The sequence below is a fragment of the Rhinopithecus roxellana genome, chromosome 12 (assembly GCF_007565055.1).
Source record: "Rhinopithecus roxellana isolate Shanxi Qingling chromosome 12, ASM756505v1, whole genome shotgun sequence".
Lineage (NCBI taxonomy): Eukaryota > Metazoa > Chordata > Mammalia > Primates > Cercopithecidae > Rhinopithecus > Rhinopithecus roxellana.
In genome coordinates, this window is record NC_044560.1 from 68,489,556 (window position 1) to 68,561,644 (window position 72,089).

The window sequence follows — 72,089 nt, forward strand, 5'->3', positions numbered from 1 at the left end:
TGTTTCCAACACACACACACAAAAAATGATAAATATTTGAGGTGATGGATATTCTAATTACCCTGATGTGATCATCGTTATGCATGTACCAGAATATCACATGAAGCTCATAAATATGTACAATTACTATTTCACAATAAAAAAGAGAGAAAAATAAATATGGTGTTACTCTGACAGTAGTATCTGTACAAACACAAGTTTGTTATGTTGGGTACATTTTTCTATCACACACTAAACAAATACATAGCAACTGATTTTTTATAGTTCTTTTTTGACCCGGTAACAGACAAGGAAACTCATTCCTTTTGAGTGACTCAAGTGAGGCTGTTTGCCTGAGTTGAATTAAATCTAGGTTTGACTCACTTAGCACAGTCTTTTCTGATTTGTGACAAGCCAGCTTCTGCTGGAATGTCTACCTGAGGTTGATGGAGGCAGTGGCCCTTGTAGCTGGACCAGCTGACCTGGAAACTATAATATGTAGACTAGTTATGGAAGGGGGTGTCTTTGAGGCCACCAGAGCAGCTTCTCACTTTCCTCTTTTAGAAGAGTATTAGAAACTCAACCAGGGGGATAGATGGAAAACAAGACAAGAATATACATTTGTCTCCAACTTTGAGGTTCCTGCGACACCAGGAAAAATTAGGAAGAGACTGTTATAAATATTCACCTTTTTTCACCAGGCCACATGTGCCCATTGCCTGAAGGGAGTTTTTTCTAACTGTTTTGGCAAAGAGGAATTCTCTCCCTTCCAAATGTATAACTGAGAGTTTCCTGAGTTTTTTAAGGTTATAATAGCACCTCCTCAAAATAAATACTCCCCCAAACAATAGAGGGAATCTAAGTCCACCAGGCTTCTTCAACATTTCAAAGGCCTTGGACAAGCTTCTGTTTAGGCATTGTGATAAGCTGTTATTTTGGTTAAAATGATAATCATTCTTTATTCATTTAGTCAACCAGTCAAAAACAATTTCCCGAGCCCAAGTTCTGTGGGATGGGAGCATACTTGGTTTTCTTGGAGCCACCAGAGCTGGAGTTCAGGGAGAAGCAGGGAGCAAGAGGAAGGGAAGGTCAGTGAGGGCAAGACTGCATAGGATGTATTTGTTAATACCCAGTCTATTCACTCCAGATAATCACAGCTTCCCAGAGCTGCCAGTGTGTAAGAGCTCCTTTCCTAATTCTATCAATGTACAATTATCCCGTAATATTCCTGAGAAAATGGAAGGAAGGTGTGGTACGCTGTCCAAGAGGACAGTGTCTGAGCACATATGATAAAGCCTCTATCTTGGGGATGTTGCCAAGAATTCAACATCATATCCTTTTGTCTGAACTCTTAAAGACAATTTTTGCTATTGTTCAGTCCTTTTTGAGGGTTTCTGATGAGTCCTGGCATCTTTTGCTTTAAGATAAGACATTCTTAATTCAATAACATCTCCTAACCTAATCTTCTTTCTCATTTTTATAAAAACTTATTACATTACTTGCCTAGTAAAACAGCATTGCCTTGTGATGGAGTGATTACATCCATGGGCTATGGGATAAGAATGCTGGGTTCAGATCCTGACTTTACCAGTTACTAGCCGTGTGATATTCGCAAGTTACTTAGATCTGTGTGCCTCAGTTCCTCCACACATAAAATGAAGGTAATATGCATACTGGCCTTACAGAGTTGCAGTGAGGGTTAAGTGAGACAATCTGTGCTCTGGTAAGAACTGAATAAATGTAAACTATTAACGTGATTCACTCTGCCTCAATAATAACCAGCAAACTACCAGATAAAGTTTTTGATATGCTTGTATGGAAAGATACTTTATTATTTCTTTACTGGACAGTATTTTTTTAGGTAAATAATTTGATTTCTAAATTTATCAAAGTCTTTAAAATCTTTTTTGGACCTCCAATCCATCTTAACTAATTTGCTGTTATTCACATTTAACTATCTTATCATCTCTTCCATTATTTATACGATTGTAATGATGATAAATTGCTTTGTAAAAATAAAAGACATTAGTATTACTGTATCTGTTCATTTTATTATGGATTTTTATTAATTTTAACATTCTGCTTTACAGAAAACATAAAGTATATGTCTATGTTTAGGAAATTCATCAAAATTAGAAAGTATAGAAAATGTGTCCCCAACATACTTAAGGTAATAAAAGCCATCTGTGACAAACCCACAGCCAACATCATACTGAACAGGGAAACGTTGAAAGCATTCCCCTTGAGAACTAGAACAAGACAAGGATGCCCACTTTCACCACTTCTATTCAACACAATACTGGAAGTCCTAGCCAGAGCAACAAGACGAGAAAAATAAAGGGCATCCAAATTGGTAAAGAGGAAGTCAAACTGTCACTGTTTGCTGATGACATGATCATATATCTAGAAAACCCTAAAGACTCATCTAAAAAGCTCCTAGAACTGGTCAATGAATTCATCAGAGTTTTGGGACACAAAATTAATGTACATAAATCAGTAGCTCTCCTATATAACAACAGTGACCAAGCTGAGAATCAAATCAAGAACTCAACCCATTTTACAATAGTGCAAAAAAATTAAAATAGTTAGGAATATACTTAACCAAGGAGGTGACAGACTTCTGCAAGGAAAACTACAAAACACTGCTGAATAAATCATACATGACACAAACAAATGGAAACACATCCCATGCTCATGGATGGGTAGAATCAACATTATGAAAATGATCATACTGCCAAACACAATCTACAAATCCAATGCAATTCCCATCAAAATACCACCATCAGTCTTCACAGAACTAGGAAAACAATCCTAAAATTCATATGGAACCCAAAAGAAGCCTGCATAGCCAAAGAAAGACTAGGCAAAAAGAAAAAACCTAGAGGCATTACATTACCTGACTTCAAACTATACTATAAGGCCATAGTTACCACCACAGCATGGTACTAGTATAAAAGCAGGCATATAGACCAATGGAACAGAGTATAGAACTTAGAAATAAACCAAAATACTTAAAGTCGACTGATCATCAACAAAGCAAACAAAAAAAGTGGGGAAAGGACACCCTATTCAACAAATGGTGCTGGCATAATTGGCAAGCCACATGTTGAAGAATGAAACTGGGTTCTCATCTTTTACCTTATACAAAAATCAATTCAAGATAGATCAAAGACTTAAATCTTTGAACCTGAAACCATAAAAATTCTAGAAGATAACTTCAGAAGAACCCTTCTAGACATTGGCTTAGGCAAAGACTTTATGACCAAAAACCCAAAAGCAAATGCAACAAATACAAAGATAAATTGTTGGGACTTAATTAAACTAAAAAGCTTCTGTGCAGCAAAGAAATAATCAGCAGAGTAAACAGACAACCCACAGAGTGGGAGAAAATCTTTGCAATCTATCCATCTGACAATGGACTAATATCCAGAATCTACAACAAACTCAAACAAATCAGCAAGAAAAAAAAACAGTCCCATCAAAACGTGGGCTAAGGAAATGAACAGACAATTCTCAAAAGAAGATATGCAAATGGCCAACAAACATATGAAAAAATGCTCAACATCACTAATGATCAGAAAAAGGCACATCAAAACTATAATGCAATACCTCCCTACTCTTGCAAGAATGGCCATAATCAAAAAATTAGAAACAAATAGATGTTGGCATGGATGTGGTGAAAAGGGAACACTTCTACACTGCCGCTGGGAATGTAAACTAGTACAACCACTATAGAAAACAGTGTGGAGATTCCTTAAAGAACTAAAAGTGGGCTGGGTGCGGTGGCTCACACTTGTAATCCCAGCACTTTGGGAGGCCAAGGTTGGCAGATCACGAGGTCGGAGTTCAAGACCAGCCTGATCAACATGGTGAAACCCTATCTCTACTAAAAAACAAACAAACAAAAAAATAACAAAAATTAGCCAGGCATGGCGGCATGCACCTGTAATCCCAGTTGCTCAGGAGGCTGAGGCAGAATAATTGCTTGAACCCTAGAGGCGGAGGTTGCAGTGAGCCGAGATCGCACCACTGCACTCCAACCTGAACAACAGAGTGAGACTCCATCTTAAAAAAAAAAAAAATAGAACTAAAAGTGGAGCTACCATTTGATCCAGCAAACCCAGCAATACCACTCCTGGGTATCTATCCAGAGGAAAAGAAGTCATTATATGAAAAAGATACTTGCACATACATGTTTATAGCAGCACAATTTGCAATTGCAAAATATGAAACTAGCCCAAATGCCCATCAATCAACCAGTGGATAAAGAAAATGTGATATATATGTATATACACACACACATACCTACGTACATACACACACACCATGGAATACTACTTAGCCATAAAAAGAAATGAAATAATGGTATTTGCAGCAGCCTGAATGGAATTGGAGACCATTATTCTAAGTGAAGTAACTCAGGAATGGTAAACCAAACATCGTATGTTCTCACTTATGAGTGGGAGCTAAGCTATGAGGATGCAAAGGCATAAGAATGACACAATGGACTTTGGAGGCTTGGGGGAAAGAGTGGGGGGTGAGGGATAAAATACTACACATTGGGTACAGTGTACACTGCTCAGGTGGTTGGGTGTGCCAAAATCTCAGAAATTATAATTAAAGAACTTATTCATGTAAACAAACCCCACCTGTTACCCAAAAACCTATTGGAAAAAAAAAAAAACCCTGCTGTCAAGGAGCCCTTAGAATATCAACAATGACAACAACAAAGACAATGTGTTCCAAGAGGAAAACGTGCAATGCCTTTTATAAAATGATCTGATTTTGACTCTTAGTCACTTTTATGATAACGTATAATTAAACAATTATGTGAATTAGTCATGTATTTCCCCACATAATGTACCTTTATACAGTCAACATCCTATAGTCAGCCAATATTGATAAGTTTTAGGAACATATATAAAGAGAAAGAGAAGAAAAGCCTCTTGAACAAGCCAACATTTGGGCCGGGAATAACTAGAGAGGAACAATGTGGTTACTCAGAGGTTTTGTTTTCCTCTTAGTTCTGTGCCTGCTGCACCAGTCAAATAGTTCCTTCATTAGGCTGAATAATAATGGTTTTGAAGATATTATCATTGTAATAGATCCTAGCGTGCCAGAAGATGAAAAAATAATTGAACAAATACAGGTAAGAACAAAATGGAATATCTTTCATTAATTTTTAGGTTTTTACTATTATTTTTAATTGACATATAATTGTACCTATTTATGGCGCACAAAGTAATATTTCCACACATGTATACAATTTGTAAAGATCAAATCAGGGTAATCAGCATATTCAGCAACTCAAACATTTATCTTTGCATTGTGTTGGGAACACTATTTCTCTTCTAGCTATTTTGAAATACGTAACAGATTATCAGTAACTTTAATTTTCCTATTGTACTACCAAATACTATAACTTATTCCTTCTATATAACTGTGCTTTTGTACACATTAACCAACTTCTCTTTATTTCCCCTCCCTCCCCTATCCTTTGCAGCCTCTGATAAGTATCATTCTACTTTCTATCTCTGGAAGATACCCTGGTTGAGTTCCTACATATGCATAAGAACATGTGGTATTTATCTCTCTGTGCCTGGCTTATTTCACTTAACATAATGTCCTCCACACTCATCCATGCTGCCACAAATGAAGCAATTTCATTTTTTTTCAGTGACTAAATAGCATTCATTTGTGTTTATATACCACACTTTATCCATTCATCTGTTGATGGACACTTGGGTTGACTTCACATCTTGGCCATCATGAATAGTGCTACAATAAACATGGAAGTGCAGACTGATGTCTTTTCCCTTGGATATATACCCACTAGTGGAATTGCTGAATCATGTGGTCACTCTATTTTTAGATTTTTGAAGAACCTCATACTGTTTTCCATAATGACTGTATTAATTTACATTTCCACCAATGGTATATGATAGGTCTCTTTCTCCACATCCTTGCCAGCACTCTTTTTTTGTCTTTTTGATAATAACCATTCCAACTGGGCTGAGATGGTGTCTCATTCTGGTTTTGATTCGCATTTCCCTGACGATTAGTAATGCTGAGCACTTTTTCATATACTTGTTGGACATTTGTTTTTCTTCTTTTGAGAAATGTCTATTCAGATCATTTGCCCATTTTAAAATATTATTATCACTTTGTCTTTGAGGTTTTTGAGTTTCTTGTGTATTCTGGATAATAATCCATTGTTGGATGAATAGTTAGCAAATATTTTTCCCAAGAATTGGGATGTCGGCCAGGCACGGTGGCTCTCACACCTGTAATCCTAACACTTTGGGAGACCGAGGCAGGCAGATTATAAGGACAGAATTTTGAGACCAGGCTGGCCAACATGGTGAAACTCCGTCTTTACTAAAAATACAAAAAATTAGCTGGGTGTGGTGGCACATGCCTGTAGTCCCAGCTACTCAGGAGGCTGAGGCAGGAGAATTGCTTGAACCTGGGAGGCAGAGGTTGCAGTGAGCTGAGATCATGCCGTTGCACTCCAGCCTGGGCAACAGAGCAAGACTCAGTCTCTGAAAAAAAAAAAAAAAAAGAATTGGGATGTCTTCTGTTTGAATTATGGAGAAGAAAACAAAGTTAATAGTTAATAATTACTATGGAAACTTCTGAGTCCTTCAGGAAGTTAAAAGCAGTGTGGTGCACTGAGGACAATACGGTAATGGGCACAGGGAGATGAGGGTTTTAGACAGGGTTCTGTACTGTCTTACAACAAGACAGAAGACAAGGCACAGGGCTCCTAATGCTGAGTTTCTTGATCTGTAAGTTAGCAGTTGGACTCATTTGTTCTTTAAAATACTCTTTATTGAATGTTTATGACATGCTGAAGAACAGTAACATTTTTTAAAAGCCTCTGGAACCATGCAGTGTATCTTCTTTTCAAAGACATAGTTCATAAGTAAATGGATCACAGGTCAGAAGGTAGTAGGTGGTTGTGGAGTAAAACAAATCAGGAAGAGGGATATGGAGTGTTAGGTGGGGCTGGGTTGGGGAAGAATGTGGGTTGCTGTTTCATGTAGGGAAGTCAGGGAAGGCCTCACTGATGATGTGTCAGCAGAGAACTAAGATGAGTGAGAGAAGAGCCCATTGAAAACTAGGTGAGGGTAGGAAGGAAATACAATAAGAATCAAAGAAGAATTCAAGAGTTTTGCTTGAACACTTGGAAGGATGAAATTGTCATCAGTTGAGAAAGGGAAGACTGCAAGTGGAGAAAATTTGGCATTTGGAAAATCAAGAGTTAGTTGGTTGGGGATTTTGGAATTTATGTTACTTCTGAAACATCCATGTAGATCTGAATTCATGATGAAGGAATGAAAATTTGGGTGTAGATAACCAGGTTTTCTACAGATGGAGAAGAGAAAGTCTCCAGGACTAAAGCAATGACACTGATTTCTGTTTCTTTCAAATATAACATTCTATGTAATACAGAGTTTGGTGGTGCAGCCATGTAAATTATATTTCCCTGTCCCTGATAGCAACATATACTAATTCCTTATATTTAATTTGTCCACTATTGTGTTCTGTTGCTCATGGTTGACTTTTGCATGTTTTAATTACCCAGCAGAAGGTGATAGGCATGACCTAAGTTTTAATCAAATGATTTTGTGGCTGCCATTTGTCACTCACTCTCTATAAACTCTGTTACATCACAGAGATATTTGCTTAGAGGTACCTTTTAAATTTCATGAGAAGATAAAAATTCATCTTACTAAAGATGTTTAAAGAGCAATTAATGCAGCTGATTCTGAATGATAGGTTTTCAGTGTCCAGAGGACAGTAAATCAGTATCAAACTTTTCTTTACTCAGAAATCACTATTTGAAAGAATTACTTGGATGGGCAAAAATTTTGTACACATGGTCCTCTATAAGTACAAGCAGAAATTCAATTGTTTACAGACATGCCCAGATTTTACAATGTTTCCTGACATTTCTCCCAGCCCTCCACAAAAATCTTCACATTTAATATCTTCAAGAAACGCTGTGAAATACTATAATCCACATTTTACAGAAGAGAAAACCAGGGGTCCGAAAAAATAAATGATTTTTCTAAGATCATGTTAAGCATCACAGTCAGAGTTAGAATCACTTCAAGCCAGGAGGCAGAAGTTGCAGTGAGCCGAGATCACGCAACTGTATTCCAGCCTGGGTGACAGAGCAAGACTCTGCCTCAAAAAAAAAAAAAGAAATGCCTTTCATCCTTATATTCCTCATGAGATAATAAGGTCTAGGGAGGGACTATTTCTTTCTTTCTTTTTTTTTTTTTTTTTTTTTGAGACAGAATCTCGCTCTGTCCCCCAGGCTGGAGTGCAGTGGTGTGATCTTGTCTCACTGCAACCTCTGCCTCCCGGGTTCATGCCATTCTCCTGCCTCAGCCTCCTGAGTAGCTGGGATTACAGGTGCCCACCACCACGCCCGGCTAATTTTTTGTATTTTTAGTAGAGACGGGGTTTCACCATGTTAGCCAGGATGGTCTTGATCTCCTGACCTCATGATCCACCCGCCACGGCCTCCCGAAGTGCTGGGATTACAGGTGTGAGCCACCGCACCCAGCCTCTTTTACTAATGTTTAAGAAAATTCAGTTTTTATCCAAAATGAGTTCGTGTACCAAATATTAATAGTTTAGCTAATCATTGTTATATTCATTCATCGTTATTTTTATTTCAATTCTTGCTTTTGAAAAACCCAAAACTTTAAAAATCCTTATGCCTTGTCTCTTTTCTTTACCTTTTGTTATGTTTTGTTTTGTTTTGCTGGATAATTTTTTAATAAAGTGAGGTTTACATCACTGATATTTAAGAATGGCTATATCCACAAAAGAAAACAAACCTTTTTGGCTAAGGGGTGAGGAAGTTAGAAAAAGCATGAGGAACAGGAAACACAAGTGGGGTGAGGTGGGGCAGGAAAGGAAGTTTGCAGGCACCCCCAGCTCACTCCCTGCGGCAGCACCTATGACCCTACAGATCAAGGGGTCATGAATGACAGGGATTCAGATTTCTTTCATTCTAGACTTCAGCCAAACCTTGACCTTTTGTTCCAGCACCAAACTAACAGAGCAGCACAGGCATTTCTAATCCAGTAGCAGTGTTATTTCCTCACCCAGGGCAGGTGTCTGGGCTGATGGGAGACCTTCAGGAACACCGCCTGTCAGAAGGCACCACGGAGGGTCTCTGAGGTCCCTGAAGACCAACTGGTGCCCGTGATCTCCAAATAGACAGATATTTGACCTTTGTCTTCAATGACATTTGCATGTAAATAGACATAAATAAAATCTCCATCATTTATGCTCAAGTCTAGGAAGGTGTGGCTCTCTCCGTAGATTTTCTAATGACAAAAAAAGTGTAGTAGCTGTGTGCGGTTCTTGATTTTCACCCGGGTCTCACGGTAGTACAGAACATAATGGAGAAGTATTGCATACACGTTTAAAGTAAAACATGATACATTCACACTGTTTACAAGTACCTTAGTGATGCTCACTGCAAAAAAAAATCTCTTATTTAAACCTGAAAAAAATGAAACACACCAACTACAATTGTTTAGGCTAAAAAAGTTCTAATGTCGCAGCAAAGAATATCTATAGAAAAAATATACTTCTAAGAAAATAGCTGAAACAATCTAAAGACATAAGGTGTGAAACGTTTAAAAATATATATCTTAAGACAAAGTATTGCTCCAAACACTTGAAACTGAATTGTAAAAAACTCACCTGTCTAAATATAAAGGAGGTTGATGCAGCTGTGGCTCGCAGTCCTCTACAGTGGGGGATACAAAGAGAGACGAGGGGCCCAGGGCTGTAAGGACGTCAGGACCAGCCCAGAGAGAAGTCTTTCAGGAGAACTGCTGTCTCTGCCTGGCCCTCCGCAGCGGAGAAAGTGAGTGGGACGGGCCTGGGGTTGCAGACCCCGCTGGTTATGATCTGTTCTGGAATTTCTCAGAATCAGCAGACAAGGCATCAAGGCTGGGCCGCTGGCTGCAGGCACACCCTCTGCAGTAGCCACTGCTCACGTGTCCACGCGTCAGACACAGCTGCCAGCGCTTAGGGCTCCGGCTCAGGTCTCCATCAGGATCTCCACCACGTGGTCCAGCTCGCCCAGATCGGACTTGCAGCTGGAGCTGGGGCCCGGGGTGGCCGGAGCCAAGCCCTCGAGCCCTTCACAGGGGCCCGGCCCGGCGCCCCCCATCATGCCTGTCAGTACTGTGTCCAAGTCGTAGTAGGGGCTGTCCACGCCTGAAAACAGCTCTTCCATGCAGCCGGGGTTTTTAGTCTCCAGCGTTTCAAATACCTGATCCGAGTGATTTGTGAAAGCTTCCTCTATTTTCTTGAGGGCCATCCATCGCCCAGACGCTCCTCTACGGGGGCCTCAGCATCTGTGCTGCAGTGACTGGGCAAAGGTCAGAAACTGGGCCCTGTGCGTGGCCGTCTCCCAAGCTAGAGGCAGGACGTGCCCCCTCCTGCTCCCACGCCGCGCGGCACAGGATCTCCATGAAGACCAAGCGGTCGAGCGGCGCCCGCCCTGTAGCCTGGGGTGCCACTGAGCGCCAGAAAATACTGAGGTATTTTCCTTCAATATCTACTTTATTGTGGTGTTGAATTATATTGAAAACATTTTCTCCATCTCCTGAGATAATCATGTAGTTTTTGTCTTTAGTCCTGTTTATGTGATGAATCACATTTATTGATTTGTGTATGTTGAACCAATCTTGCGTCCTGGGGATGATGCTTACTTGATCACAGTGGATTTGCTTTTTGATGTGCTGCTGGATTTGGTTTGCCAGTATTTTGTTGAGAATTTTTGCATCAATGTTCATAAAAGATATTTGCATGGAATTTTTTGTTGTTGTTGGGTTTCTGTCAGGTTTTCATATCAGGATGATGCTGGCCTCATAGAATGAGTTGGAGAAGACCCCTTCTCCTCAAATTTTTAGAATAGTTTCAGTAGGAATGGTACCAGCAATTCTTTGTACATCTGGTAGAATTTGGTTGTGAATCCATAAGACCCTGGGCTTTGTTTGTTTGTTGTTTGTAGGCTGTTTATTACTAATTCAATTTAGGAACTTGTTATTGGTCTGTTCAGGAAATCAATTTCTTTCTGGTTCAGTCTTGGGAGATGTATGTGTCCAGTAATTTATCCATCTCTTCTAGGTTTTATAGTTTGTGTGCATAGAGATGTTCATAGTAGTTTCTGATGGTTATTTTTATTTCTGAGGGGTTAGCATTAACATTCCCTTCTTTATTTCCAATTCTGTTTATTTGGACCTTCTCTCTTTTCTTATTTATTAGTCTAGCTGGTAGCTGGTAGCATATATCATTTATAATTTTTTTCAAAAAATTAGATCCTGGATCTGTTGATCTTTTGAATGGTTTTTTGTGTCTCAGTTTCCTTCAGTTCAGCTCTAATTTTAATTATTTCTTTTCTTCTGCTAGCTTTGGGGTTGATTTGTTCTTACTCCTCTAATTCCTTCAGTTGTGATGTTAGGTTGTTAATTTCAGATCTTTCTAACTTTTTGATATGGGTATTTAATGCTATAAATTTCCCTCTTAAAACTGCCTTAGCTGTGTCCCAGGGATTCTGGTATGTTGTATGTTTGTTCTCATTAGTTCTGAAGAACATCTTGATTTCTGCTTTAATTTTATTATTTACCAAAAAAAAAAAAAAAAAGTCATTCAGGAGCATGTTGTTTAATTTCCATGTAATTGCATGGTTTTTAGTGATGTTCTTACTCTTGAATTCTATTTTTATTGTGCTGTGGTTTGTGAATGTGTTTAGTATGATTTCGGTTCTTTTGCATTTGCTGAGGATTGTTTTATGTCCAATTATGTGGTTGAGTTTAGAGTATGTGCCATGTGGTGATGAGAAGAATGTGTATTCTGTTGTTATGGGGTGGAGAGTTCTGTATAGGTCTATTGGATCCATTTGATCCAATGTTGAGTTCAGGTCCTGAATATCTTTGTTAATTTTCTGCCTCAATGAAGTTTCCCACTATTATTGAGTGGGAGTCTATGTCTCTTTGCAGGTCTCTAAGAACTTGCTTTATGAATTTGGGTGCTCCTGTGTTGGGCATACATATATATGTAGAATAGTTAGATCTTCTTGTTAAAATGAACCCATTACCATTATGTAATGCCCTTCTTTGTCTTTTTTTATCTTTGTTGGTTTGAAATCTGTTTTGTCTGAAATTAGGATTACAACCCCTGCTTTTTTCTGTTTTGCATTTGGTTGGTAGGTTTTCTCCATTTTTTTATTTTGAGCCTATGGGTGTCATTACGCCTTTATGAGATGATTCTCTTGAAGATAACATACCATGGGGTCTTGCTTTTTTATTCAGCTTGCCACTCTGTGCCTTTTAAGTGGGGCATTTAGCCCATTTACATTGAAAGTTAATATTGATATGTGTGGATTTGATTTTGTCATTGTTTTGTTGGCTAGTTATTATGTTGACTTGTTTGAGTGACACTGGTCTGTGTGTCTGGCTTTATAGTGACACTGGTCTGTGTGTCTAAGTCTGTTTTTGTGTTAGCTGGTAACAGTCTTTCCTTTCTATATTTAGTGCTTCTTTCAAGATCTCTTGTAAGGCAGGTCTGGTGGTAATGAATTCCTTTGACATTTGCTTATCTGAAAAGGAACTTAATTCTCCTTCACTTAGGAAATTTAGTTTGACTGGATATGAAATTCTTGGTTGAAGATTATTTCCTCAAGGATCTAGAACTAGATGTACCATATGACCCAGCCATCCCACTACTGGGTATATACCCAAAGGATTATAAATTATTCTACTACAAAGACACATGCACACGTATGTTTATTGCAGCACTATTCACAATAGCAAAGACTTGGAATCAACCCAAATGTCCATCTGTGACAGACTGGATTAAGAAAATGTGGCACATATACACCATGGAATACTATGCAGCCATAAAAAAGGATGAGTTTGCATCCTTTGTAGGGACATGGATGCAGCTGGAAACCATCATTCTTAGCAAACTATCACAAGAAGAGAAAACCAAACACCGCATGTTCTCACTCATAGGTGGGAACTGAACAATGAGATCACTTGGACTCGGGAAGGGGAACATCACACACCGGGGCCTATCATGGGGAGGGGGGAGGGGGGAGGGATTGCATTGGGGAGTTATACATGATATAAATGATGAATTGATGGGTGCTGACGAGTTGATGGGTGCAGCACACCAACATGGCACAAATACACATATGTAACAAACCTGCACGTTATGCACATGTACCCTAGAACTTAAAGTATAATAAAAAATAAAAAATAAAAAATAAATTAAAAAAAAAAGAATGCTGAATAAATGCCCCAGTATTAGTCCATTCTTATGCTGCTAATAAAGACATGCCTGAGACTGGTAATTTATAAAGGAAAAGATTTAATTAACAGTTCACCATGGCGGGGAGGCCTCAGGAAACTTACAATCATGGTAGAAGAGGAAGCAAACATGTCCTTCTTCACATGGCAGCAGGAAGGAGAAGTATAAGAGCTGAGGGAAGGGGGAAGCCCCTTATGAAACCATCAGATCGCATGAGAACTTACATCACAAGAACAGGAAGGGGAAAACCACCCCACGATTCAATTGTCTCCATCTGGTCCCTTCCACAACACGTGGGGATTATGGGAACTACAATTCAAGATGAGATTTGGATGAGGACACAGCAAAACCATATGAGCTCCCAATCTCTTCTGGCTTGTAGGGTTTCAGCTGAGAGGTCCACTGTTAGCCTGATGGAGTTCCCTTTGTAGGTGATCTGCCCTTTCCTCTCTAGCTGCCTTTAACACTCTTTTTTTCATTTCAACCTTGGAAAATCTGATGATTGTGTCTTGGGGATGATCTTCTTGTGTAAAGTCTTTCAGGAGTTCTCTGTATTTTCTGAATTTGACTGTTGGCCTCCTAGCAAGGTTGGGGAAGTTTTCATAGATGATATGCTGAAATATGTTTTCCAAGTAGTTTGCTTTCTCCTGGGAGGGACTATTTTTCTTATTTGTCTTTGTATGTGAGTTCATAGTTCTGAATATAAGATGATATTATTTTCAGATTGGTGGTAGAGCAACAGTTCTGTAATCAAAGTTTTTCCTCTACTATGGGTTTTTTTTTTTTTTTTATCACCCACACAGGCTCCAAACCCAGCTGCTTCTCCTAAGGTTGGGATGGGAAACCTCTTCAATGACCCATTTCTATAGAGTATCCTCCTCAGTTTGCATCAACCAAGGCTGTTTTCTACTAAGATTTCTTATAAATAGTAATGATATCAAACAGTTTTAAGATTTCCTATTTGTAGAGTTCCATTTCTATGCCAACCATACTGATAGATAGTAATAGTCCATTGAAGGATGAGGAAACTGAGATTTGGAGTATTGCATACATCAACCAAGATCTGTCACCTAGAAGATACTAACATTAGTATTGGAATCACATAAATGACTCCAAAATCCATGTACATATTCATATTAATCAATTTCTCTTAATGCCAAATACAATCATTTGCCTTTTAAGGCAGGATTACAGAAGACTGAGGAGGCTTTCAACATGCAGGATTAAGTGACGGTTTTTGGTTGACAGGTGGCAGAGTTAGAATAATGAGGCAGAGACCCTGCTCATCAGTCTGTTGCTTTTCTGTCCACTCTTAAGTTCGGAAATGCCTGTCACAAAACTCTGCTAATTTAGTTCACTCTAACTTCGCCATCCTCACACGTTTTTTTCCTCTAATGACAGGATATGGTCACTACAGCTTCTACTTACCTGTTTGAAGCCACAGAAAGAAGATTTTTTTTCAAAAATGTATCTATATTAATTCCTGAAAATTGGAAGGAAAATCCTCAGTACAAAAGGCCAAAACATGAAAACTATAAACATGTAAGTGTCAAAATCTTCTCTTAAAAAATTATATTTTCTGATATTACCCATTTTTGCCACAAATTATTTAAGAGTCTTTCTAACTGAATATTATCTTTTTTATTGTTCATGTTTAACAACCTTCTTCAACACTTTCAGGCTGATGTTATAGTTGCACCACCTACGCTCCCAGGTAGAGATGAACCATACACCAAGCAGTTCACAGAATGTGGAGAGAAAGGCGAACACATTCACTTCACCCCTGACTTTCTACTTGGAAAAAAACAAAATGAATATGGACCACCAGGTAGAAATTTTGGTTAAAAAATAATCTTGCAATGATTGCAGCATACAACTTTCTACGCAGGTTAAGTGTGCAGGCCATGGGGCCAAAGTCTATAGAATCAAATCCTGGCTCCCCTACTTACTAGCTGTGTGTGACCTTAAACAAGTGACCTACTGTCTCTGTGCTTATTCCCTATAAAATGGCAAAGAGAGGAGTTTCTACCTTGTAAAATATTTGTTCTACATTAAACTAAAGAATCCAGATAAATGTACTCAGTACAGTGTCTACAAAAATATAAACAGAGAAAAGCAATAATAAATATTTTTCTTAAGGCATGCTTTTTACATTTTAATTTTTCCAGTTCTCCCATAGCTGGTTATTAACAAATCACAGGTAAGCTACATGAAAGCCAGATGTATAGTAATCTGGAAAGAGTCATGTTGCCAGTTACTGGTCAAGAGAAAACACTCCTAGGCTACCAGTTGCTGATAATATCAATCTATTCCATTGAAACAGATGACATTGTCTGTAACTGATCATTTTGACCTATAAAAATGGCAATGTCATCTAGTTCAATCTAAATGTTAAAATAATTTGTCAAAACAACAAAAGTGCATTTTACAGACAAAAATGCAAATCATTATTAAAGGAGGGCTCTACACATGTGTCACTATTAAATGGGACCCTTCCTGAATCCCCATACCCCAGAATTACCCTCTTCTATTACTGTTCATTGAACACTCATCAAGTCTCTGGTCTCTGCCAAACATTCAGCTAGATCTGGTCCTATTCATTACCTGGACCAGTTCCCCTCTCCAGTCTTGAAAGTTCCATCATCTCCTCATGTCCCAATCTTACCTCTTCCCTGTACATTATCCTGACCATGTTTGTTTTCCTTGGCACCTCTAATCCTTTGTGCCCTTTTAATTATACTTTCTTTCCACCTGGCATGTCCAGCAAAATCAGTCACTTCAACTACAAGTATAAATAGCTCAATTCTCTTACCACTCATACCCTTATGTTTCATTCAATTTACTAAATCTTCTGAATTATCCATCTACTTTATTCTTAGATCCTGTCATGTTTTCAAGAATGTTGAAGAAAATTATAAAACTAATTGACATGATTATAAAAACACACTTCCAAGCTCAGTGAAGCACTCAAAGCTACTCAACAATATTTTTACTCAGCTCTTCTCAATTCTCTCTCTCAATTCCTGTAGCAGCTGTTCTAAAACTTCTACCATTTTTCTCAAGATCTCTAGGCACTCTTCTCAATCCCATCAATTAATGTCCTGATTGATAAAACAGAGGTCTCTACATTCTTCCTCTCTATTTCCAAACTTATTACCACCTACATCTTCTCTACCTGCACCTTTCCTAGAACAGAAAGGCTCCTCCAATTTGTAAGTTCAGTGTCCCCATATCAGTTATTGATTTTTCCCATATCCCACACCTAAACTCTATTCTATTACTGACAGGTCTCCCCTTCTTCTTAGACAGGTCTTTCTTCCTTTTCACAAATGCATAATGTGATATGTGCATTTATGTAAAAAACTCACATTCCTCAATGTCCTAAAAAGCAATAAGGTTTTTGGACAAATAAGATTAGTAAGAGAGCTCTCAAAATCTATGCAATTTTGTAATAATAATGATAACAACACCAACAATCACAATAGATCATTTAGATCACCCAGGCAAGCAATGCAGTATGGCTAGAGGCTGCCATAGCGCATATTAAAAGTACACACACACACACACACACGACACACACACACACACAGTGTGAAGAGGGTGAGAGAGAAAATGTTACTAGAAACAGGAACAGAGCTAGCTGGAAATGAGACAATGATGTAGACAGGAATGGAATTCTAAGACAAAAGGGTTGCTTTTAAGGTGGGCATGGGAGGCAGGGAAACCTGAGAAGGAATCGAGTCTGAGTGAACTCTCTGAGAAGACAGCCAGGTACAGGGAGTTTTAAATTTTTCTTAACATGCACCAGATTCCTACTGCAGTAGCTGATGTGAGGGCTTTTTCCTTTCCTACTGAAGGTTCTAATTCTGCTCCCACGAACCTGGTTCCACTTGCCTAGGAAACCTGAAACCAGTGTTTTTAAAGTGCATTATGTAGAAGAGTAACTTAGGGACCTTGTTAATATGCAGCTTCTGATTCTGTAAGCAAAGGGTGGCCTGAAGATTCTGCATTTCTTTTTTTTTTTTTCTTTTATATTTTTCTATATTTATTCCAATTTTTTTTTATTATACTTTAAGTTCTAGGGTACATGTGCATAACGTGCAGGTTTGTTACATATGTATACTTATGCCATGTTGGTGTGCTGCACCCATCAACTCGTCAGCACCCATCAATGAGATCACTTGGACTCGGGAAGGGGAACATCACACACTGGGGCCTATCATGGGGAGGGGGGAGGAGGGAGGGATTGCACTGGGGAGTTATACAAGATTCTGCATTTCTAACAAGCTCCCGGTGATACTGATGGATGTGGTCCAGAACCACAGTTTGAATAGCAAAGACTTAAAAAAGAAACATGACGGCTGGGCACGGTGGCTCACGCCTGTAATCCGAGCACTTGTGGGAGACCGAGGCGGGTGGATCACAAGGTCAGGAGTTCAACACCAGCCTGGCCAACGTGGTGAAACCCCATCTCTACTAAAAACACAAAAAATCAGCTGAACGTGGTGGTGGGTGCCTGTAATCTCAGCTACTCGGGAGGCTGAGGCGAGAGAATCACTTGAACCCAGGAGGTGGAGGCTGCAGTGAGCCGAGATGGCACCATTGCACTCTAGTCCAGGCAACAGTGCAAGACTCCGTCTCATAAAAAGTAGAGAGAGAGAGAGAGAGAGAGAGAGAGAGAGAAAGGAAGAAAGAAGAGAAAGAAAGAAAGAAAGGAAGAAAGAAGAAAAAGAAAGAAAGAAGGAAGGGAGGGAGGGAGGGAGGGAAGAAGGAAGGAAGGAAGGAAGGAAGGAAGGAAGGAAGGAAGGAAGGAAGGAAGGAAGGAAGGAAGGAAGGAAGGAAGGAAAGAGAGAGAGAGAAAGGAAAGGAAAGAAAGGAAGAAGGAAGGAAGAAAGAAAAGAAAGAAAGAGAAAAGAAAGAAAAGAAAGAAAGAAAGAGAAAGAAAGAAAGAAAGAAAGAAAGAAAGAAAGAAAGAAGAAAGAAAGAAAGAAAGAAAGAAAGAAAGAAAGAAAGAAAGAAAGAAAGAAAGAAAGAAGATGACTTCTTCATACTATGGTGCTATGGTGTATTTTCCTCCTATTTTCAGATTCATATGAGGTCGTTTGAGCTACAGTAACACACATTGTAGCAGAAGAGACTTTACTTCCAATCTCTCCTTCTCCATCTCTGTTTCCTCTGAAGTTTTTCTCAACATTGCTAAAATGAAAGTTCCACTTTCCTTCTTTCAGCATCTCAAGCTGTGAATTTACTTTTATTCCTCCATTTATTGCAAAATTCTTATTTAAAAAAATTTTATTTGAACTCCCTCTCTCAAAACTTCCCAAGTGAAGGACTAAATCTCACACATCTTTATTTTTTTAATACCTAGTATTGCATTGAATATATATATAATTAGTAATTGTTTCATATAATTAATGCTAACATGTCTTAAGTACCATAAATGAATTCCTTCATTTTAACATCCCCAGAATTGTATTTGGCCCATAATAGTGTTTCCCAATTTTTTTTTTAAATCATGATAGGGAGCATTTTTAGACTTTTTTTTCTAATTGTATTCACATGGTATTTTGGTGCAAGAGATGTACTGTATATCTGATTATGTTGGTTATAACTTGGAGAACCATAAACCATTGTACTAAGACTTTTTACCCCCAAGAACCAAAACACAAATCCCAGTCCACTCGGTCCATAGCATATCCTCCCTTATTGTTTCATTGATTTAACATGTTGTGGAATAAGAAGATAATATATTACTTAATATAGCATAATATATAATATAATGTAATTTAATGCAATAGGCTTTTTTATACACTGAAATATAAATGTTGATAGTTGTTGAAAACTGAAATCTAAATATATTTTATAATTGAAAGAGAAGCTTCTTAAAATATTTTGATACAAAATGTGTCACTTGAATTATGATCATGTATTTGAAATGCTTTCCCACAGGCAGACTGTTTGTCCATGAGTGGGCTCACCTCCGGTGGGGAGTGTTTGATGAGTACAATGAAGATCAGCCTTTCTACCGTGCTAAGTCAAACAAAATCGAAGCAACAAGGCATGGCTACTTAAATTTTCTAAACTGACTTCAGGCTTTTATCCGTTCTTATTTTCCTCCCTTTGATATCTTTCAAAACCATTCTTAATGCAGACAATATGTCACAAAACAATGCTTTTGTTTTTTTTTGTTTTTTTACAAAGTGTATCTTTAAGTAGTCAATTGCTATTTAAAACATACATAATTTCAATGGCAAGCATTCGGTTGACAATTTGACATATTTTATACTTCTCTGCCATAGCTTCCAGAACTCACTTGCATTGAAGTTGGGCATGTAAATGGATTTACAATATGCTGGGATAAGATCAAAGTTATTCACATTACACAAGAATGCACAAACATGGTTAAGTGGTGCTAAATGTGGACTGAGTAAGAAATGAGGCAGCTTCAAGGAGCCAAGCAGGAACTTCTTGGAGATTTATAAAGGTTATTTTATAATACCATCTAGCATCACAGTTAATAATAGAATCTCCTTTTGATTCTATGATCCAATGGTTGGGAAGAATCGGTTTAAAATTAAAATGGTGCTATCGCCTCATCAATGTAGATGTCCTGCTGGGGCTCGGGACTTGACACTAATGTGAGAACTGAAAGGTATATGATTTCAGTCAAGGTCCTTCCTCTGCCCCATTGCACCAATTTTCAGGCACATCTTTTAGAGAGTATTACATTTATTGCATTTGTTTATGTCATACTCCCCTTAGATGTATAACAGCTGCTGCAGAATATTCATCATGATTTTCCACATAGATAGTTTCATCATGTCGACCTAGTTTGGGAGCAGTAGAAGCATCGACATATTTATGAGACTCCCTAAATAACAGAATAAAAACTATTCACCATTTCCTGAATTTGTACTGAAAGCCTATTGAAAAGGCAAAATATGTTCACATCTCAGCATATTTGTTGTAATCACTGCCACCTGTGGTCAATTACATGCCATAAAACATATGTCTAAAATGTCTCCAACATTTTTTATTCTACCATGGGATTCTTGGCAGTACCTCCTCTTCGCTTCCAATCACATTTCCCTTTGGATAAAAATACTCTTTGAGTAATAAGACTTGTGTCTATCCCATGTACCTTTCTTTTGGGAATATCTTCTTTGGGAAGAAATCTACAAAGAACTTCAAGCTAAAGTGGTACTCAGAGTAAATTGTCTCAAAAGTTCTCTTATCCAGGTCCCTATAGCATATTTACCACCAAAAGACCAGCAGGAGAGATGTCTGAGCAAGAGATCAGCAGCTTTAATACAAGGAGAGAACTCAACCATTATGTTTATCTGGAGGCCCCACTTAAAATTTCCCTCTAGAATTTCTTAAAAAATAGATAATTACTTTGATTGGAACCCTTAAACTCTACTGCCAGGATAGGAAGGACATAGTACTCATAGAATAAACATCTTGATATAAAGGTCATCATGAATACAACCTCTTAAGATTTCTATAAGTGTTAATGATTCGGTTGCCTCAGAGATTAACTGTCATGTATTTTCAGGTGTTCCGCAGGTATCTCTGGTATAAATAGAGTTTATAAGTGTCAAGGAGGCAGCTGTATTACTAGAACATGCAGAATTGATTCTAAAACAAAACTGTATGAAAAAGATTGTCAATTCTTTCCTGATAAGGTGCAAACAGAGAAAGCATCCATAATGTTTACGCAAAGTATTGATTCTGTAAGTATGCTGATAATTGCTTCCAGAATTTATAATCAAATGACATATTGTCATGTTTTTAAAGTATCTGTTCAGGTGACCTGGGGATTACATATATTGATATAGAGTTCTTTGAATATTGGCCGACACATAGTATGTGCTGAACTAGTGCTATCTGGTGTTGTCTGTTATTACTGTTACCATTATTCTTATTATGGTAAATCTACCTTATTGTAATATTGATGCTCAGCAAATGATATTTCATGCAACAAACAACATATCTGCAGAAGGCATTTTAAATTTTTTCAGGTTTGTAGTTTGATTTTTAAATGCATGGTATATTAAAATTATTTTTTATTTTATTAACCGTTTAGGTTGTTGAATTCTGTAAAGAAAAAACCCATAATCAAGAAGCTCCAAGCCTACAAAACAAAAAGTGCAATTTTAGAAGTACATGGGAGGTGATTAGCAGTTCTGAGGATTTTAATAACACCATACCCATGGTGACACCACCTCCTCCACCTGTCTTCTCATTGCTGAAGATCAGTCAAAGAATTGTGTGCTTAGTTCTTGATAAGTCTGGAAGCATGGGGGTAGGTTCACTCTTTCTGGATATAGTGATGTGGGATATTTGAAGATCTGAGAACACACTGAACTCTGTCTGCACCTAGATTGTTCTAAATTGCATGGTGGCATAAAGTACCATCATTGCCCATGATCATGACTTCAAGATACTGCAGCAAAATACCATAGTAAAAGAAAGATGCGAATATAATTAAAAATACCTAATCCAAGGGTCACTTCCTCCTTGGATTCCTCCAGAAAACGGACTGGACTTCTAGGCTGGTTAAAGCCCTTCTACTGTTTCCCAACAATGCTCTGTGCATACCTCTATTACTGCATATTATATTTACGTTACACATTTCTCTTCCACTAGCCTAGGAGATCCTCTAGGACTTAGAACTATGTCTTATTCATCTTTATCCCCATTTCCTAGAATAAAGTTAATCACATGGGGTAATCAATAAATAATTGTTGAAATGAATGGACAGCAAACAAGTGGGTGCAATGTGATAAGAAACCAGAAGGATGGCACATTTAAGGCAGAGCAAAGCCTGCTGAAGAATAGGAATAAGGTCTTCAGCAAATGAGGGAGGTATTAAAAAGGGCAGAGAATGATAGAGTGGAAGGAACTGAGCCACAGCAATGCGGGTAGTGGAGAGAGCACGTAAAATGAAGATGTAGAAGTTTCTCATTGTGATTTGGTTCAGGGAGTTCAGAAGGAAATTTGGGCATAAGTTGGCGGGGAGTAACACAGATCAGTATAGTGATAAGGACTGGAGAAGACAAGTGCATGAAGAAGCTTATATCCTAGACAATCACCTCTGAAAAATGGCCGGGTCCTGAGGGTTACCAAAGAGCCAATTCAATTAACCCATCGGTGGAAAGGTGGCAGCGAGAGGTTAGGAACAGAAGGAGCAAGTGAGAAGATAGGGCCTTGGCCTCTCCAAACTTAAAATGAAGCTTGAGTAAGTATTACCTTTTGGGCAGTCTAGTTTCCAGTGGATGGAGTGATTCCGGTCTCTGGTTGGAGTCTACAATAATCCGGTTTGATTTATAGGCTTGGGGGTATGGTTTTATCTGAAGACAACAAGCACAGGAGCTCCCAAGAGTAATTAGACAGTCTCTCAGATGTGTATCCTCACCCCAATTTCAACTCAATCCCCACCCTACCTTCCACCCCTCACTTGGATACTTAGCAGTCAAGAATCAATTGTAAATAAAAACCTGTGCTCCTTACTACACAATATGTGTCCCATAATACATACCACCATTTTTTAAATTTTATCAATTACAAATTTGATAATTGCTTCCTTTAACAACATCGATTACCATTCATAGAAAATGTTACCAATGAATTCTGTCCATTCACTTTATGTGATTGTCTATTATTTTCCAGTCAAAATCACTTGTTTGTTTTTCTTGTCTTTTTGATCTAGAGTTATGACCGCCTAAATCAAATGAACCAAGCAGCAAAATATTTCCTGCTGCAGATTGTTGAAAATGGATCCTGGGTGGGGATGGTTCACTTTGATAGTACTGCCACTATTGTAAATAAGCCAATCCAAATAATAAGCAGTGATGAAAGAAACACACTCTTGGCATGGTTACCTACATACGCTTCGGGAGGAACTTCCATCTGCTCTGGAATTAAATCCGCATTTCAGGTGAAAATTGTACTGCAAATATATTTTGGTTTTTGTTTCTTTTCAGGACATTTTCATGTTAAGTGCTACTGCACATACTTGCTGCCTTATTTTAACATAATTAATCCTAAGAAGCACAGGACTAAACATATAGAAAAAAGTTCTCTTGATGTTTTAGTGGATCAGTGAATCAATGAACAACCCATGGGTGAATAAATGACTATCAATTTGCCACTCACTTACAGGCCCAAGGAAGTCATGGACTTTGCTGTCTTGTTACCATGCAATAGTCAGTACTCAGTAAATGTTAGTTAAATAAGTGTGCTTGGATGCAAAAGTCATCAACTTTTGGGGCAGTGACACAGATGGTATAGTATTATTCCACTTTAAACTAGTTCTCATTTGAGTTTCTGTAACATTCAGCTAGGGCAAACTATTTATTATACCTCTTACAGCAGATGTAGCAAGACTGTGAGTCATATTTAGGGTAAGCCATATGAGTTAGAGCATGAACTTTGACATCAGAGTACTGTATGTGCTACTTACTAACCACATAATCTTAGGCTAACCTTTCAGTCTCTTTGGACTCTGTCTTATCTATACAATATAGGAAATAGGAATGCCTACCTCATAGAATAATTATAAGGATTACATGAAATGATACATTTACATACTTAGAACAATGTTTACTATATTATGTAGCAAATATCTACTTCATATATTATATATACTAAATATATAATTTATTATAAGTATACATTTATAATAATTAGTAAATATATGTATAATTATTATGAATATTATTTTTAGCCAAATGGTCATCTTGAGCTCACAATTAATATAAATTATGTCATTTTACTGTTTAGAAATCTTCACTGTCTCTTTACAGTCTACAAAATTGTTTCAATTTCTCAGTCTGATATTACTAAAAAGTCTCCCCCACCCAGTAAAATTGCCATCATTTATCTTTCCTGCCTTATTTACTCCATTCTCCCCTCTCGATGCTCTATCCTCCAACCAACTTACTACACACATTGTTCTCCAAGTCCCCTGTGTACTAACAGCCTCAAAACCTTTGCACCATGCAAGTTCCTCTACTTAAAATGCTTCCTGTTCTCCCATCTCTGCATGTTAAAATTCTACCAATCCTTCAGAATCCTTTCTCCTTCATGTAACTTCCCTTTTACTCCCAATCCAACTGAATGTGTCTCTTCCATGAATTGCATGACATTTTAGTTTAGGTTTGTAACATGAAGTCCTACATTCAAATCACAATTGTCACTTATCAGCTTTGTGACCCTAAACATGATTCTTATCCTCTCTAGTCCTCAATTATCTCATCAGTAAAATAGGATACATAGGGTTGCTCATGTTTTAATTTATTCAAAATATGAACATGCTTTAATTTATTCACCAAGCAAAGCTTTTTCACTCTTGTGGTATGTATATATAAGTGGGGAACAGATAATAAATAGATAGATAAAAACAAGAATTGCAGATTATGTAGATAGTGTTGTGAATAAATGAAACAGGGCAATGGGACAGAGTAACAGGGAAAGGAGAATTACTTTGGGTGGAGAGGCCAATGAGTCTTCTCTAAAAAGTAACATTTAAGCTCTGATTTGAAGGATGAGAAGAAGCCAGTGGTTCAGATAGAAAAGAAAGTGCAAAAGTTCCTTAGAAAAAGGTGAGAAAAAACTAGATTATTCTAAGAAATTATAGAAGCTACTGGCACTGGAGTTTGGCAAATGAGGGGGTATGAAATGTGGTTGGAGAGGTAGACATGATAGATCTTAGAAAACTTCAAAAAATATGAGGCTTGTATTTTGTTTTAAGCACAACAAAAAGCTCTTGGAGGGTTTAAAGTATCAGAATTTGATAATCAATTTATGTTCCAGGAAGACGATTACAATTGCCCTGAATAAAATAAATTGTAGGCAGTAAAAGTGGTAATAGGAAGACATTTTGGGAGCCTGGAGTTGGATCAAATTATACAATGTATAAAACATGGTTAATACATAGCAAATGTTCAGTAAACTGTAACAGTACATTGTTATTTCTCTTGAACTATAGAATATTCTGTGGTAAATACATATTAGTTTTGTCTTTGTGGTTCATCTCTAGATCTCCTCAGTCTCTGACACAGAGCTCCATAAACATTGTTAAATTGAACCCAATTATTTATTAATATATGAATGTAGGAATGTAGTTCCTACTGAATCCCCAGCACAGTGACTGGCACATTGTAAATACTTGGCAAATAACCTCATGCAAGAAAAGGAGAGGTGAAAGAGAGAACTCTGTTTCATCTTTGGATCTTCATTTTATACTTAAATGCATGGGAGAAGTGTGATAGAGATGCTACAAATGCCATAAATGTATAAAAACATTTTCCTATCTTTCCATTTGGTTTCAATGCATGTCAGAGAATATTTCCCATATATTGCAATATGTGTATTAGTCACTCTTTGCTTCAAAACATGCAAAATTGAAATAAGGGTGGTAAATTTGTTCCCTGATACCAACTTTCAAGGGATTTCTACATTAAACCCTCTTCTGCAAATCTGCACACACACCTCCACTCCATGCCAAAGAAAGCCACTAATAATCTGTTATTTTTCACCTCTTGGCCTGAACTCAAGGTCTCAAAATGGTGCTCCAAGATGCCACCACCAATTAAAACTGTCAAAGAAAATGAAACATAGTTGTCATCCTGGGCTAAGTTCTCTTTATCCTCTTTTACAGGCATCTAGTTTCAAAACTTTGAGTTTCAAACTGTTTGGCATTTAGGACAAGGATTCAAGCTACAAATTGAACTTAATATAATTTTAATATATTCTTTGAGCATCACCAATATGCTTAGTTCTGTGCCAGTTATTATCAGAAGTAAATGAAAGTTGCATAACAAGCCCACATGCTTAGAACTTTCTGTGTTTTTTTCTTTATAAGCATACTGAGGGTTTACTAATTTGTAATCACTGACTTTTTAAAATGTTGAAGTGGATTCTTAATGCATCTAGCTTTAAGTGCAAGAGACTTCATAAACTGAAGGCTTGTCTGTCAGAAGGTAGTCCAGTCAAAGAAACCAGAACACTAATGTCATATACTGTGATTATACCTTTGGTATCTGGTTGACCTGAGTTTCCCAGGTTGAGATATTTTCATTTAGTCTAGATGATTTTCGAAAGCCTGGTCCCACCAAATTCATTTAAATAAATACTCCCTGCAGCTGGGAGTTTAAAAAAATTTTCACGTTTAACATCCCCCAAGAATTGTTGATTGAAAATTCTTTATTTTAAAATAGAGGCTATCTCTTCTATTTTGCATAACTTGTGTTTATTCTCTCTGTAATTTTTTTCTGATTTCCCATATGTCTATTTGATCTAGGAATGCCTGTTGGTCACTGTGCTCTGAATTATGTTTGCAGGTCATTGGAGAGCTACGCCCCCACCTCGATGGATCTGAAGTAGTGCTGCTGACTGATGGGGAGGACCACACTGCAAGTTCTTGTATTGATGAAGTGAAACAAAGTGGGGCCATTGTTCATTTTATTGCTTTGGGAACAGCTGCTGAAGAAGCAGTAATAGAGATGAGCAAGATAACAGGTAAAACATGTTCCATTTATTCCAGGCCTTCAATAGCAATGCATACATGTAAAGGCTGACAGTTCAACAACTTCTCTTGAGTTTCTGCCCTGAAGGTACTGAAGCTGGGGACCAGACCCAATCTCTGTTCTCGTGGCACTTGGAGTCCAGTTGGCTGGAGAGACAAATAAAACTGTTAATGAAATAACATAATCAGATAACATTCCTTCATAACAGAAGGAATATAGAAAAATAAAGTTCTGTGTGAGCAGAGGAAGCCATTAGCTTTACTACAGTTGTACAGAGCCAGGGAAAGGAAGCATGAGAAACTAGCTGAATTCTGAGCTGGGCTTTGAACAAGGTGTTGAATTTCTCTGGGAAGAAAAAGGGGCTAAGAAAAGATGATCAAGTCGTGAGCAAAAAACATCATGTTGGGGTGACAGTGCAAGGCACATGGAGGGAATGGTGAAAACTCCGTGAGACCAGAGCATAAGCTGTGGGGTGGGTGTATGTGATTAACAGAAACTCAGGCTGAAAAGATCTAAATAACAAAGTTTTTACATAAGCATTAACTATGGTAGCTGTTATTTCAGACACACAGACGTGATGAAAATGGATTACGTGTTTCCAATACCTTCTTAAACTCAGTAGAGAATATATAATTTATGATATGAGTATAAATTCTGTTGAATTGGCTTCTAATGGTACTAAATATATGCTTGCTTTTTAATGCTTAATTATGCAAAATCATATCATTTCAAAGTCCTTTCATGGCCATTGTAAAATTTATTTCTGTGCCAAGTAGCTCCTTAAAAGTAGTACTTTTTTGGATTTATCGCTCTTGCTTTCCATTTTTCTATCTGCTCATTGCCAGTTATTGTGAGGATAACTAAATATAGCAGCTCTTTCAGCTTTCTAATTTTCTGATTTTGGTCTACGCTGGCTGAAATATCTGAAAGTCAACTTTGTTAGAACTAAAATAAAGGATTAACAATCTTTTAACAAAAGATTTCACAAACCTACACTGGCTGAAATATCTGAGTCAATTTTGTTAGAAATAAAAGATTCTCTAAAAGGGCTGTGTAAAGTTTGTGAGCTTTAATACATGGAATTGTAACATCTTTCATATTCTATAATTATCATGCATTTTAGCTAGCTAAGATTTTGATAATGAGGTATTATGGTAGCTTTCATTCCCTAGTTATGACATTTTAAAATGAGCATTTCAGAATTAATCTGTACAACTATGTGCTTTTGGTCTATTTTAATAACACATACTGAAACTATGAGTTTGTTTTAACTGTTACCTTAATAATCACTAAAATATACATATTTATTTTCTAGAAAGCAGTCTAATTAATGCATTTACATTTTAGGAGGACGTCATTTTTATGCTTCAGGTAAAGCCCAGAACAATGGCCTCATTGATGCTTTTGGGGCCCTTACATCAGGAAATACTGAACTCTCCCAGAAGTCCCTTCAGGTCAGAGTTCTCATTCCTTGGGTTTTCATGTTTACCTTTGCCATAACAAAGAAAAAAAATTTGGTGGTTATAAGTTTTGAGTTCCATATTTTTCTCAAAGTAATTTTTAATTAAAATCTAAACTTTAATCTTAAATAGAAATTACCCTTTAGCTATAGCCAAATTAATTGGTGAAATAAAAGTAAAATAAATGGTGAAGTAGCAGACATACTGTTTCTTTTCCTATTGCCACAGGTCTGGTTAAGAAATGACATTACAATGTAATAATGCCAAATATTTCACCAAAAATTGACCTTTTCCAAAATAAAGCACCCATTTTTCAATGAATGCATTTTAAAAGCTCATGCTTGAAGCTGTCTCCACACTGAACTTCTATGAAATAGATTTAGACACATGAACTCAAGAACCTGGTTGGGAAATGGAAGGAGTGTATCTTGGAAATAAATTAAGCAGGAGAAAGAAGGCGTGAATAATCATTGTCTAGCTACAAACATAGGGCTTCTGTCACCTCTTCAACCACTTTTTTCAGTGGCTTTTTTATTCACCTGTCTTCTGAACTTAACACTTTTGCTCATCTGGGTCTTAATAGCACCACCATTTTCTGTTACTTAGATTCAAAAACTGTGAGTAAACTTTGATTCTTCTTTCTTCACGTCCCATGTGAGCATAGCCAGTTTCTCTCAAAATACATTTTACAAAAATGTTTGTCTTCATTCCTACATGTCTATGTCATGTCACTTTATATCAAGATTTCTGTCTTGTATTTTCCAGCTCATCAACTCACTGCCTATATTAAAACTTGCCATGATCCCTAAACAAACCTATTTTCCTCTACTTCTCAACAATGAAAGGAACGGAAGTTATAGGATGTGAGCTTAGAGTATGTGCAGATTGGTTTGCACATCTGGTCTACAGATATATCCTGCAAACAAGTTAAAAATTGGTGTGAGATATAGCCTGCTACTGTGTAGAGAATAAGCTAAAGGATAATAAAGGTCATTTCTGAGGTTGCCATCGTCGTTGACTGAGAAAATGATGATTATAGTGACTGAAATTGACAAGGAGAGAAAACTGATTCTGAAGATACTATTTTGTGTTCTGTTTATTTTAAATGGATGGTAGGAACACCAAGAAACCCGCTATACAACATAGCAACTGTAGTTACAACAATGTATTGTATATTTGAAAAACACTAAGTGGATTTTATGCATTCTCACCACAAAAAAAAAAAAAAAAAAAAAAAAAAAAAAAAAAAAGAGTATGTGAGGTAATGCATATGTTAATCCACTTGATTTAGCCGTTCCACAATATATGCATATTTCTTTGTCACTTTAAAAAATAAGTAACTAAACAAAAATGGTTGGCTCTCCTGGACTAAGAGTTATCAACAAAAAGTTGAAAAGCTTTCTTTAAAGCTCCTCTCAAAAAAAGGTTCTATCTTCAATTTCCTCTCTTCTCAGGATTCCAACCTTTATGTATCAGTTTGCACTCTGTTGAATATATTTACTGTCCAGTGCTACTCCCTCTATCTGTGTGAAAAAATTATTTCAAAATTCCATTATCAGGATAATATCCATGAATGCTTGCCAAGACAACCGGGAAAAAAACAGTAAGGTCATATTCATGACTGTAAAACCCATGCTTCTGCTCTAAGTCTCTTACTTCCTCACTTTTTAGTTGATAACTGTCATATCATCACCAGCTTGCAGAGAGATCACAAGTCTAAGGTGGTTTGCCATTTATAAGCTTGTTCTCAGGCCAGAAATTTAAAACCATCTTTAAAAAGAATAAAATTACTGTCTTTTCAATTAATTTTGAAATCTATTTAAACAGCTTGAAAGTAAGGGATTAACACTGAACAGTAATCCCTGGATGAACGACACTGTCATAATTGACAGTACAGTGGGAAAGGACACATTCTTTCTCATCACATGGAACAGTCTGCCTCCCAGTATTTCTCTCTGGGATCCCAATGGAACAATCATGGAAAATTTCACAGTGGATGCAACTTCCAAAATGGCCTATCTCAGTATTCCAGGAACTGCAAAGGTAAGCAATCAGCTTTTAGACTTCCTGTCAACATTTTAAAAAAACTGAACATAAATTGTTTAATGTCATACATGTGAGTACCAAAGGTTGTATCAACTTTAAAATTAAGATAAAATAGTATGTACTTTCTATGCCTGTGTCCTTAAAATTATGATGGTAGGAAAAAGTAAAAAAGAACTTACGTATCAAGAAGAAGGAAGAAAAGGTAGTCAAGACAGCCTGAGAAGAATTTTAAGAAGGAAATGTAGGAAGAGTCTATGCAAATTGGTGGGTAGAGAGCTACAGGGTCCTTCCTTTTTCACCCTACCAGGATTGATGAATCTGTGGACTCTAAGGTCAAAACCAAGGCAAACCTTCTAAAACTTATTTTTTTCCAATTGAGATGTAGCAAAGTGTACACATCATGAATGATACCACTTGGCATGCTCTGTCTGAACTGTCTCAGCCCTTACCCGTTTATCCTCAACATCCTTAAAAACCTCTTTATTCTTACTCCCCATTATATAATTTATTTAGAATTACATAATGGAAATATAGAAAGTAGCTTGACTTTGGATACTTACTATATTTTGGTTGAAATTTTTAGGTGGGCACTTGGGCCTACAGTCTTCAAGCCAAAGCAAACCCAGAAACATTAACTATCACAGTAACTTCTCGAGCAGCAAATTCTTCTGTGCCTCCAATCACATTGAATGCTAAAATGAATAAGGACATAAACAGTTTCCCCAGCCCAATGATTGTTTACGCAGAAATTCTACAAGGGTTTGTACCTGTTCTTGGAGCCAATGTGACTGCTGTCATTGAATCACAGAGTGGACATACAGAAGTTTTGGAGCTTTTGGATAATGGTGCAGGTAATTCACAGGTTTTTATGAATAAGGCAATATTTTCCTAATTCAGCATGTTGTGAGTCCCTGTGGCATTGTGGGGCAGTAAGACAGACAACAGAATTGATGCAGATTAAGGAGGAACAGCAGGACCAGCAGGAAATTTTATCTAGGTAAAACCTACAGAGTGCCTAGCAAATGTCTTGCATGTGGTAAACAATCAATGTTTTGGGGCTGAGCACAGTGGCTCAGGTATGTAATCCTAGCACTTTGGGAGGCCAAGGTGGGCAGATCACTTGCGGTCAGAAGTTCAAGACCAGTCTGGCAAACATGGTGAAACCTCTTTTCTACTAAAAGTATAAAAAATTAGCCAGGTGTGGTGGCACACACTTGTAAACCCAGCTACTTGGGAGGCTGAGGTTGGAGGATCACTTGAACCTGTGAGGTAGAGGTTGCAGTGAACCAAGATCATAACACCACATTCCAGCCTGGGCAACAGAGAGAGACTCTGTCTCAATAACAACAAAAATACCTGATAAATAAATAAAAATAAAAACGTTTTTGCTTGTTGAATTTTTTTGTTTGTTTTTTGTTTTTTTGAGATGAGGTCTCACTCTGTCGTACAGGCTGGATGGAGTTCAGTAGCACCATTTCAGCTCACTGAAGCCTCTGCCTCCTAGGCTCCAGCAATCCTCCCATCTCAGCATCCCAAGTAGCTGGGATACAGGTGTGTGCCACCATGCTCAGCTAATCTTTACATTTTTTTTTGTAAAGAAAAGGTCTACAAAAGAGAAAAAGTCTCACTATCTTGCCTCAGCTGGTCTCAAACTCCTAGGCTTAAGGTATCCTCCCACCCCAGCCTCCCAAAGTGCTGGGATTACAGAAGCGAGCCACCATGCCTGGCCATACATATAATTTTTTGTCATCATTATTGTTTATCATCCAGGCAACCAATGTCTGTCACCAATTAGAAAGGTCTCATTCAGGAGGCTGAGGACAGCATCAAGAAAGTCTGGCTGGAGAGGATGAAGCACAAGCAAACTAGATGCGATTAAGTGATAGAACTTGGGTCTCTGGCAGGAAAATAAAGCAGGAGTAATCCTCAACAGCTGGAACACAGTATAAATATAGTCCTGAGAACTGGGACCCAGGGGCAGCTAGCACTGCCACAAGAGAGGAAGATTCATCACTGGGGCATCAGATACCAGGTCTGGCTGGTAGGAATCAAGATGCAGTGTTGGCCATTCTCTATCTCCATGGTCTGCACAGATGGGTGATACCTAAAGACCCTTTCCCTAGATTCTAGATTGTTCTAGGAACAGAAGCTTCTGTTAAGAGGTTAATAAGCAAGGAAATAACTATATTGATAGGCACTCGAATTAACAAAATTTTCCATCAGTATATTTTGCAATGTAACTTATTCAATCATTTTATAATCATATCTTCAACTACAGTTGCCCCTGAGAAAAACTGAGAAGGTGAAATTGTTCTTTTGTGTACCTCAATGTCTTCTTCAGATATATCAGTATTTCCACAACAATTCCTTGCCTCATTTTCCCCTTTCTGCAAATCTATACTACATTAAAACTTATATGCATCATGTTTCCCTTCTCAACATTTTGCTACATGACCATTTAGGTAATTGGGGAAATTTGCTAATTTGGAGTGCCTTTACTTGAGATGGTATTGGTGATTAACAATGACATAGAGCAGACGTTCTTTAGTCTGCAAATGTCTTTAGTTTGCAGACAAACTTTAGTGTGCAAAGGAGTTATCTCGAGGGCTTGTAAGAACACAGAATGCTGGGACCTTTCTCTAGGAAATCTGGGAAATGTATATCTCTAAAACTCATCAAATTTAGTAATTTTAGTTGACTGTTGTGAGAATTAAATCCTACACAAAGATAGGCTTTTTCCTTAGTAGAGACCCTTTTGATTTAAAAAGAGAGATGACATAATGTGTTTAGAGTTAGAGAAAGCAAGCTGAAAGCAAAAAGTGGTAGAGAAATTGTAAGAGTACTATGTGTAATACTCTGTATATGAATTAATAAGGACGGGAAGGTGAAGTTTTAAGGCATTTATTATGCGTACATAAATATTAATGTGTGTGTGTGTGTGTTATATAGACCTAATAGGTATCAAAATAGCTCAAAAGTATCAATTCTACAATATATTGTTTCGGCAGAATATAATGGAAATATTCTCCAAAGGGTCAATCTCAAAATATTAAGCCTAATCTAGAGGATATCCTTGTAGAGGCCAATTACTTGTCTTTGAAAATGCATACGTTTCTCTTTACAATACTTTATTTCTTCATTTCTATAACAAGGCGCTGATTCTTTCAAGAATGATGGGGTCTACTCCAGGTATTTTACAGCATATACAGAAAATGGCAGCTACAGCTTAAAAGTATGGGCTCATGGAGGAGCAAACACTGCCAGGCTAAGCTTACAGCCTCCACTGAATAGAGCCGCGTATATACCAGGCTGGGTAGTGAACGGTGAGTAACTCATGATATTTATAATCCAGTGATAGTTTGAATAATATTGGTGATTTTATATAATTGAGGCTTCAAACAGGTTGATCACAACTCAAAATATAGCTTTTCCGTTTTATGGAATAAAGTTCTCAGTCATACTAGGATTTGCCTGTAAATTAATCTAAGCTTTGGTACAATGTCTGGCACCTAGTAAGCACTCAAGCACTCGAAAAAGGTCAGTTATTATTGTTTTTTAAACTTTCAATTTAGGTTTGGAGGTACATGTGCAGGTTTGTTATATAGGTAAACTCGTGTCATGGGGGTTTGTTGTACAGATTATTTTGTCACCCAGGTACTAAACCTAGTATCTCATAGTTATTTTTTCTCTCCTCTCCCTCCTCCCAACCTCCACCCTCAAGTAGGACTCAGTGTCTATTGTCACCCTCTTTGTGTCCATGAATTCTCATCATTTAGCTCCCACTTATAAGTGAGAACACGCAGTATTTTGGTTTTCTGTTCCTGCATTAGTTTGCTGAGGATAATGGCCTCCAGCTCCATCCATGTTCCTGCAAAAGACGTGATCTCACTCAAAAATGTCAGTTATTATTGTGTTAGTTTGGAACATCTTATGTATATCAGCAATAATATGCCCAACTTTCAGCTCAAGATGAAGGAAACAGGTCAATTTATGAACCTAAGCACAAGCCAGTGCAGAATTTATCCTTCAGATTACATATGCTGTAAGAGTAAACATTCATTTGGAATTTTAATAAGCCAAAAAGAAAAAAAAAAAAAACAATGTGTATAGTAAAGTGATGTAAGAATTAAGAATGCATTCTTTGCTAGCTTCTTTTATCTGGTCCCTTGTGACTTTTAGGGGCTTTCTACTAGCAATTGGAATACAACAGAAGAATTATTCCTTAGCACTTGCAGCATGGAGGGAGGGACCTAGCACAAGTGGGTGGAGGAGAACTGGTAATGATTTCCCCAGATATATTCCCCGAGTGCTGATAATTCAAGAGGTGAAGCAATTCCTTTTTTAAAAAGGCACATATTGAATTATATAATATTTCTCTCATCCAGTGTAGGCTTAATTCTAAAGCAATGTGTTATCTGACTCTGTCCTACAATATCCTACCAAAGATGAGAATTCTCTCACCAACTGGATGCTTATGATTGTCACAAAACTTAGTAAAAATGTGACTGTATATATATTTATTAAAAGGAAAAGACAAATAGGGTGAAGAAGGTGATTCCCTGAATTATAAAAAATACCAGCAGTTTTGCCCATTATAAACCAGGAAATGTTTAATGCAGGGGAAATTGAAGCAAACCCGCCAAGACCTGAAATTGATGAGGATACTCAGACCACCTTGGAGGATTTCAGCCGAACAGCGTCTGGAGGTGCATTTGTGGTGTCACAAGTCCCAAAATATTTATTGGATGACCTACATCCACCAAGTCAAATCACAGACCTTGATGCCACACTTCAGGAGGATGAGATTATTCTTACATGGACAGCACCAGGAGATAACTTTGATGTTGGGAAAGGTAAGGACGAAGTGTCACGTGATTTTGGCTTAAGTGAAAGGTGCTAATTGCAAAAACAAGGATGTGAGGGCGGGTGAGGGGAGAATGGTTTTATATTGACAGCCTAGCAAAGTATTAATTTTATAATCTGATATTTTTTAATCAATCAAATGACACATTTTAACGTGGTCCTACTTTTCATACAAAGAAGGTAGCAGTTTGCAGAGCTTAAGATCAGAATTCAGCTTTTATTAAAAAATGAGTAAGGTTTTTGATCTGAGTATCTGCTTTGTATAACTAGATATTTTTGAGAATTAAAAAAAGGAATGAATATGCTATGCTCCAGTCTCTAAACTACATGTAACTTTTTTTCTCAGCTCAACATTATATCATAAAAATAAGTGGAAGTATTCTTGATCTAAGAGACAGTTTTGATGATGCTCTTCAAGTAAATACTACTGATCTGTCACCAAAGGAGGCCAACTCCAAGGAAATCTTTGCATTTAAACCAGGGAATATCTCAGAAGAAAATGCAACTCACATATTTATTGCCATTAAAAGCATAGATAAAAGCAATTTGACATCAAAAGTATCCAACATTGCACAAGTAGCTTTGTTTACCCCTCAAGCAAATCCTGATGACACTTATCCTACTCCTACTCCTACCCCTACCCCTACTCCTACTCCTACTACTGATAAAAGTCATAATTCTGGAGTTAATATTTCTACCCTGGTATTGTCTGTGATTGGGTCTATTGTAATTGTTAACATTATTTTAAGTACCACCATTTGAACCTTAACGAAGAAAAAAATCTTCAAGTAGACCTAGAAGAGAGTTTTAGAAAACAATGTAAGTAAAGGATATTTCTGGATCTTAAAATTCATCCCATGTGTGATCATAAACTCATAAAAATAATTTTAAGATGTCTGAAAAGGATACTTTGATTAAATAAAAACACTCTTGGAGATGTAAAAAACTGTCAAGATTAAAATTTAATAGTTTTATTTTTTGTTATTTTATTTGTAAGACATAGTGATGAACAGAGATCCTTTTTCATATTGTTATCTGGTTGTTTATTATTTGATACAACATTTTTCTGAAATGATACTTCAAATTTCATCAAGAAATTAAAATTATCTATTTGAGTAGTCAAAATACAAGTAAAGGAGAGCAAATAAACAACATTTGAAAAAAACGAATTTGGTGTTGGTACTATTAAGTATAAATTGATGATGTCGTATTCCTCCAAAGCCTCCAACTATACCCTACAATTGCCAAGATTATGTTTACTACAATTCATGGATATGAAGGATACCAGAAAAAAAAAATCAATTACCACCTGTCAAACTAATTTTTCCTGATTTTATTTCGATATAAACATATATCTCTTTTCATTTAAAAAGCCATACCTATCTGCGTACTTTTTGTTTTATCATAGGAACGAATTACTGAAGCTACTATCTATTGCCCTTGTTTTCAGATAAAGAAAACTAAATATTTTTAAAACACAATATTTTCATGCATCTCTCAGGGTCACGACCATATTGACTAATGAGATCACTTAAGGAGAAAATGTAGGTTGAAAGGAGCAGTTTTATATGGCAGACCATAGCCAGGTCAGCCAGAGACCCTAATGATGTAAATAAAATGGAACACAGAGCATGTAACAATGGTGTAAGATGGTGCAGAAAGAACTTCCCCTCATAGGAGTAGGTAGACTTGGAGTCCAAGTTTACAAGCATACGGTTTCCTTGTTCTACTAACGGGTAGTTTTCTCATTTTGCACAGGAATTTTTATCACTATAACTCAGCATCCTGAGGAACTAAAGAGGACCTGCAGAACAGCATCCGCTCATTTGCATTTCTTATCTCATGTAGCATTGGCAGGAATTCTTTGCTCTTTGAAAGTAAATGAAAATGAAAGCCATATAAGCTGAGTCCAGGGGTCACTTTTAACAATCTTCAAACATAGATCTTGACCTGGCAAAAAGAATTTGGTGTGATCAGAAGGGCTGACAAAAAGGGCCTTGTAGTTTAAGTTGGAAGTAGTAAAGGAGCAAAGGAAGAGGAAGTAAGTGGGAGACTCCTGACTCTAGGATGGTTTGACTTCCTCTCAATGCATGCAGAAGAAAATGTGCAGAGGAAAATGAGCGGCACACTAGGGCATTTGAAGACTAAGTTGTTGAGGTAAAAGGTCTATTGGCACCGTTAGCTCCTCTAACAGACTGGCATCTGTTCGGCCAGTGCTAATGGCTAGGGATGTACAGGAGAATATGCAGGAAAAGCATTAAGGGTAGAGCACCTGGCCTTTACCAAGAGTGGAATGAAGGCCTGAAATTCTATGTTGGCACCAGAAATATCATGTAACAGTCAGATTTTCTGTATGTCCCTTCCACCTATTCACCCCATTACTCTGGAGGCAAAGCCTACCAGCCTGGTTACTTCCCTCTCTGAGGTTCTAGTGCAACAGCTAGGCTCAGGTGGATCCCAGTGGTGGGCTCTCCCCTCCCAGGTCAAGTTCTAATTTCATTCTATTCCCAGGTCTGCATCAAGTAGTTATTTGTGAATTCTTAAGAATCAGAAAGATAACTAAATCGTTACCATTGTTGTAGTCAGTACAGGCTACATAATTTATGCTACTCACTGCAAAATGAAAATAAGATGCCTTTGCTTTAAAATTAGTAAGAATTTCAAGACACCAACAGCTAAATATTAAACCAAGTTCAGGGCCCTTCTAAGCAGAGCTCCAAGCAACAGCATAGATGGTATGTCCACAAAACCAGCCCTGACTGCAGTCCAGGATAAACTAGCGATGGCACCTACAGTATGAAGTCTCTGTGTGCGCTGTCCATTACAACTACCTAGCAGCATTCACGGTCTAGTAGTTGATTTAGTTAATCATGAAAAAGTACCATATTTGGGAAGCTAAGTTTAGGCTCATCGCCTCTTGCAGGGAATCTGGTAACAGAAAATACATCTAAGATATTCCATTAAGGAAGAGAGGCAGCCCTGTATGGGAGAGGACGAACCCTCTACGGACCTCGGAGACTCGTATGTCTACAGGGTTCCCGAATAGAAAAAAACTGTATCACTAGCTATTCAAGTCAGTGTTACTCCTTGAGGTGGGAAGACTACAGTGTCACAAGCTGAACACCTACCGCAGGGGCTGCCCAAGCTCTAGCACAGAGAGATGGTATGCATTCATAGTTGCAGCTGCTCAGCTAGGACTGAGAGAACTACCTTTCCGTGCTTCCATTCATGCCACTGAGATGGCTGCTGTCACAGGCCAGAGTGCCCCAGTAGAGCATGTGTAAGTGTAGGGGCCCAAACCACAGTACCTGATGAACATTCACACCAGCATAAAATAGGACTAAGAGGAGTTCAACTCAAAGCAACACTGAAGTAATCCAGGCCCATTGCAGCCAAACAAAAAAGTATGGTAGCTAATCCCCAGAAAAGTTTCCAAAGATCCACAATTCCAATTATTTGTAGCCTTATGTAGTTGATTAAATAAAAACACTCATGGAGATGTAAAAAAACTGTCAAGATTAAAATTTAATAGTTTTATTTTTTGTTATTTTATTTGTAAGACATAGTGATGAACAGAGATCCTTTTTCATATTGTTACCTGGTTGTTTATTATTTGATACAACATTTTTCTGAAATGATATTTCAAATTTCATCAAGAAATTAAAATTATCTATTTGAGTAGTCAAAATACAAGTAAAGGAGAGCAAATAAACAACATTTGAAAAAAATGAATTTGGTGTTGGTACTACTAAGTATAAATTGATGATGTCATATTCCTCCAAAGCCTCCAACTATACCCTACAATTGCCAAGGTTATGTTTACTTTCTCACATTGGATCTGAGCTGGGTGAATGATGTGCCTTAATTAACATAATATAGTAAAAATGATAGACGTTTCCATTTTAGTGTTCTTGGGAACCCTGACCTACCATGTTAAAATACATCTATGCTAATGGAGAGACCACTGGAGAGGTTCCAAGAATACATGGAGAATAAAAAGAGGACTAATTAACTCTCCCTGTTTCCCAGCCTCTAGATGATTCAATTTACAGTCACCAGACTGTAAGCCTAACCAGCGAAAGAACCTCGCATTTAAGCCCAGACAACCAATAGAATCATGGAAAAAAGAAAATGATTGATGTTTTGAGCCACTAAGTTTTGGGATGGTTTGGTCCACAGTGCTAGATTACCTAGATAACCAATAACTGTATTGGTCAGTGTTCCATCAGGGAAACAGACCACCATGAGTATTACAGAGTAGAGAATTTATTTATTATAAGAATTAGGATGAGGAAGTAAAGTACTAAAGAAAGGAAATGAGAGATCAGAAAAAAATCTAACAAGGCTATCTGAAGTGCTGAAGTTTGTGTTGGGTGTTTCATGTTGTTATCCAGGCATGTCCAGGAATTGGAATGAGATCGTGAAGAGGGCTACTGTGGAAGTCTGTGGAAGACTGTTACCTGTGCATAAAAAAACCTCTGTGGGTTTGTTGCCAAGAGTCTTGTGGTGGACCTAGGGTCACTGTCAGTCAGCAATGTCAGCATTCAGAAAAAAGAGTCAGAAATAGAGTCGAGAGGAGCAAGGATGCCGGCCCATCTGCACCTGTTTCTCACCACCTCTTATCACTTCTCCTGCAGGCAGTTATGGCTGCTGTTTTACTTCTGCCTTCTACATTTCATGCAAATTATTTTTGACCAACTTTAACCCAGAATCATATGGTTTCTGAGAGATGTAGTTCCAATTTATCCAACTTGCCTCAGCAAAGCCACTATTATATTAAGTGAAATAAGCCAGACACAAAAAGACAAATACCATATGTTCTCATTTGTATGTGAAATCTAAAAACATTGTACACATAGAAGCAGAGAGTAGAACAGTGGTTACCAGAGGCTGGGGTGGGAGGAAAAAATAAGTTTAAGAGATCTACTGTACGTCATGGTGATTATAGTTAGTAACAATATACTCCATAATTGAAACTCACAACAAGAATAGATTTTAACTGATCTAACCAAAAAAAAAATTGTATGAGCTAATGCATTAATTAAATAGCTTGATTTATCCATTCCACAGTGTATACATATACAGACATACCATGTTTTACTGGATTTCACTATATTATGTTTCACAGATACTGTGATTTTTACAAATTGACAATGACAATACTAATAGAATTGGGCTCTGATATTAGTAATTGCTACCCAGTGAAATAGAGGAATTCAATAGAACACTGTTTGTTACAGTGGCTCAAAAATTGTTTTTTCATGTTTATATCCTAGTGAATTGAGACTGTTCAATAAGCTGTTTTCACAGCAATTATACTCAATGTCATCACTGCAAAAACTTCATAAGTTTTGAAAAACAACAAACAATGACAAATCCACTGGTATACAGATCTACTCTCTAGGCACCAAATTCCTAATTTGTCTTTCCACTTTCTTCCCTCTTATAGAGAACACTTTTGTTCACCTTACCATCATTCTTTCTCCCTCCTTCCAGCAAATGTCTAGTCATTTCCTATGCTGAACTTTTTGGCAAGTCCTTGTCTCTTTCTCCCCAATCCTGTTCCTCTTACCATCACCTTCTACTTTTTTGGTGCCCAGCATTACTTGATCATCGATGCCTTAGATAAGCCTGGTTTACCTATAGTTCTGTCTTTTCCCTTCACATAACCATGAATATTATCTAGGGCTACCATATTACAGAACTTTAAAGGGATCCATGCAAATCATACCTTCTATGAATGGTACTCCTGGAATTTCACAAAGCACAGTGTCTGCATCCTCATGTGGTAGTTCTACTCTTAGAGCTGACACATGAAAAAATAAGTATTCTTCGTAAATGATTCTATATTGTTCCATGAAACAGGAAGTTATTTTAAAGCCTTAGCATCCGTAATAGCACTTTAGTAAATATACCTGTTCAGATCATATTTGTTGCTAATTAATTATTTATGACCCCAATACCCTGTTTTCTTTAATAATCTATGTGATGATCAGCAAATTAGTTCCTGATGCATTTGACCCCATGAGGAATGTAAGCAAAGCGCTACATATTTTATGTCCTGCTGTCTGTCATCATGTGGTGTTTAGGAAATAGGAAGTTGTTTTAGAGGTATATGGAAAAGACTGAACAGTAGGAGTTTGGTGACATGAAAGTAGAACCATCACTTATTTAATCATTTGAAGTTCTATCTGGGCTTGGAACTAAAAACAATCAAAACCTTTTGCTTTTCTGCAAACATACATCTATGTGCAACCTCTCAAATGTATTTAGAACCTTAATTAGGCTTCCTTCATAGAGCAAACCAGAACTCTCCAGATCCCAGAGAGCTCAGTGTCAGGAGACAATGCTATTTGAGGAGAGGAAGAAAGCCCACTGTTATCTGTTGCTCCTTCAACTTCTGCTCCACCACCATGAACCTTCTCTTTCTTTCTCTCTCTCCTCTCTCTCTCTCTCTCTCTCTCTCTCTCTCTCTCTCTCTCTCTCTCTCACACACACACACACACACACACACACACACAGTTTGAGCCAAGCAGGGAAATGTAAGTGGTTCACAGCACTGTTTGAGTATAGGTTTGTCAATTTGGGTTGGGAAACAGTGTAATTCTATAAAACTAAATTCATTCTCTTCACCTATACCTTCTTCCAAAATGTCCTATCTCAGTGAAAGAAAAGTATCTCACCATCCAGTTATTCAAACCAGAGACCAGGAGGCCATCTCTTGACTCTCCAATTTCTTCACCGTTTATGTCAAATCAGTGAATCAGTCTTGTCTGTAAAATCTCCTTAACCCTTATCTCTTCTCCATTCCTCTTCAGTGACTGCCTCAGTCAGCCTCTATCATCTTCTTCTGAAAAAGATGGTCCCTAATAGGTCTTTCTTTTCTGTCAATCCTTCCCAACCCATGTTCCCCACAGATTAACTTGAGCAAAATCACAATAGTTCCTACACTGCTTTCAAGATAAGGTATAAATGCCACAAAGGCAGAGACTTTGCCTGCTTTATTCATCACTTCTTGCCAGGCACCTTGCATGATGGCAAATATTTGTGAAATGAATGACTGCAAGGCTCATCATCATTTGGCCCTAGCTTTGACTTCCACATCTCTTATTACACCATCCCCACTGATCTCCCAGCTATAATCAGTCAAAGACTTTCAGTTTCCCCAGAAGTGCACACAGTTTTATATTTCTGGGCCTTTGTCAGAAATGCCATACTTTACCATTCCTTCTTTACTTCTAACCCCACCTTCTTCAGCCTCCCCTTCTGCCCCCTAATCACATTCCCCTTTTTCAAAATCCCATTTCTACTGCTTCTCCTGCTTCCCTCCCTCACACTCAGACAGAATAGAACACTCCCCCATTTGTATCCCATTCTTCATATAGAATTCTGACACCCAAATGCAGTTATTTTTTCACTATCTGACATGAGCCCTAACTCCTAATCCCTCTCAATTATACAGTGAACACTTTGGAAAATGGGACTACATTCTGGGGAGACAGAGTAAAAAAGAGAGAAGAGGAAGGATGGAGTGCTGCATATTCTAATACACACATGCAAATACAAGAGATCCCTATTCTTGCTTCTTTACTCTCTATATCCAGTCAGTCACCAAGTCTTGTCAATTCTTAATGTCTCAAAAAGTGTTCCACCTGTCTCTATCCCTAGTTCATGCCCCCAGCATCTCTAACCTATATTCCCTACAAAACCCTCTTCCAAACAGCCATTATGAACCATTGTGAAGGTCCTATATTCCCTACAAAACCCTCTTCCAAACAGCCATTATGAACCATTGTGAAGGTTGAGCCCTGTCTGAAGACACTCAGCTATGCAGGGCACGAGTGAGTGAGACCTGAACTATAGTCCAACCTCAGCTCCCAGAATCAGGGCTGCAAGGGCACTACTGGATCATTAGTCTGCCCAGAGGTGGCATGTTTTTCTAATTTATAAGTTGTTTTTCTAATTCACACAAGACATATATGCTAGTAATGCAAGCCTGTTTCCAACCAGTATTCACTTTGCAGCCGAAGTCTTTCTAAAGTACAAATATGATCCTGTTGCACTCCTATTTAAAACCTTGTAATGACTTTCCTTTGCACTCAAGGTGATGTAACCACAGACCCCAATTCAGTGTGGTTTAACTTTGTTAGTAACAAAAGGACAAGTTGCTTTGCAGTGCAATGGACCCCCAGGTTGCATATCATGTAACGTGAACAGGTCCAGATGAACCAAGTATATCTGATTCGAGACCCCAGAGCCAGCAGAATAAAAAAGCCAACCACAGGTGGAACCTAAGTACTTGAATCAAGGAACAGGGATGTAATTAAGAAGTGATTAGTACCCTCTTTTGTTGCATTACAGACTTAAAAGCCAAAAGTCCATCACCACCCTTTGCATGACCCAGCCAGCTCACTCCTCAGTGCATTTTCCTACCCTTCCCATTGTTAGTCTCAGGCTATAAAACCTGCCCCCAGACCCTGACTTAGGGAGATGGATTTGAACTTGCCTCCTGTCTCCTTACCAGTTGATTCTCAATAAGGCTTTTTTCTTTACTTTTCTCAAAAGCCAGTGCCACAGTATTAGCTTCTGTGAGCATCAGGCAACAAAACCATTGCTTGATTCCAGTGAGGTCCAACCCCTGTGGTATGATTAATGATGCTTTTCATCTTCCACATCCAGCTTACTTCTCCAGTTCCATGTCTCACAACTTCTCACATTACATACTGGGCTCCATCCACCGTGGACCACTTCTAGTTCTTTGAATACATTACAGGATCTCTCATTCCAAGGCTATGAGGTGCTTTTCATTCTCTATAAATGCCCTCTTCTCCACTATCCTTCCACTTCCACATCCAGCAGTCACTGAATAACTCATGCTCATTCTCAGGTCTTTGGAGTCATTCCTTCTGGGAAGCATCCCCTAATTCCTCCAACCTCTTGCCCCAGAGGGTTAAGCTCCTCTTCCCTTCCCTAATTCTCACCCCTGAGTTTCACGTTAACTCTGTCACGTAACTGCCCATTTACTTGTCGTTATTTCCCTCCAGAGGGTGAGATGCTTGAGGGCAGGAGACAAGCTCTTACTCATCATCATCTCGCCAGTGCCCATCACCAAGCTCAATAAATGCTTGTCAAATTAAAACATGGAATCTGTGTTTTCCCAAGCATCAGTTTTAATGAATCAATCACAGAGCTGACAAAAGGACCACAAAAAGGAACCACTAACAATTTTACTGTATGAGCTTAAGCAGGAAAACATTATACCTATAGACAGGAATGCTGGGTCGTTCCACTTAAATTAAGGCAAAAGTATCCTGAACTATATCCCCATTGTTACTGCAATAACAAACTTTGGTTTCACATTTCCTCTTAATCTCCCAATCAGCTTTCAGCCCCTATTTAGGTCAATTCAAATTTTACATGAATTTTCTTCTGCCTAATAGGTTCCTCCAACACCAATTCCTCCAATGACCTTGATTATATCTGCCAAGGACATTAGCCTTTCAAATCAGTTTCAAAGATATCAAGGCCAGACTCATTCAAATGCACCTAAAAACTTAGTTCACACTTGAGAAATGCAGCCTTTTCCTATTGGGCTATATCAGTCAGTCACTCTTCCTATACTCCTACCTAAACATCAGCACTGATCTACCAGGTGCTGGCATTCAAACCCAGAAGTCATTTTTTCTTTGAAATTGATGTTCCTTCCACTTGATTATTAATTACTGACTCTCTTTTATCAGATATTCATTTATCTCTTCAGAGAGACCTTCTCTGTCAACCTAATCTTAAGCAACAACTCAGTCACCACCATATTTTTAAAAATCAAATTCTCTGTAGAGCATTTAATGCTAGCTGATATTTTAAGTTTTAATGGAATGTTAGAATGTGTATTGTTTATCTTTTCCACTGGAATATGGGTTCCATAAGAGCAGTGACCTGTTAGTTTTGCTCACTTCATGAACTAGAACTAGACCAGGCTATAATAAATTTGCAGTTAATAACTGTTGAATGAATGAAAAGATAATGGAAGAATAAACTAAATATTTTGTCCATGCTGTCTTATATGGAGGCATAGAATCAGGCCAAGGAGAGTTATTTAAACTATTTGTTATATACTAGCTTGTTTATATCACTTTCTACCTTTTCTCTAGCGCTTCATACATGCAAACCTTGGCTTCTGTCATTTGCTAAATGAATTTTCACAAACCGAACACAATCATGTAACCAAAGTTGATCTCAAGAAAGGAACATTACCAGTATCCCAGATGCTCCCTTTCTGCTCTCTTCCAATTATCATCTCCCATAAGAGATAATGGCAAGTTAAAGTCAAGTTATCTTGGCTCCTAAAGGCAGAGATTGTTTTGCCTGTTTACACTCTTTAGAGAGGTGGAATCATATACTACATATTCATTGGTGATTGGCTTCGTTTACTCAAATATATATATGAGATTCATCCACATTGCTGTGTGTAGTGGCATTTTGTTGATTCTCATTACAGTAGTGTACAAGTTTTAAAGTTCAATACTCATTAACATATTAAAACATAAATTCATTTTTAATACACATATATATAACAAAATTTATATAAGGAAATTTAGATTCACATCAATTCTTTACTCTTTTAAAATAGTGTTCTCTATGATGAACATTCTTATAGCAAAAAACTTTTTTCAAGTTTTTAAATTCATATTGACAGCTTATTAACAAAGTTTTAACAATTCATTTTATTACCAACTGTATGTGCCAGTATTTGCCTCCTGAATTTCATCAGCAAATGTGGATACTACTGTTCTTTTAAAATTTGTGTCACTCAATAATTTGAAATATGATATTCCATTGCTCTTTTAATTTTAACTTCTTTACTTACTAAAGAATGTATGGTTTTCCATATGTTTACTGGTTGTTTTTGTTTATATGAATGACCATTTATGTCTGATTCATCTTTTAAGTGAAGTATTCATCTTTTTTATTGATTGGTTGAGCAAAAGTTAATCCTCAATTTATTCAGGTTTCCAATGACTGGTTCCATTTTGATAATTTGTATTTGCCTAGAGAATTGTCCATTTTACTGAGGTTTCTTAATGAATGTGTAGCAGCATCTTGTGATTCTAATTTGCATTCTGCTAATGACTAATTCATTCAGACTTTAAAATAAATTAGCAACATTTTAAAATTCTGTTCTGAATCTGACATTAATTCTTGAGATTAAAGTAGATCTTGTATACATAATTATTAGAAAAGCTTCAAGTGTTTACATATACACAGAATACATTCTGTGATCAAAAATGTTATTATTCATTTTCTTTAACTTAGAAAATAAAGTACAGATTAGAGAGCAATCTGACTTAAATGTGTCACTTTGCCCTTTGATTTAGCTCATCCAAAGGACCATGCAAGCATTTTTGTGCCCACACTTTCTAACACCGTGAACTCCATTGAAAAGGAAGACCTTCTAACAGAGAACTGTGAAAAGAAAGACCTCGAACAGAGGTAGGAAAAGGAACGAGGTGTCAGTAAATGTCAGTGAAGGGACAGACCGGTGTGACAAATAAAAAATGAGGAAGACTTTGGAGCTTGGGACCAGGAAATGAGAATGTGGAATTATTAGAATGTTTTCCTAAGAGCATGAAACAAACAAAATTTACAAATAGTATTGTTGCTATTAAAATAAGTTTTTTAAAGTTCAGTTTTATTTACAAATGGCATTGAACATAGAGGTAAGATTATATGCTGCAAAATAAAGAATAAGATTTTTAAAATTTATTATCATTGCATTTATTCTCAATTAAGAGAGAAAACGGGTTTTAATGAGGATATATGTATGAAAATGAAGCCTCTTAAATACCAGAATGTATTACTTAGAGATCATATGAAAAATTTTCTGAGATAGTGATTGAAAAATTAAATCTGACATGATTTAAATGTGAATCAAGTTATAAATGGAGGCTAAAATGAGGGTGTTTTTAATTTTTCAAGTATAAATTTTAATTTTTCAGGTGAAGATTTTAAAGTTGTTTGGATAAGTGCTACTGGCAAAGTTGCTTTTTGTAATAGTTTTATAGAAAAATATGTATCAATAAATGAATTGATAATCATTGATCCATGAATTCATTCAGTGAAAATTTCATTATTTGCATTCAATGTGTAATCAGAAGGCATGTATTTAAATCTTAGAAGTAATGCTTATTAACTTATGCCAGCTTTTTCTTTAAATTTGTAAAGTAAGGGAAAAAACACTCATTTCATGGTATTTCAAGGGTCAACATAAAGATAACATATGTAATTTCCTAGCATAGGACTGAGCAAATAGTAAATAAAAGCATAAGTTATCCTTCCCAGTCTTCCTAACTGTAAAATTATGATAATACCTTTTTTTCAGAGTTGCCATGCAGAATAATGTGAAGTAACTACTGTAATGTACAAGCACCTATCAAAATGCCTGGCAGCTCATTAGTAAGAGTTCAATCATTCCTTCATTCTTTCCTGACTTCCTATCATTTAATTTCCATATCAACAATATTTGCTGAGTATCTACTATGTGCGCTAGGTCCTGAGCCATGAGGGTACATGAGGCAAATGTGATTCCTGCCTTCAAAGAATGTATAATCTTGAATTGAGGAGAAGAAAGTTTAATTAATTAATTGCAATTGATTGTAAGAGGAAGGAAGAAGGCTTCACTATGAATTGAGCTGACTTTTAACTCTGTCAATGCAGTGCTAGGTATGGGGAATGCAAAAGTTAGGTGTATTTGCTTTAATTTGCTTTGGGAAATTGGCCCATTTACACATCTCAGTGACATCCTAATCCTGCCTCAGCCCCATCTGTCATTTGTGTTCTATTGCTCATATGTAGTTTTTATCCTTCTTGGTTTTCAGAAAGGGGTGAATGTCTGTTGATGACTATTTTGCTATAGCAATATTCACATTTCCAAAGTCTGAATGGTAAATGGTTAATTACTGTAGTTCACGTGTAAGGTTGCATTCTTGGCAAATAGAATGTAACCCAATAAAAAGGAAATTATAATGTGTTAGGCCATTCTTGCATTGCTATGAAGAAATAGCTGGGACTGGGTAATTTATAAGAAAAGAGGTTCAATTGGCTCACAGTTCTGCAGGCTGTACAGGAAGCATAACACCAACATCTACTTCTAGGGAGACCTCAGGAAGCTTACAATCATGAGAGAAGGCAGTGGGGAGTAGGCATATCACATGGCAGGAGTGGGAGCAAGAAGGCAGGGAAGTGCCACACACTTTCACCAGATCTCATGAGAACTCACTCACTACCATGAACACAGCACCAAGCCATGCAGGATCTGCCCCCATGATCCAATCAGCTCCCACCAGGCTCCACCTCCAACTCTGGGGATTACATTTCAACATGAGATTTTGCAGGGACGTATATCCAAACTACATCATTTCACTCCTGTCTCCCCAAAGCTCATGTCCTTCTCACATTGCAAACTACAATCATGCTTTCCCAATAGTCCCCCAAAGACCTAACTCATCTCAGAATTAACTCAAAAGTTCCAAGTCCAAAGTCTCGTCTAGAAATGAGTTCCTTCCACCTATGAGCCTGTAAAATCAAAACAAGTTATTTACTTCCATGATACAATGGGGATACAAGTATTGGAGAAACATTCCTGTTCCTAAAGGAACTAACTGGCCAAACAAAAGGGGCTACAGGCCTCACACAAGTGTGAAACCCAGCAGGGCAGTCATTAAATCTTAAAGTTCCAAAATAATCTACTTTGACTCCATGTCCCATATGCAAGACACACTGCTGGTAGAGGTGGGCTACCAAGGCTTTGGACAGCTTTGCTTTGTGGCTTTTCTAGGCTCAGGATGTAAGCTGGTGGCTCTACCATTCTAGGGTCTACAGGGTACTGGCCCCCTTTCCACAGCTCCACTAGGCAATGCTTTGATTGAAACTGACTTTGCAAAATGATGACTGAGACACTGGAAGAGATCTAATTTAATCAACTCCATCTTGCTTCTAACCTCCAAGATGTTCTTGTTCATTCTTGGGTATAGGCTGAACTAACTTTGGGAGAAAATTAGTTTACAGTTTATAGGTTAAAACAAACACAATAACAGTCCTTTCACAAAGCAGACCTCCATCCTGCCTAGGGACTAGATTGCCTTTGTAGGACCAACATTAGCCACAAGATTAGAAATTACAGTTTAGTAGTCATGCAGCGGGAGGATACAAGATTCTGACCTACCTAAACTGCTCCTGAGACCATGTGCTTGAGCTATTTTGCAGACCCTGCATTTGATGGATCAGCTGGTACCACCCAGATTGATACGGGCTCATCTAATCTTGTGGACCCCACCCAGGAACTGATTCAGTGCAAGAAGACAGCTTAAACTCCATATTATTTCTTCCGTGACCAATCAGCATTGCTGGCTCACTGGCTTTCACCTATCCACCAAGTTGTCCTAAAAAACTCTGCTCCCCAAATGCTTGGGGAGACTGACTTGAGTAATAATAAAACTCCGGACTCCTACACAGCCAGCTCTGCCTGAATTACTCTTTCTTGATTGCAATTCACTTGCCTTGATGAATTGGTTCTGTCTAGGCAGCAGGCAAGGTGAAGCCACTGGGCGGTTACAGAGTGGGGACACTATGTGGAGCCTTCAAGCCCACATTTCCCCTCTGCACTGCCCTAGTATAGCTTCTCTGTGAGGACCTCTCAGAGAAAATTGTCGTAGAAAACTTTCTATGACCTCTCATAGAAAATGACAGGTCATAGAAAATGTCTCTCAGGCTTATGCAGCAGATTTCTGGCTGAGCACCTAGGCTTTCTCATACATTCTTTGAATTCTAGGTGGAAGCCTCCAAGCTTCCTTCACTCTTGCATGCTGTGCACCTACAGCCTTAAAACCACATGGAAGCTGTGAAGGATTATGGTTTGCACTCTTTGTAGTTGTAGCCGAAGCTGTACCTGGGTGCCTTTGAGCCATGGCCTCAGTTGGAGCAGCCATGATGTGAGGTACAGCCTCCTGGAGTGGCACAGGGCAGTGGTATCCCTGGTCTGTCCCCTGAAACCATTCATTTCTTTTGGACCCCTCGGCCTGTGATGGGTGGGGCTGCCTCAGACATCTCTGAAATGTCTTCCAGGCCTTTTTCCCATTGTCTTGGCTATTAGCACTTGGCTCCTTTTTAGTTATGCAAATTTCTCTAGCAAGTGGATGCTTCACAGCCTGTTTGAATTCCTCCCCTGAAAATGGGCTTCTCTTTTCTACCACATGGCTAGGCTGCAAATTTTCCAAACTTACATGCTCTGCTTCCCTCTTAAATATAAGTTTTGGCCAGGTGTGGTGTCTCAGACCTGTGATCCTAGCACTTTGGGAGGCTGAGGCGGGCAGACTGCCTGAGCTCAGGAGTTTGAGACCAGCCTGGGCAACATGGTGAAACCCTGTCTCTACTAAAATACAGAAAAAAAAAAAAAATTAGCCAGGCATGTTGGTTGGCACCTGTAGTCCCAGCTACTTGGGAGGCTAAGGCAGGAAAATTGCTTGAACCTGAGAGGCAGAAGTTGCAGTGAGCCCAGATTAAGCCACTGCACTCCAGCCCAGGCAACACAGCAAGACTGTCTCAAAAAAAAAAAAAAATTTAGGTTTCAACTTTAAGCCCTTTCTTTGCTCTCCCATCTAACCATAGGCTGTTAGAAGCAGCCAGGCCACAGTCTGAATGTTTTACCTGTTAGAAATTTCTCCCACTAGGACACCCTAAGTTGTAACAATTAAGCTTAAACTTCCACACATCCCCAGGGCATAAACACAATGCAACCAAGTTATTTGCTAAGGCTTCACATGGGTGGCCTTTGCTCCAGTTCCCAGTAAGTTTCTCATTTTCATCTGAGACTTCATCAGCCTGGACTTCCCTGACTCTGTCACCATCAGCATTTTGGTCACCACCATTTAACTAGTCTCTAAGAAGTTCCAAAGTTTCCCTCGTCTTCCTGTCTTCATCTGAGCACTCCAAACTCTTCCACCCTCTGCCCGGTATCCCATTCCAAAATCCCTTTAACATTTTCGGGTATCTTTATAGCAAGGCCCACCTCCTTGGGACCAATTTGCTATATTAAGCTATTCTTATGTTGCTACAAAGAAATATCTGAGACTAGGTAATTTATGAGAAGAGAGGTTTAATTGGCTCTCAGTTCTGCAGGCCTTACAGGATGCATAGCACTGACATCTGCTTCTACGGAAGCCTCAGGAAGGTTACAATCATGGCAGAAAGTGAAGTGGGAGCAGGCATGTCACATGGCAGGAGTGCAAGCAAGGGGGCAAGGAGGTGCCACATATGTTTAACAAACAGATCTCATGAGAACTCAGTATTGTGAAGACAGCATCAAGCCATGGGGGATCCACACATGTGACCCAGTCACCTCCCACCAGGCACCCCCCACAACAACATTGGGGATTACAATCATGGCCTATGAGATTTGGCAGGGCCACATATCCAAACTATACCATTAGTAAACCCTTCATTTGGCTATGGTCATAGAAAATTCCTCTCAGGCTTATGCAGGTGTAAATCAGCCATTTACTTGCAGGCATTTTTGAAACACTGTTTTCAGGTTTACCTGCTTGTATAAACTTCCTTCTGGCTTACTTTAGACTTCCTCTTTCCTTCTACCATGTGTACTTCCCATCAGTAAATTCATTTCTTCAGATTTAATTCAATAAAGCAAATATTTATTGAGTGGCTATCGTATGCATGTTCTCAGAAATAATGTTTTAAATGTTCCTTGCATGGAAACAAAGTTCTTAGCCATCTCATATTTGTCTATGAGAACAGACTTAATGTAATGTATCGAAGTATTCTCCTTGGATGAGCTATATCTATTTGGTAAAAACTCAGGACCCCAGTTCACTCTACCAAAATGAAAAAAAATTAAGCTGAAAGCTGAGTCATGCAAGATACTGCCTTTCCATTTGTTCCTAAGCAGATAGCTACAGATAAAATGTTAAATATCTCCACAGGGAGCTGCTCTTATCTGATGTTAAGTGCTGTTTTCTTATGTTACTGCTGATTTACAGCATGTGAGATGAATACATAATTGACTATTCCAGTACCTGCCTGTATATTTCCCTTGTATCATGTAGGTTATCAGACCCTCCCTCTTTCCCCTTCAGTCAGCTTTTTCCTTCTGAATATTGAAGCCCTCAAAATTATCTCTGGAGAAAGGCACAGACCACAGATTGTTGCCTTGATTCTGTGCTTTGTTCTTCCAGCCATGCCCTTAACCTTGGCCAGATAAACCTTTAAATTGATTGAGATCTGTCTTAGATACCTTTTGGTTTACCACAAGCTTCAATGACTAAGGAAAGAAAATGATCACTCCACATCTGTGTGATGTGGTGGGCTGGGAAAGGCAGGGAGACAGCAGTCATGGGAGGGTTTTCCCTGAAGTAATGGAAACCTATACAAGATGCTAAAAGCAGGAACCTCAGTAGAGGCCTTGCAGAATCACTATACTAGGGCAATGAGTGTGGGTTAAGGAAATGAGAAAGGCTCTGTGAAGAGGTGGGCATGGCTGAGCCTCAAGAAATATGGCAGTGCTCAGCAGAATAATGCTTCTTCTGATCTTCACTTCATATCTTTAAATCAAGAGCTAGAAACATATCATGAAAAAGTCCCTGAATAAGAGAACAGGACCAATTGTTAGGCTAGGCTGGGAAGCTGCAAGTTCTTGTGTGGGTGTAAAGCTGTAGAAGACACAACCCAGGGGAATTCCTGAGCTCACAGCAATTCACCCCTTTGCCACCTCCCACCTTTCTTGTGGGTCACAATTGCTTCCCTTGCTTCATTTCCAACTCTAACATGCAGCTTTTTGTTGTTATTGTTTTTTTGAGTTAGAGTCTAACTCGGTCACCCAGCCTGGAGTGCAGTGGCATGATTCAGCTTACTTAAATTGAGGGGAGAGAGAGACCCTCTCATATTGTTTTATATTGTTTTATACTCGGTACCTGTTTTAAGAAAAAAACAAGGAAGTAAAACCAAAGACAGGCAGCCCAGTGCCAGGCCCAAAACCAGGCCTGGGCCTGCCTGGCCTAAACCTACGAGTTAAAATCAACTCGTAACTTAGAAACCGATATTATTCATAGATTCCAGGCATTGTATAAAAGAACGTAGTGAAACTCCCAGCCCTGTTTTGTTTCTCTCTGACCACTGGTACATGCAAGCCCTGTCACGTACTCCTTGCTTGCTCAAATCAATCACAACCCTTTCATGTGAAATCTTTAGTGTTGTGAGCCCTTAAAAGGGGCAGAAATTGTGCACTCGGAGAGCTCGGATTTTAAGGCAGTAGCTTGCCGATGCTCCCAGCTGAATAAAGCCCTTCCTTCTACAACTCAATGTCTGAGAGGTTTTGTCTGTGGCTCGTTCTGCTACAAAACTCCGCACCTGTGTTCAAGCAATTCTCATGCCTCAGCCTCCTGAATAGCTGGGACTACAGGCACACACCACCACGCCTGGCTAATTTGTATTTTTAGTAGGGACAGGTTTTACCATGTTGGCCAGGTTGATCTTGAATTCCTGGCCTCAGGAAATACACCCACCTTGGTCTCCAAAACTGCTGGGATTACAGGTAGGAGCCACCACACCCGGGCTAACACGCAGCCTTGGTTGGTGCTTTAGGACCTTGACTGCCTTGCTACAGGAAACAATTATCTCTGGACATGCCAGTCATAGAACTCTAAAACCTTGACCATAGAGATTAGTTCAGAGGGCAAGCACGTGGCCCAAGTCAATGCAACCATAGACCCTCACCAGATGTTTTTAAACTGAAATGGGAGACATATGCTCTTTTCCTCAGGCTGGGAAAATGTGAGTCTGGAAACATCAGTAGTCAAGGTTCCTGCCTTATGGAGAAAGTCAGTCTGAGAGATCAACACTGACATGATGAGAAAAACAAAAGCAGAAACGGAGAGTGATTCCTGCTCATCTGTGGTTCCCCAAGTCAAACATTACCCTTCTTTCTAAAATGGTAATAAGCTTGGTGTATTCAAGGAACTGAAGCCAAGTGTGTAAGAAGAGAGTGAAAGTAGATAAGGTTGGACATCTCAGAAATAATCAAATTTTTTGTAAGTTAATAGATCTCAATAATGGCTGAAGATAAAAATCACCTGGAAGATTTCTAAAACCATCACTATAGCCGGGCGCGGTGGCTCAAGCCTGTAATCCCAGCACTTTGGGAGGCCGAGACGGGCGGATCACAAGGTCAGGAGATCGAGACCATCCTGCCTAACACGGTGAAACCCCCATCTCTACTAAAAAATACAAAAAATCTAGCCGGACAAGCTGGCGGGCACCTGTAGTCCCAGCTACTTGGGAGGCTGAGGCAGGAGAACGGCATAAACCCGGGAGGCGGAGCTTGCAGTGAACTGAGATCCGGCCACTGCACTCCAGCCTGGGCGACAGAGCGAGACTCCATCTCAAAAAAAAAAAAAAAAAAAATCACTATAGACTTTCATTTATAGTAATGGTAGATTTTGTAATTCAAAACAAACTTCACCCTTCTATTCAGCGTTCTACTGGAGAGTCTAGCAGTGTAATAAGATAAAAAATAAAAAATAAAAAAGCCATCCAGATTGGAAAGAAGTGTTAAACTGTCTTTGTTTGCAGATTACATGATAACCTATGTAAAAAAAAAAAAAAAATCCAACTGATTCCAAAAAAAACTACTAAAACTAATATGTGAGTTTACTGAGGTTGAATATATAACAGCAATCTCCAGAAAAGTTACTCCATTTTATTTCTATACCCAAGCATACAACTGGAAACCGATTTCTTTCTAAAGATAACATTTATAATAACCTCAAAAATATGAAATGTTTTGGGATAATATGACAAGTGTTTAAAAATTACACACTAAAGAAAACAAAACACTGCTGAGATTAATGAAATATGTAAATTAATGGAAAAATATATAATGTTTATGAATCAGAAGACTTAATGATTTTTTGGGGGGGACAATTCTACCACAGAATCAATAATGTTAAGATAGTAATTGTGCCAAAATTGATCTGTAAATTTGACAAAATCCCAATCAAAACTCTAGCAGGTTTTTTGATAGAATGTCAGAGGACAATTCTGATTTATACAGAAATTCAAAAGACTAGAATGACAACAACAACAAATCTGAAAACGAAGAACAGAGTTGAAGGACTTACACTAGCTGACTTCAAGGCTTCCTATAAAACTACAACAGTCAAGACAATGTGGTATTGGCAAAAGAATAGACACAAAGATCATGAAACACAATAGAGCTCAGAAATAGGCCCACAGGAATAGAGTTAACTGATTTTCGATGAAAGTGCAAAAGGAATTCAAAGGAAAAAAATATCACTTCAACAAATAGTGCTGGAAAAATTGGACATCCTTATGCAAAAAATGAAATAACATTCTTGACACATATATAACACTTCATACAAAAATTAACTCAAAATAGGGAAAGACCTAAATACAAAATATAGACCTAAATACAAAATAGTAAACTATGTTTCTAGGAGAAAAAAGTGTAAGAAAATCTCTATATGTTTTCCATTTAAATATGAGTTTTGAGAAATGACACCAAAAGCATGACCGTAAAAAGAAAAAATCTGAAACTTAACTTTATCAAAAATTTAAAACTTTGTTCTGTGAAAGACATTGTTTAAAAAAAAAAGTGAAAAGACAAGCTTGGAAGAAAATATTTGCTAATCATATATCCAGCAAAGAACCTGTAACTCTAGTAAAAATATAAAGAACCCAGTGAAAAAAATAAGCCAAAAGTCTGAACAGATCTTCAGCAAAGAAGATACACAGGTAACAAAAACAAGCATATGAAAAGATGGGCTTCACCTGCAACAATTATCATCGTGGTGGGTTTTTTGTTTGTTTATTATTGTTTGAGACAAGGTCTCACTCTGTCACCCCGACTGGAGTGCAGTGCTGCCATCATGGCTACTGCAATCTCAACCTCCTGGTCTTGAGCGATCCTCCCACCACAGCCCCTGGGTAGCTGGGACTAAAGGTATGCACCACAACGGATGACTAATTTTTTGCATTTTTAGGAGACAGAGGGTTTCCTCATGCTGCCCAGGCTGGTCTTGAACTCCTGAGCTCAAGAAATTCACCCTCCTCAGCGTCCCAAAGTTCTGAGATTATAGGTGTAAGTCATCATGCACAGCTTACTATGGTGTGTTAATGATGATTTCTATGTTCTCATTCTTCTTCATTTATTAATTGTAATGCTTTTAATAGGATTTCTCCTTTATATCTTTTGTATTCATATCACATAGACCCAGAGATATTTATTTTGTTCCTTTAGTTATAATCCAGTATCATCATCTTTTATTTTACTGAATAAGGTAAAACTCACCACATAACATACAATTTACCATTTTAACCATTTTAAAGTACAAGCTCTTAACTTTATTTGGGAAATGCAGCCATATGGTAAGATTTAAGATTAGAAAAACCCTGTTGCCAGAGATAATTTAAAGTAATACGGGTCAGCCGGGTGCAGTGGCTCACACCTGTAATCCCAGCACTTTGAGAGGCCGAGGCAGGCAGGTCACAGGGTCAGGAATTCAAGACCAGCCTGGCCAAGATGGTGAAACACCGTCTCTACTAAAAATACAGAAAAATTAGCCGGGCATGGTGGCAAGTGCCTGTAATCCCAAGTACTCAGGAGGCTGAGATGGAGAATTGCTTGAACCTGGGAAGTGGAGGTTACAGTGAGCCAAGATGGCACCACTGCACTCCAGCCTGGGTGACAAAGCAAGACTTGTCTCAAAAAATAGATAAAATAAATAAATAAAGTAATATGGTGTCTTAAAAAGCTACCATGAAAGATATATTCTTTTCTGCTTTTAAAAATAATATTCTAGCTGGGTGTGATGGCTCACTCCTACAACCCTAGCACTTTGGAAGGCCATGGCGGGTGGATCACTTCACGTCAGAAGCTCAAGACAGCCTGGACAACATGGTGAAAACCCGTGTCTACAAAAAATACAAAAATTAGCCAGGTGTGGTGATGTGTGCGTGTAATCCCAGCTACTTGGGAGGTTGAGGAATGAGAATTGCTTGAACCCGGGAGGTGAAGGTCACGATGAGCACAGATCATGCCTCTGCACTCCAGCTTGGGTGACAGAGCAAGACTCCATCTCAGGATAATAATATAATAATAGTAATAATAATATTCTAGAATGTAAATAATGCCATTCACTGGCTTTTGGTACATTCACAATGTTGTACAATCATCATTGCTATCTAATTCTAGAATATTTTCATCACTCCAGAAGAAAGTGTCATATCCTTTATGCAGTTGCTTCCCATTTCCTCTCCCCTCACACCAGCCCCTGGTAAGCACTATCTGATTTCTGTCACCATGTATTTGCCTATCTTGATATTTCATATATTAATGTAATCATACAATATGTGGGACTTTTCATCTAGTATATTTCATTTGGCATAATGTTTTCAAAGTTCATCTTCATTGTAGCATGTTATCAGTACTTCATTCCTTTTTATGGCTGAATAATGTTCCACTGTATGGATATACCTCATTTGTTAAATCCATTCATCAGTTTACGGACACTGGGCTCTTTCTACTTCTTCCATTTCTTCAGGATTATAGAATTTTTGGTTGACAGTTTTTTTCTTTCATAACTTTGAATATGTCATTCCACTGCCTTTGGGTCACCATGGTTTCTGATAAGAAATTAGCCATTAACCTTATTGAGAATCCCTTTGCATGACAAGTCACTTCTCTCTTGCTCCTTTTTTTTTCTTTCTTTGTATTTAGCTTTCAACACCTTCACTATATTGTGTCTCCACAAAGATATCTTTGAAGTTACCCTACTTGTGGTATGTTGAAGTTGTTTCTTCTTTAATTTTTTTATTGTTAATTTTTGTGAGTACAGAGTAGGTGTACATAATTATAGGCTAAATGTGATGTTTTGATACAGGAATGAATGTGAAATAATCACATCATGGAGAATGGGTTATTCATCCCCTGAAGCATTTGTCCTTTGTGTTACAAACAATCTAACTATACTAATTTAGTTATTTTAAAATGCACAATTAAATTATTATTGACTATGGACACACACTAGTGTGCAACCAAATAGTATGTCTTATTTACTTTTGTAATTATTTTTTGTACTCATTAACTATCCCCACTCCCCTGTGCCCAACTACCCTTCCCAGCCTCTGGTAACCATTATTTTACTCTACACATCTCCATGAGTTCAACAGTTTTTATTTTGAGATCTCACAAATTAGTGATACATGAGATATTTGTCTTTCTGTGCCTGGTTATTTCACATAACACAATAATCTCCAGTTCATCCATGTTGTTGCAAGTGACAGAATCTCATTTTTTATGGCTGTGTAGTACTCCATTGTGTGTATATAAATATATATCTATCACATTTTCTTTATCCATTCATCTGTTGATGAACAGTTAGCTTGCTTCCAAATCTTAGCTATTGTGAACACTGCTACAATAAACATGGGAGTACAGATATCATTTTGAAATACTGATTTCCTTTCTTTGGGGTCTATACCCAGCAGTGGGACTGCTGGATCATATGATAGCCCTATTTTTAATTTTCTTGAGGAATCTCCAAATTGTTCTCTGTAATGGCTGTACTAATTTACATTCCCACCAACAGTATATGAGGGTTCTCCATCCTCACCAGCATTGGTATTGCTTGTCTTTTGGATATAAGCCATTTTAACTGGAGTGAGATGACTTATTGTAGTTTTGATTTGCATTTCTCTGATGATCAGTGACATTGAGCACCTATTCATGTGCCTATTTGCCATTTGTATGTCTTCTTTTGAGAAAAGTCTATTTAAATTTTTTGCCCATTTTTTGATTGGATTATTAGATTTTTTTTCCATAGACATGTTTGAGCTCCTTATACATTCTGGTTAATCGTTCCTTGTCAGATGGGTAGTTTGCAAATATTTTCTTCCATTTTGTGGGTTGTCTCTTCACTTTGCTGATTGTTTCCTTTGCTAGGCAGTAGCTTTTTAACGTGAGTAAACCTATTTGTTTATTTTTACTTTGGTTGCCTGTGCTCATGTGGTATTACTCAATAAATTTTTGCCCAGACCAATGTCCTGGAGAATTTCACCAAGTTTTTTTGTATCAGTTTCATAGTTTGAGGTCTTAGATTTAAGTCTTTAATTCATCTTGATTTGATTTTTGTATATGGCAAGAGATAGGGATCTGTTTTCATTATTCTGCATATGAATATCCAGTTTCCACAGTACCATTCATTGAAGAGACTGCCTTTTTCCAAGTGTATTTTCTTGGCACCTATGTCCAAAATGAGTTAGTGAACTCATCTCCCTAAGTGTAAGTGTATGGATTTGTTTCTGGGTTCTCTATTTTATTCTATTGGTCTAGGTGTTGTTTTTATGTCAGTACAATGCTGTTTTGGTTATTATAGCTCTTTAGTATAATCTGAAGTCATGTAATGTGATTCCTCCCATTTTGTGATTTTTGCTTAGGATAGCTTTGGCTATTCTGGGTCTTTTGTGGTTCCATATAAATTTTAGGATTGTTTTTTCTATTTCTGTGAGGAATGTTGTATTAGTCCATCCTCATGCTGCTAATAATGACATACCTGAGACTGGGTAATTTATAAAAGAAAGGGGTTTAACTGACTCATAGTTCAGTATGACCTCAAAAAACTTACAATGATGGTGGAAGGGGAAGCAAACACGTCTTTTTTCATGAGGCCTCAGGAAACTTACTATCACAGTGGAAGGGGAAGCAAACATGTCCTTCTTCACATGGTGGCAGGAAGAAGTGCTGAGCAAAAGGGGTGAAAAGCCATTTATAAAACAATCAGATCTTGTGAGAACTCACTCACTGTCACAAGAACGCAGCATAAGGTCAAGTGCCCCCATGATTCAATTACCTCCCACTGGGTCCCTCCCATGGTGTGGGGATTATGGAAACTACAATTCAAGATGTGATTTGGTTAGGGACACAGCCAAGCCATATCAAATGTCATTTTGATAAGGATTGCATTGAATTTGTAGATTGCTTTGATTAGTATGGACATTTTAGCAATATTGATTCTTCCAATTCATAAACATGGAATATCTTTCCATTTTTTGATGTCCTCTTCAATTTCTTTCATCAGTGTTTTATAGTTTTCACTACAGAGGTCTTTCACTTTGGTTAAGTTGATTCCTAGGTGTTTAATTTTATTTGTGACTATTGTAAATGGAATTACTTTCTGGATTTCTATTTCAGATTGTTTGCTGTTGGCAGATAGAAATGCTACTAATTTTTGTATGTTGATTTTGTATTCTGCAACTTTACTGAATTTGTTTACCACTTCTAATAGTTTTCTGGTGGAGTCTTTAGGTTTTCCCAAATATAAGACCATATCATCTGCAAACAAGGATAATTTGAATTCTTCCTTTCTAAATTGGAAGTTCTTAATTTCTTTCTCTTGTCTCATTGCTCTAGCTAGGACTTCTAGTACTATATTGAATAACAGTGGTGAAAGTGGGCACCTTATTTTGCTCCAGATCTTATGGGAAAGGCTTTTAGTTTATCCCCATTCAGTATGATATTAACTGTGGGTCTCTCATTTACGGTTTTTTTTGTTTTTTTTTTGTTTGTTTGTTTTTGTTTTTTGTTTTTTTTTTTGTTTTGTTTTGTTTTTTTTTTTTGAGACGGAGTCTAGCTCTGTCGCCCAGGCTGGAGTGCAGTGGCCGGATCTCAGCTCACTGCAAGCTCTGCCTCCCGGGTTTACGCCATTCTCCTGCCTCAGCCTTCCGAGTAGCTGGGACTACAGGCGCCTGCCACCTCGCCTGGCTAGTTTTTTGTATTTTTTTTTTTAGTAGAGACAGGGTTTCACCGTGTTAGCCAGGATGGTCTCGATCTCCTGACCTCATGATCCGCCCGTCTTGGCCTCCCCAAGTGCTGGGATTACAGGCCTGAGCCACCGCGCCCGGCCTCATTTATGGTTTTTTTATGCTGAGGTATGTTCCTTCTATACTCAGTTTTTTGAGAGTTTTTATCATGAAAGAATGTTGAATTTTATCAAGTTATTTTTAGCATCAATTGAAATGATCATATAGTTTTTATCCTTCATTCGTTGATATTGTGTATCACATGGATTGATTTGCACATGTGGAAACATGCTTGCCTCCAAGGACAAATTTCATTTAGTCATGATAAACGATTTTTCTAATGTATTGTTGAATCTGGCTTGCTAATATTTTGTTGACATTTTTTGCATCAATATTTACCAGGGATATTGGCCTATGCTTTTCTTTTTTGGATGCGTCTTTGGCTTTGGTTCAGAGCCATAGAATGAGTTTGAAAGTATTCCCTCCTCCTCTATTTTTTTGGAATAGTTTGAGTAGGATTGGTATTAGTTCCTCTTTAAATTTTTGGTAGAATTCAGTCATGAAGCCATTGGGCCCCAGGCTTTACTTTACTGGGAAACTTTTGATTGCAGCTTCAATATCATTACTTGGTATTGGTCTGTTCAAGTTTTGGATTTCTTTCTGGTTCAATTTTGGTAGGTTGTATGTGTCTAGGAATTTGTCCATTTCATCTAGATTTTCCAATTTCTTAGCATATAGTTGTTCAGAGTATTCACTAATGATGCTTTGAATTTCTGCAGTATCAGTTGTGATGTCTCCTTTTTCATTTATGATTTTATTTATTTGGATCTTCTTTTTTTCTTAGTGTGGCCTAAGGTTTGTCAATTTTGTTCAACTTTTCAAAAAACCAGCTTTTGTTTCATTGATCTTTTGTATTGTTTTAGTCATTTCAAATTCATTTATTTCTGCTCTGATCTTTATACTTTTTTCTTCTACTAATTTTAGATTTAGTTTGTTCTTGCTTTTCTAGTTCTTTAGGATGTATCATTAGATTGTTTATTTGAAGTTTTTTCTCTTTTTTGGATGTAGGCACTTATAGCTATAATCTTCCCTCTTAGTACTATTTTTGCTATATCCAATAGGTTTTGGTATGTTGTGTTTTCATTATCATTTATTTCAGGAAATTTTTTAATTTTCTTCTTAATTTCTTCCTTGATTCACCGGTCATTCAGGAGAATATTGTTTAATTTTCTTGTATTTGTATAGTTTTCAAAATTCCTCTTGATATCAATTTGTAGTTTCGTTCCATTGTGGTCAAAGAAGATGCTTGATATTATTTCAATTTTTTAAAATGTTTTAAGTCTTGTTTTGTGAACTAACACATGGTCTATTCTTGAGAACAATCCATGTGTTGACAAGAAGAATGTGTATTCTGCAGCCATTGGATGAAGTATTCTGTAACTATCTATTAGATATATTTGGCTTATAATGCAGATTATGTTTGATGTTTCTTTGCTGATTTGCTGTCTGGAAGATCTGTCCCATGTTGAAAGTGGGGTGTTGAAATCTCCAGCTGTTATTGTATCAGGGTCTGCCGCTCTCCAACTCTAATATTTGCCTTATGTATCTGGGTGCTCCAGTGTTGAGTGTTTATATATTTAAATTTTTATATTCTTTTGCTGAATTGATTCCTTTATTATTATATAGTTACCTTCTTTGTTTCTTGTTATGGTTTTTGTCTTGAAATCTATTTTGTCTGATACAAGTATAGCTACTCCTGCTATTTTTTGGTTTCCATTGGCATAGAATATCTTTTTCCATCCCTTTTTTTAGTCTATGTGTTTATTTATAGGTGAAGCGTGCTTCTTGTAAGCAACAGGTCAACAGGTCTGCTATAGGTGGGTGCAAAAGTAATTGTAGTTTTTGTCATTACTTTTAGTGGCAAAAACCGCAATTACTTTTGCACCAATCTAAATATTTTCATTAATTCAGCCACTCTGTCTTTTGATTGAAGTGTTTAGACCATTTACATTTAGTGCTACATTGATAAGTAGAAACATACTTCTGTCATTTTGTTGTTTTTTGGTTGTTTTGTGGTCTCTTCCTTCTCTTTCCTTCCTGTCTTTTTTTAGTAAAGGCAATCTTCTCTGGTGATATGATTTAGTTTTGTGCTTTTATTTTTTTGTGTATTCATTGTATGTTTTTTTTTTTTGTTTGAGGTTACCATGAGACTTGCAAATACTATATTTTAATCTATTATTTTAAGCTAATAACAACTTAATATTTTGCATAAACAAACAAGCAAGCTAAAAGAAAACTAATAAAAATTCTGCACACTAACTTCATCCCCACAGTTTTTAATTTTTTGTTGTTTCTATTTATATGTTATTGTACTGTCTATATCTTAAAAAGTTGTTTAGTTATTATTTTTGAGTGATTCATTGTTTAGTCTTTCCACTTAGGATAAAGCAGTTCACACACCACAGTTATGGTGTTATAATATTCTGTATTTTTCTGTGTACTTACTACTACCAGTGAGTTTTGAACCTTCAGTTGATTACTTATTACTCATTAATGTCCTTTTCTGGCTGACTGAAGTATTCCCTTTAGTTTTTCTTATAGGACAGGTCTGGTGTTGATCAAACCCCTCAAGCTTTTGTCTGGGAAAATCTTTATTTCTCCATGTTTGAAGGATATTTTCACTGGATTTACTATTCTAGGATAAAAGTTTCTTCCCTCAGCACTTCAAGTACATCATGCCTCTCTCTCCTGGCCTGTAATGTTTCCAATGAAAAGTCTGATGCCAGATGTATTGGAGCTCCTTTGTACGTTACTTGTTTCTTTCCTCTTCTTCTTTTTAGAATCCTTTCTCTTTGATCATTGGGAGTTTAATTATTAAATGTCTTGAGGTAGTCTTCTTTGTTTTAAATCTGCTTGGTGTTCTATAATCTTCTTGTTATATTTTTGATTGGATATTGATCTCTTTCTCTAGGTTTGGTAAGTTCTCTGTTATCTCTTTGAATAAACTTTCTACCCCTATATCTTTCTCTACCTCCTCTCTAAGGTCAATAATTCTTAGGTTTGCCCTTTTGAGGCTGTGTCTTATAACCGATAGGCGTGCTTTCTTGTTTTTTATTTCTTTTTTTTTTTTTTTTTTTTTTTTGGTCTCTTCTAACTGTATTTTCAAATAGTCTGTCTTCAAGTTCACTAATTCTTTCTTCTGCTTGTTCAATTCTGCTATTAAGGATCTTATACATTCTTTAGTATGCCAACTGCAGCTTTCAACTCCAAAATTTTTTCTTGATTCTTAATTATTTCAATCTCTTTGTTAAATTTATCTAATAGATTTCTGAATTCCTTCTCTGTGTTGTCTTGAACTTCTTTGAACTTCCTCAGCTATTTTGAATTCCCTGTCTGAAAGATCACATATTTCTGTTTCTCCAGGATTGGTCCTTGGTGTTTTATTTAATTCATTTGATGAGGTCATGTTTTCCAGGATGGCCTTGATGTCTATGGATTTTCTTCAGTTTCTGGTCATTGAATAATTTGTTATTTATTGTACTGTCCTCTATCTGGACTTGTTTGTACCCATCCTTCTTGGAAAGGCTTTCCATATATTCTAAAGGACTTGGGTGTTGTGATCTAAGCTGTATTACTTTAGAGGCACCCCAAGCCCAGTTATGTTGTGATTCTTGCAGACTCGTAGAGTACTGCCTTGATGATCTTGGACAAAATCCAGGAGAATTCTCTGGATTACAAGGTGGAGACTCTTGTTCTCTTCCCTTTCTCCCAAACAAACAAAGTCTCTCTCTCTCTGTTCTGAGCCACCTAAAACTTGGAGTGAGTGACAAGCACTCCTGTGGTCACCACCACTGTGACTGCACTGGGTCAGACCTGAAGCCAGCACAGCACTGAATTTCACCCAAGGCCTGCTATAACCACTCCCTGGCAATTGTCTGTGTTTGCTCAAGGCCCTGGGGCTCTGCAATCAGCAGATGGCAAAGCCACCCAGGTCTGTGTCTCTCCCTTCAAGGTGGTCAGCTCACCCAGCCCCTGGGTGGGTCCAGAGGTGCCATCCGGATGTCAGGGACTAGAGTCAAAAACCTGAAAAGTCTACCTGGTGTTCTATTGTACTGAAGCTGAGCTGGCGCTCAAACCAAAAGATGCACTTACTTCCCCTTTCCAAAGGCCGAGGGGCCTCACTCCCATAGCTACCACCACAGGCCACAGGGAGTTCTGTCAGACTACCACTAATGTTCCCTTAAGACCCAAAGGCTCTTAAGTCAGCTTGTGGTGAATTCTGCCTGGCTTGGGACTCATCCTTCAGGGAAATGGGCTCTCCTCTGGCCCAGGGCAGGTCCGGATATGCTGGCCAAGAGTCATGTACTAGAATTGGGGACTGCAAGAACCCACTGATGCTCTACCCCACTGTGGCCATGCTGGTACCTAAGTGGCAGGATAAAGTCCCCTTTACTTTTCTCTCTGCTTTTCTCAAGCAGAAGGAGTTTTGCCCCATAGCCACCACAGCTGAAAATGTGCTGAATTTCACCTGAAGCCACAAGTCTCAGAGTTTCATCCAAGGCCCACAGCATATTACCTCACTACTGGTTATTCAGGGCCCAAGGACTCTTAGCAGGTGATGGGTCCTGCTAGAACCAGATCCTTCCCTTCAAGGCAGCAAGTTTCCTTCTGTCCCAGGATGTATCTAGATATGTCTGGGAACTAGGGTCTGGAACAGGGTATGACCAGTGCCTTATCTGCTGTGGCTGAGCTGGTATCCAAGATGCAAGACAAAGTGCTCCCCACCCTTGCCTGTCCTCTCCTCAAGGAAGGAAGCAAAGTGCTCCCCACTCTTCCCTGTCCTCTCCTCAAGCAGGGGTCTCATTTGGAGCTATGAGTGGAGCAGCCTGGAGTTAGGGGAGGGGTGATGCCAGCACTCCCTTAGCTGCTCAAGCTGGTGTCTCAGTATGTCACATGCCCCCCACCAGTCCACTGTCTCTGGGTCCAGTTCAGCACTAGAACTCACCTAAGAGTTGCAATTCTTATGACTTAGGCTGCCTTTCAAGTTTACTCAGAGACCCAGAGCACTCCAGCCCTCAGTGGTGAGGTATGTGGGAACTTAAGCTCTGATCTCTGGGATCTACAATTCCCCTCTGGCAAGGGCTGATTTTAATGCTCCCTTCATGGGTGGGTGTCATCTGAGTTTGGTCCAGTTTTCCTTTATGCTCTATCAGGACAGAACTAAGTTCAATTCCTCACAATTGCTGTGCTCTCCCTCCCTCAGTGCCCAGAGACACTCTCTGCACCAAGCCACCACGGCTAGGGTTGGGATGGGGGTGGCATCAGTGATTCAAGATTGCTTTTTCTATCTCTTCAGTGCCTCTTTCAGGGATATATAGTTAAAGCCAGGTACTATAAGGGTTCACCTTATTTTCTGTTCTTACGAAGGTGTTTTTCTGTGTACATAATTGTTCAATTTGTCTGGGCATGATGGCTCATGCCTGTAATCCCAGCACTTTGGAAGGCCAAGGCAGGCAGATCACCTGAGGTCAGGAGTTCAAGACCAGCATGGCCAACGTGGCAAAACCCTGTCTTTACTAAAAATATAAAAATTAGTCCACCTGTAGTCACAGCTATTCAAGAGGCTGAGGCAGGAGAAACACTTGAACCTGGAAGGCAGAGGTTTCAGTGAGCCGAGATCACGCCACTGCACTCCAGGCTGGGCAACAAAGTGAGACTCTATCTCAAATTAAAAAAAAAAACAAACAAACAAACTGGGGGCTGGGCGGGGGCAGGCGAGGGGCGCGGAGTGCTCTGGGCATCGGGCCCCCAGGTAGGAGCTTCTCAGTGCCCTCTTCGGAGGCCGGCAGAGGGCCATGAGGCGGTTGTCAGCACCCAGGGAGCCGACCCTCACGGGCGTTGCGGCTGGCGGGGGAGGGGACGCGGAACGTTAATTCCGTTGGCCCGAGGCCCCCCGGGGGGGAGGTGAAGAGAGGTCGGCAGATCCAGCTCTCCTGCTTGGCAACCTGCTTAGTCTTTCTGAATCTGGTACACCAGGGCTTGGAAAAACCACACTAGGCAAAGAACTTGCATCAAAATCGGGACTGAAATACATTAATGTTGGTGATTTAGCTCGAGAAGTCTGATCATAGGATATCATGGAATCTGGCAAGATGGCTTCTCCCAAGAGCATGCCAAAAGATGCACAGAAGATGGCACAAATCCTGAAGGATATGGGGATTACAGAATATGAACCAAGAGGTATAAATCAGATGATGGAGTTTGCCTTCCGATATGTGACCACAATTCTAGATGATGCAAACATTTATTCAAGCCATGCTAAGAAAGCTACCATTGATGCAGATGATGTGCTATTGGCAATCCAGTGCCGCCCTGACCAGTCTTTTACCTCTCCTCCCCCAAGAGATTTTTTATTAGATATCGAAAGGCAAAGAAATCACACCCCTTTGCCACTGATCAAGCCACATTCAGGTCCTAGGTTGCCACCTGACAGATATTGCTTGACAGCTCCAAACTATAGGCTGAAATCTTTACAGAAAAAGGCATCAACTTCTGCGGGAAGAATAACAGTCCCGCGGTTAAGTGTTGGTTCAGTTACTAGCAGACCAAGTACTCCCATACTAGGCACACCAACCCTACAGACCATGTCTGTTTCAACTAAAGTAGGGACTCCCATGGCCCTCACAGGTCAAAGGTTTACAGGACAGATGCCTACTTCGCAGTCTCCAGCTGTAAAACTTCAATTCCTGCAACGTCAGCAGTTCAGAATGTTCTGATTAATCCATCATTAATTGGGTCCAAAAACATTCTTATTACCACTAATATGGTGTCATCACAAAATACTGCCAATGAATCATCAAATGCATTGAAAAGAAAACGTGAAGATGATGATGATGACGATGATGATGATCATGACTATGATAATCTGTAATCTAGCCTTGCTGCATGTAACATGTATACTTGGTCTTGAATTCATTGTACTGATATTAAACATGCATGCTGGATGTTTTCCAGTTGTGTTTTAGAAAACTTTAATAATATTTAATGAGTAAATACAGTTACCATACTTTTCAATTGAAATGAAGGTTTTTCATCAGCCTTAAAAGTGTAAGAAAAATAAAGTTGCCATTCATTTGAAAAAAAAATTGTTAAATTGGTGTCCCTGTGGCAGGGATGATGGGTGAAGTCTTCTATTCCACCAGCTTACTCCTGTTGAGTTTGTTGAGTGTGTAAGCTCATGTCTTTCATCAAATTTGGGAACCAAACTTTGGAAAATCATTCAGGATTATCTACTCTAGCTGAACATATGCATACTCAACAACCCAGTAATTTTACTCTTAACAATATATCCAAAAATAATGTTTGCACATGTGCGCTAAAATACTTGTTTTAAAATGTGCATAGCTGTGTTACTCATAAGAGCCAAAAACTAAATAGTTCTAATATCATAAACAACAGAATGGATAAATTATGGTATAGCAATAACATTTACAATAGCTTCAAAAACATGAAATACTTAGAAATAAATAAGTCAAAAACATATGTGCAAGACCTGTGCATTGAACATTACAAAGCATTGCCAAAAGTAATTAAAGAATAAATGAAAATATATACCATGTTCATAGATTAAAAACTCAATTCATTTTCCCAAATTGATCTACCTATTCAGTGCAAAGCCAAAATTGCAGTAGGCTTTTTTATAGAAAAAAAGTTGATTCTAAAATGTATATGAAAGAAACTTAGCTAGAATGGTTGAAATAACTTTGAGGAAAATCAAATTTAGAGGAGTTTGACTACCAGATTTTAGAATCTACTGTAAAGTTACAGTAATCAATATTATATATAGTAGTATATATGAATATACAAGAATAAACATATAAATCAATGGAACAAGTTGAAAGTCCAGAATCAGTTCAGACATACTGATTTTTGACAAACATGCCAAGGTAAATCAATCAGAAAAGATCGTATGTACAACAAATGGTATTCAGGGCCCAAGGACTCTTAGCAGGTGATGGGTCTTGCCAGAACTGGATTCTTCCCTCCAATGCAGCAAGTTTCCTTCTGTCCCAGGATGTGTCTAGAAATGTCTGGGAACTAGGGTCTGGAACAGGGTATGACCAGTGCCTTATCTGCTGTGGATGAGCTGGTATCCAAGATTCAAGACAAAGTGCTCCCCACCCTTCCCAGTCCTCTCCTCAAGCAGAAGGAAGGGGTCTCATTTGGAGCTATGAGTGGTGCAGCCTGAAGTCAGGGGAGGGGTGATGCCAGCACTCCCTTAGCTGCCCAACTGGATATTCATATGGAAATAAAATGACACTTTCCTTTACCGCATCCCATATGGAAAAACAATTAACTCCAAATTATCACATCTATAAATATGCTATCTAATATTATAAAACTTCCAGGAGAAAACTAGAGAAAATCTTCCTGACCTTAAAGTAAGTAAATGTTTTAGGCAGAACATTAAAAAAATAAAATTTTCAATAATGGAACTTTATCAGAATTAAAGTCCTCTGCTTTTCAAAGGACATCATTAACAAAATACACACACACACAACCATAAATGTCTTTTAATAATAAGATGACAATAATAATAAGATGCTCAATAATAAGATGACAAACAACGGAACTAAAAATTGGCAATATATTTGAAGAAATACTCTATTAAAAAAGACATACAAATAGCTAATAATTAAATGAAAAGATTTTCAAAAAAATTTGTCATCAGAGAAATGTAGATTAAAACCACAATGTAAAATTGCTATGTAGCCATTACACTGTACAAAATTTAAAAGACTGGCAATACGAAAATTAGGCAAAAATATGGATCAATTGGAACTCTCATACATTGCTGGTTGGGCCTGGTGGCTCACACCTGTGAACACTTTGCGAGGCCAAGGTGGGCAAATCACGAAGTCAGGAGTTCAAGACCAGTCTGGCCAACATAGTGAAACCCTGTCTCTACTAAAAATACAAAAAATTAGCCGGGTGTGGTGGTGTGCCCTATAATCCCAGCTACTTGGGAAACTGAGGCAGGAGAATCGCATGAACCTTGGAGGCGGAGGTTGCAGTGAGCCAAGATCACTCCATTGCACTCCAGCCTAGGTGAGACCACAAGACTGCATCTGGGGGTGAAAAAAAAAGATATGCAAATAGCTAACAGTCAAATGAAAAGATTTTCAAAATAATTTGTCATCAGATAAATATAAATTAAAACCACAATGTAAAAGTGCTGTGTAGCCATTACATTGTATAACATTTAAAAGACTGGCAATATGAAAATTAGGCAAAGATATGGATCAATTGGAACTTTCATACATTGCTGATAGGAGTGTAAAATAGTAAAACTACTTTGGGGCCGGGCGCGGCGGCTCAAGCCTGTAATCCCAGCACTTTGGGAGGCCGAGACGGGCGGATCACGAGGTCAGGAGATCGAGACCATCCTGGCTAACAAGGTGAAACCCCATCTCTACTAAAAAAATACAAAAAACTAGCCGGGCATGGTGGCGGGCGCCTGTAGTCCCAGCTACTCGGGAGGCTGAGGCAGGAGAATGGCGTGAACCCAGGAGGCGGAGCTTGCAGTGAGCTGAGATCCGGCCACTGCACTCCAGCCTGGGCAACAGAGTGAGACTCCGTCTCAAAAAAAAAAAAAAAAAAAAAAAAAAAAAACTACTTTGGAAAACGGCAATTTCTCATAAAGTTATACATATATTTGGTATTCTACTCTACAATTCCATTCCTAAAATTACCTGAAAAAAATGAAAATACGTCCATTAAAAGACTTGTACACAAATATTCATTGTAGTTTTATTAGTAATAACCAAAAAAAGTAAAAGGAAAACTAAATGTTCACCAATCGGTGAATGGATAAGCAAAGTGAAATAGCATTCATGCAGTGAAATGCTGTTTAACAACAAATAATAATGAGCTACTGATACATGCAATAATATGGATGAATCTCAAAAACATTATGCTGAATGAAAGGAACCAGACATTAAAGAATACATACTGTACAATTCCATTTATATGAAATTCTAAGGCCGGGCAAGGTGGCCCACGCCTGTAATCCCAGCACTTTGGGAGACCGAGGCAGGCGGATCACAGGGTCAAGAGATCGAGACCATCGTGGCCAACATGGTGAAACCCCGACTCTAGTAAAAATACACAAATTAGCTAAGCATGGTGGCATGCTCCTATAGTCCCAGCTACTCAGGAGGCTGAGGCAGGAGAATTGCTGGAACCCAGGACGTGGAGGTTGCTGTGAGCCGAGATCGCACCACTGCACTCCAGCCTGGTGACAAAGCAAGACTCCACCTCAAAAACAAATAAATAAAAAATGAAAACATAAAAAAGAAATTATAATAAGTATAAACTAATCAATGGTGACAGAAATTAGATCAGTGGTTGCCTGAGACTGGGGATAGGGAAGAAGGATTGATTAAAAAGGGATACAAGTGAACAGTTTGGCATAATGGAAATGTTCCGTATCTTAACTGTGACCATAGTTACATAGGTACATAATTTTTCAAAATTTACAGAAATATATGCTTTAAATTGATTTTTTGTATATAAGGTACACTTCAATAAAGTTGATTTTCTAAAAATATCATTCTGGCTGCCATGATGAAATTGGGTTTTGGCCAGGCAAGGGTGAAAGCAGGTATGCTAAATAAGAGGCTACTGCAGAGACAGCAGCAGCTTGAATTAGGGTGTTAGTCACAATGATAACGGTTAATGTGTAGATAGCATTTATTAGATGCCAGGAACTATTCTGTGTATTTTTCAGGTATTGATTCATTAAATCCTATGAAATAGGTACTATTATAACTCTAAGGTACAAGAAACTTAAATAACTTGTGAAAAAGCTCATAGTCTGGGTTCAGTTCACAGAATTAACCATTATGCTCTAGAAGATAGATTCAGAGCATATTTTGAAAATACAGCTGCCATAATAAACTGATATATAAGATGT

General features: G+C 38.1%; 1 protein-coding gene and 2 pseudogenes across 2 annotated transcripts; 2 read left to right on the forward strand and 1 right to left on the reverse strand.

The window, feature by feature from the left end:
* The first annotated feature begins 4,927 nt into the window (after positions 1 to 4,927).
* Positions 4,928 to 36,391, forward strand: CLCA4 (chloride channel accessory 4). 2 transcript variants are annotated; one of them, XM_030913635.1, is made up of 14 exons: positions 4,928 to 5,128; positions 14,734 to 14,874; positions 15,013 to 15,160; positions 19,282 to 19,390; positions 20,888 to 21,065; positions 21,419 to 21,637; positions 23,045 to 23,272; positions 26,679 to 26,856; positions 28,212 to 28,318; positions 30,152 to 30,367; positions 30,954 to 31,221; positions 33,523 to 33,693; positions 34,990 to 35,223; positions 35,580 to 36,391. In XM_030913635.1, the coding sequence occupies exons 1-14, from the start codon at positions 4,970 to 4,972 to the stop codon at positions 35,993 to 35,995; spliced, it is 2,772 nt and encodes a 923-aa protein (XP_030769495.1). In that variant the 5' UTR covers positions 4,928 to 4,969; the 3' UTR covers positions 35,996 to 36,391. The 2 variants fall into 2 exon arrangements, with proteins under 2 accessions (XP_030769495.1, XP_030769496.1); XM_030913636.1 differs by lacking the exons at positions 15,013 to 15,160; positions 19,282 to 19,390 and having other exon boundaries at positions 5,065 to 5,128.
* LOC104682224 lies at positions 10,055 to 14,193 on the reverse strand (annotated as a pseudogene).
* Positions 36,392 to 67,251: 30,860 nt separating the features above from the next.
* On the forward strand, positions 67,252 to 68,045 carry LOC104654087 (annotated as a pseudogene).
* The last annotated feature ends 4,044 nt before the right edge of the window (positions 68,046 to 72,089 follow it).

Bases quoted from the DNA above. Each gene is read 5' to 3' on its own strand.
- CLCA4 (XM_030913635.1), top strand. From the start codon at position 4,970: ATGTGGTTACTCAGAGGTTTTGTTTTCCTCTTAGTTCTGTGCCTGCTG. The intron at 5,129-14,733 runs GTAAGAACAAAA...CTCTAATGACAG, and splicing joins AAATAATTGAACAAATACAG to GATATGGTCACTACAGCTTC. The intron at 19,391-20,887 runs GCATGGCTACTT...ATGTATTTTCAG, and splicing joins AACAAAATCGAAGCAACAAG to GTGTTCCGCAGGTATCTCTG.